The sequence below is a fragment of the Medicago sativa genome, chromosome 3 (assembly GCF_051527215.1).
Source record: "Medicago sativa cultivar Bolivia chromosome 3, Bolivia_mono, whole genome shotgun sequence".
NCBI lineage: Eukaryota > Viridiplantae > Streptophyta > Magnoliopsida > Fabales > Fabaceae > Medicago > Medicago sativa.
Window position 1 is genome coordinate 73,986,440 of NC_140751.1, and position 71,189 is coordinate 74,057,628.

Genomic DNA, 71,189 nt, shown 5'->3' on the forward strand with positions numbered 1-71,189 from the left:
GAGGAAAACTCATAAAGAATCATTTTGATAAAAAATAAAATAAAATGACGACGAATGAATTATAAATATTCTTGTTTATATTACTACTCAAGTGAATGACTAACTCATTGCATAACTAATCTTAGATCCAAGGCCGGCCCGATGTATTTTTAGGCGTAAAGCAAAATTTAAATAGAGGTCTTTTAAGTGTGTTTAGAGAGGATTAGACAAAATTAAAAAAAAAATCCGTAAGTTTCCTCAATCGAAAGTAATTCTATATGATGTGTGTAGACAATAATTAAATATGAGTATTGTGTGTGTGTGTGTGTGTTTGCGTGCGTGCGCGCGCGTGCGTGCGTGTTGAAAATAATATTTAATATAAACATTATTTACTAATTGTTAGAGATATTAAAATAACAAAATAATATTGAAATGATACAAGTATAAATCAAGTTTGCTTCTCAGTATGCTTGGTGAGATTCCGTTGGTTTCTGGGGCAGCAACCGAAGTGTATGGAACCAAAAGCTATGTGCCCCAAAGTCCATGAATTCAATCAGAGAAAACATACTCTTTGGAAAGCAAATGGATAAAATCTTCTATGAAAATGTCATGGATGGTTGTGCATTGCACCATAATATCATAACATGGAGTCATACGGAGATTTGACCCCTGTGAAGGAGAGGGGCATCAACTTAAGTGGAGGGCAGAAACAACGGATTCAACTGGCAAGGGCGGTCTACCATGATTCGTAGATTTATTTCCTTAACGACCCTCTTGGTGGCGGTGCATTGTAAGTTTCCCTTTAACAGTCATATTTTAAATAAATTTTGCTTCTGCTTCAGTTAACAAATGTTTTGCGCAGAAATAATATAATGATATTTATATCGTTTCTTCTCAATCTTCTTTGCTTCTACTTAATGCAGATTAGCATGGTCACAGAGGAGGTTAAGTGCTTATTTCCTCCCAGGTATGAATGATAGTCAGCTTAATTTGTTTTAATTAAAAGGAAAGAGCATTAAATGACCCCTTTGTTTTTTAAAATCTTAAGAATGACAAGTTTGAATTCTTGTTCTAATCTCTTCATCCATGTAAATTTTTATTGGTTGACAAGTTTCATTTACAGGCTATAATTCTGGAAGTTCTATTTTACATTTAATTGTAGGCATCCATATAATCTCTTCAAGTTCAGCAGTAGCCACCCTTTTCTGGACAACTCAAACTTTGGTTTCTGTTTTCACTTTTGGGGCATGTATATTGGTGAAGACTGAGCTAACTGCAGCCACGGTCCTCTCAGATCTTGCAACATTCCGCATTCTACAAGAACCAATTTACAATATGCATGAGCTGATATCTATGATTACTCAAACCAAAGTATCAGTTGATCGAATTCACAAGTTCATAGAAGAAGAAGAAGGAGGAGGAGGAGGAGGAGGAGGAGGAGGAGGAGGAGGAGGAGGAGGAGGAGGAGGAGGAGAAGGAGAAGGAGAAGGAGGAGGAGGAGAAGAAGAAGAAGAAGAAGAAGAAGGAGGAGGAGGAGGAGGAGGAGGAGGAGGAGGAGGAGGAGGAGGAGGAGGAGGAGGAGGAGAAGAAGAAGAAGAAGAAGAAGAAGAAGAAGTAGAAGTAGAAGTAGAAGGAGAAAGGAGAAGGAGAAGGAGAAGAAGGAGAAGGAGAAGGAGAAGGAGAAGGAGAAGGAGAAGCAGGAGAAGGAGAAGGAGAAGGAGAAGGAGAAGGAGAAGGAGAAGGAGAAGATAAAAAACAATCCACTAATAGGCATGCTTCCAAATCTTCAAAAGTTTATATTGAAATCAAGCCAGCAGAATATGCATGGGAAGCAAATGCTCAAACCACCACCAGGAGACCAACAATTACAATTACAGAATCATTTATGATAAAGAAAGGTCACAAGGTAGCTTCTTAGTATGCTTGGTGAGATTCCGTTGGTTTCTGGGGCAGTAACCAAAGTGTATGGAACCAAAAGCTATGTGCCCCAAAGTCCATGATCAGAGAAAACATACTCTTTGGAAAGCAAATGGATAAAATCTTCTATGAAAATGTCTTGGATGGTTGTGCGTTGCACTATGATATCAAAATATGGAGTCCATATGGAGATTTGACCCCTGTGGAGGAGAGGCGCATCAACTTAAGTGGAGGGCAGAAACAGCGGATTCAACTGGCAAGGGCGGTCTACAATGACTCATACATTTATTTCCTTGACGATCCTTTTAGTGCTATTATCCACACTCTTTGGAAATCCTTGGCCTTCAATGCAGTTTTAGCAGGTATATATACTCATCACTAGTATGTTTATTTTAATATCTTAATAATATGTGTAAATTTAGTTATTCACTTGCTACTATGTTTTGCCATTTTTGGCTGGCAAACATAGTGCAAAGAGTTTTAGCGATACAACTTTTTATGCTCTCGTCTAGTTTTCTTCCTTAATTTTAGCAAAGGGTTTTCATTCTGCATAACAATGTGCTATTAGGATTCTGTTTAATTCCTAAATCCTAATTGGTCATTTTTAGAAGTTCAAATTTAAAAATAAATGAGTTTTGACTCTGAATCTAGTTGTTATTAATATGTATTTAATAGAATTTCAAATTTAAAAACTCATGAGTTAATATGTAGTATGATTTAATTGTTGCAAGATAGAATTGATTTGTTTTTGTTCCTGTTATCAATCCAAAACAAACATGTCGCTGTCTATCCTTGCTCCAAACCTCTTGCATGCATAATTTTTGCCTCTTTGCTAATTTGTTTATGTGCAACATTCAGTTATACATTGTGATTACTAATTTATTTTTCTTTTTATTCATACTTTCAGGTGTTAATACTATTTCATCCTATATTGGTCCATTGTTGATGATTGATATCAAACTATTCAAACAACCAATATGGATTGATTCTTGCCTCCGTTCTCTTCCTCTCAAAAACTATGGAGTCACTAAGTCAGAGACAATGGTACTTTGGTGCTCAAAGAATCGGAATTCAAGTCCTTCATGGCTCAAGTTTATAGCAAGTCTCTAATGGTTGGTGGACCAATATATGGTAACACCACTAAGTTGATTACAGGATGGTACCTCCATATGCAAGTTCAGTTGTAGACACTCTTCTGAACAACTCCAACTTCGATTTCTGTTTTCACTTTTTGGGGCTTTTATATGCGTCGTGCAATTCGTGTCGGAAGATTTACCTTTTCAAATGATTTCCATCTCATAATTAGTGATTGTTTCCATAGTTTCTATACTGTAAATTGTTATGTACCATTCTAAATTCTTTTGGAGGTTCAATCTCATACAGCATTGTATATTCAGTGAATGAAGTTTTAATCATTTTATGCATTATAAAATTTAGCCTTTGTTTTTTTGGTTTCAAATTCTATTGAATTTGACCTAAAGCAATACATAGGAATAAAGTCCATGACAATACACATTTGAGAATTGGTTAAGTTCCTTTGAGTATGGCTCCCCCTTTTTTCTTATGCTTTGATTTTATTTTCTTTTCTTTTTGTGTGGGTAAAATCTGATTCTGTGTTTTAAAGTTTTCATTAAGGACCAAAGTGGGAAATGGTAATATTAAATTGTGCATGGAATTGGAAAAAGGAGATGGAAATTCATTAGCAATTTAGCATACTCCATACTCAATGAAAACGCATATTTTTTAAGTAAAATAAAAAAAGTATCCATTTATTTGTCTTTTATATGTAGTGTGGAATTGTGATGTTCAAAATTCGATCAAAACTGCATATCTACATGTGCAAAGAAAATGCATGTATGCCCACCTCTTCTGTATTCATTTTCAAAACACATGTCAGATCATATATGAATATGGGTTGAAAGGGTATAAATGATGCCATAATGTACAGACTATGTTTTGGTGAATGCACAGAGATAGTAAAGATGCTATAATGCACATACTATATTTTGAGAACAATTGAATAATTGTAGGGTACGGATAGTGTTGTTACCATCGTGCTTATCTTACTTTTGTCTTGCATTATTTTATTGGGAGCACTTGAAGTTGAATAAGGAAAACGTTTGATACAAACTCTAAATGGGTTTATAAAACTTGAAGGTGAAAGAGATAAAAAGATTATTGAGTATGTACAATATATCATTCAATTATTCAAGGTTATGCCATATTTTTATAATCATTTATTTAAAAATTAAATATTGAATGAGTTTTACATCACTAATACCCAACAAAACTTCACTGTATTTAAAAATTCTCCTTGATAAATTGATCACATCATCAATCAAATGCCATGCAAATTTTCCCACATCACAAAATCTGATTTGAAAACTTCCAAAACTCACTCAATTTTCCAATTATTTACACCAAAGATACTCCAATATATTTGTTTAATATATACACATTATAGTGAGTATTGCCTTCAAAAAAATATAAAAAGACTATCTATTTGGACTGAATTAATATAGAGAGAGGCATATGAGTAACTCCTCCCTTTGACAAATGTGCTTATTTTACCATATTCATTCTTTTTTTATAACTTTGGCAAATTTTGAAGTACACACATAATATTAGATAACATGTCTTTGATTTCTTTCAAAAAATGTCTTTGATTAAATTTGAAGGTCTGTTTTAAAAAAGATAATAAATCCGTACACGTTAATAATTGGTAATTTGGATGATGCCACAATTCAGAGATATTTGGTGACTATTGGAGATCAGATGGCTATAGGAAAAATGAGTGAAGAGAACTCTTGAAGCTTGAGAATGAGGAAAACTCATAAAGAATCATTTTGATAAAAAATAAAATAAAATGATGATGAATGAATCACAAATCTTCCTATCTATATTACTACTAAAGTGAATGACTAACTCATAACTAATCTTAGATCTCCATGATACTTAACAATCACTGTAATGCTAATCATATCTACATTATATAGGATTCTTTGTTAGCTACATCTTTTTTGAGAAACTTGTCCTATACATAGATACCCCTCTTCTTTATCTTCTTGAACAAGTGAAAAAGGTAAGATATATACAATTTACACACATAAAAAAAATCTTGAATCACACTCAAGTTGGTTGCTTGAAATTGCAATAATCAGCAGTTAGTCAAGTGTTATTTATATAGTAGAGATAAGTAGATAACATTACTACTGCATTAGCAGCAAGCCAGCACCTCATTTTTTTTAGGATGAAAACCATCTCATCTCAATCCTAACCTAGGAACACTAAATAATCTTGTCTCTTTTAAATCAAGAAACAAGATGACACATACACCATACCATAAAAACATGATAATATTCATAATACTGGTGCAAACCATTAACACATGCATAATTCATGAAATTAAATAGGTTGTAAGTAATTCATAAAACCCAATCGCGAAGAAGCACAAGCCAGAGGCAAATGTAACAACACATAGAAGCATGCCGATATATAAGGTGCTGCGGCTGATGAAATGGAAGGATTTCTTGAGTGCAAGGGAGAACAAGGTGGTGGACAAGAAACAAATGAATGAAAATATTCTGAATTTCTCGGTGTTTTTGAGTAAGCCAACGTAGGGGAGTACATGAAGAAATATAAGGTATAAGAATGTGAAATATGTGCAATGAGCGGCCAAGATGAAGCCATCCTTTAGTTTCTCCTCAAAGTCAATGAGATGGTATTGTGGCAATTTGGCTGTGTTTAGAGGAAGAGTGGTGAGTGAGGGGGATAGGGAGAAAACTATATGCATAACATAGGTATTTATGATGAAGAAAATGTGTAATGTAGTGTAAGGTACAAGAGAATGAAAACAAACAAATTATTAAAAGTTGTAGGTCTTCATTGCAGCTGTGATGAAAGTAAAGTAACTTGCACATATTTGAATTCAATACAAATGTTCTGCAAATAGCTTGCATGTATAAAAATAGCAAACAATGTCATGCTACATGTGAAAATATCATTGAATAATGGTGGTGAGTATATATAGAAAGAGAAACCATTGAAAAAGGAACTCATAGGAAAAATCACAACAACTATCGAGGCAAATCTCACTTGGTCATAGTATCAGTAGTAGTTAATTATTTACTCATAGCAATCAATGTTCATTGTTCATGTTCAATCACGAATGTTCATATAATATAACATATCATTGAAACCTTGTCATGGATAATTTTCTATTAAAACGGGAATGGAGAAAGTTGTCACTATTGAAACTACATATAACACGTCACACATTGATTGTGGATAAATGGACTTGCCATATTGAATACTGATATCCAATGTCATCATATCAAATGTACCAAGTACATAGAGAGATTTATTTTCTTTTTGGTAGAACAGGTACATAGAGAAATTTGTCCCTATTCAAACCGCATAATAGGTCACGTTGATGTGGACAAGGAAAATACTTATATATCACAAAAATTTGAAGACAATATTTGGACACTACGTATCAAAATATATATTTAATTATTATTTTCTCGCTACAAGTTTTTAAACATGTAACTTTGCTTAGATATTTTTCCCAAATGATTGCGACTATTCAAAACTTTTTTTCAAATCATTTTAAGAAAAACGATAACAAATTGAGCTTAAATTTGAGTGTAAAAATCAATTATAGAATAAAAAAAAATTAATGTTTTTTTATGAATAGTAAGGTAGAACATTAAGGGAATATTTGGACGTCCGGACTAGGCCGTGACCCTCAAAAGACCCCTATCATATGCCGCTGAGCATGCATAGAATATCTATGGTTAGCAAGTTGGATCAATAGAGAAGCTTCACCCCTAGTGAGTTTGGGCAAAGGCTACGGTGCATGACCTTCATGGGTCTCCCACCGGTGTATGACCCGTTTTATTTTTTTATTTTTTGTTGCAAAAGTGATGTGAACCATTAGATATAATCTTAAGATTTTCAATGGTTGAGATTAGTAGGTTAACTCACCCACTAATTTTCAATTTTTTTTATTATATATATTAATTTAATAAATGCAATTGATTTTGGAATAAATTATAAGAAAGTTTCTTGATAGTATGTATGATAGATTAACAGTGGACACCTGTCTTTGAAAATTCTCCGTATACAACAATTTTAAGAGCTTATTTATTTGATATATAAAAAATGCGAGTTAAATTGAGATTAGACTATTTTGTGACATTCAGCGGCGAAGCTCGCAAAAAATTTATGTAGGGGCCAACTATAAAGAAGAATTTTTTTTTAAACAAATATATTAAATTTAAGGATAAAATATATTTTTAGTCCCATAATTATAATTTTTAAGGTTTAGTCCTTAAAAAATTATCCAATTTTTGTCTCAGTTTTTTAAAATTTTACAAAAAAAAAAGTGGTTTTAGTCTTGAATTTAATCTCTAACAAGAAATTAAGGACTAAAATTAACAAATCTTAGGAACTTAACATAAAAATCGCTATTTAGAAACGTTGGACAAAATGTGTTTCGAGAACCCAATTTCCTCAATAATTGTCTGTTTAATAATAGATTAATAATGTCTTTTCAAATGTAAATAAATAGGTTATTTGCAAGAAACTCATTGTCCATTTAATTTGTCTATGACTATTGTCTTGATTATTGTTGAAAAAGGTTTCTCTATTGTTGTTATTGAGACCTGAAGTATCAAACCAATACAAATAAATATATCAATCTTGTAGTAATTTTAATACTTTATTATTTATGCTAATTTTTACAACTAAATTTATTTGGGGTAGCTCAATGTTTATTATTTGGGGTAGCTGGATATAAATACATACCGACCACTTCAAGAATAATTTTTTTTTTGGGGTAGCCAAGGCTACCCCTCCCATATGAAGGGCTACGCCCCTGGTGACATTTACAATTTTACCCATGATGTATGTTTAAGAGTATAAGTGTTTATGCAATGTAAAAAAATAACTTCAAAATACATGGTGCATGAATAAATAGTAAATGACAATTTTTATAGTAAATCCTTCAAAAAAATTTTTATAGTAAATAGAATATCATCATTGTTTGCTCAAAAAAAAAAGAGAAGAATATCATCATTGTTACATCTAATACCGGGTCGATAATTTCAATACAATTTTTTTTTTAAGAATTTCAATACAAATTTAATATGATAATTTATTTAGTGGATCCATAAGTTTAAGACAAACGGAAATATTATCTAATGATATATATATTTTTTGAATAAATTATCTAATGATATATTAGAGTTTAAATGTGATTCAATCATAGCCACCAATATTGTATTCGTATTAAAGTACAGTGAGAATATAAGACACCAATTTAAATTATTATGCATTGTGTCCTCGTGAGCTTAGCTCAGTTGGTATGGACAATGCATAAAATATGCAAGGTCCGGGGTTCGAATCCCGGTCACCACCAAAAAAAAAAATTATTATGCATTGTATTGCAAGGTCCGGGGTTCGAATCCCGGCCACCACCAAAAAAAAATAAATTATTATGCATTGTCATAATTGTATTGTATTTAATGGTCATATCTAAATAAATATTACTCCCTCCGTTTCAAAATACATGTCCAAGTTAACCACTTCACATATGCCAATGCATAATTTTGACCGTTAATATCTTTAATTATCTAAAGTAAAAAATTATAAAAATTTAATATTTTGAAATAATTTGTCGAGACAAATCAAACAACATCTTACATGCTAATATTTGTATCTATACATTAGTTAAAAAGTATGGTCAAAGTAAGCCAAGTGAATAGTGCACATTCCAAAAATTGGACATGTATTTTGAAACGGAGGGAGTATCTATTATGTAAACAATTGTATTGTATTGCAAGGTCCGGGGTTCGAATCCCGGCCACCACCAAAAAAAAAAATTATTATGCATTGTCATAATTGTATTGTATTTAATGGTCATATCTAAATAAATATTATCTATTATGTAAACAATACTTTGTTCTTCGGTTTTTTTTATAAACAAAGAAACTATTGTTAATCCCAAATGACATTGTAACCAAAAAAAAAAATGCCAAATGACATTCTGTTTATGTCATTCTTTATAAATTACTCACTCTGTTCCTTTTTAAGTGTTTTTTTTAGAAAATTAACACCAAATTAGCGTTGTGTATTTTAACACTTTTTCTTCCTATTATACCCTCATTTTAATCCACCAATAAATTCCTATTTTTTTCCACACACTTTATCTTTCCAATAAATTTAATATGTTATCGTTCTCTCGTAACAAACAATTGTCAGTTATTATCTTTTTCTCCAACAAATTCCTATTTTTTTCGCACTCTCTCAAATTAAATTCATAATATGCATCTTCATTTAAATCAAAATTCATTGGTACTCTTGATGAAACTTCTTCTTCTTCATTGTCATCTTGTTCTTGTATCTTGTCAAACGAGTATTCAACTATTTCTCCCTCTTCACCTCTCATCAACAGTTCAAATGAGTCTTCCACTTTTTCCTCGTTCTGAACATTCATGGAGTCTTTTATTTTTCTTCTCTCAAATCTGTTCTTTTACTTTGCACTTGAAATTTTTAACAACTGATACTCATCTTATATATAGAATTTTAACCCTTCTTGAAACCATTATTTGTAACAAAATTTTGTTTAAATTTGAAAATAACAAGAAACAAACTTTATTTAAAAAAAACAAACAAACATTGTTTAGAAAAATAAACTTTAGTTTTCCAAATAGAAAACATTAATTAGTTTTATTGAAAAAGATAAGAAAATTGACAAAGGGTATAATTGATAAATCGTACCCTTAAAATACCAAAAAGACAGTTAAATAGGAACGAAAAATTCACCTTAAAAAGAAACTTACAAAGGAACAGAGGGAGTATAAGCTAGTCACAACTTATACATGTTAACCGTATTAATGTTAATTACCTATCAACTATTATTTTTTAAAGGGAAATGTTAACTTATGCCTTGGGGCATAAGTTAAAAAGGCTAAATGTAGAAAAAAAAAATCTTGAAAATTGTGCATTCAATGCATTAAAAGTTTCAAAAGTTGTATTTATAATATAAAAGTTGCTTTGACTTTCTATTTTAAGCTCCTTAACTTGTGCCCTTAGGGCACAAGTTAACATGACCCTTTTTTAAATTAATCCGCTTTTTTAACATATTAATCATGTTGCACCGGTGCATGACCCATTCTGATCTTGCACCTTAGACGGCACCGAGAGTTTGATAACGATTGAGTTTCTTCTTCTGATTATTTAGTCAAATATTGTGTAAAGGAAGCTTTGTTGCAATATTCTTCTTCCGCCAAAGCATATGGAATCAATTTAAAATCCTTTTGCATTACCCGGACATCTATGTGGAATAACAACCTCAAATTCTAATTTAAGTTAAATCATTATTTTTGTTGAAGAAGCTAAATAAGTTAAATCAATTCTAAAGATCTTGTCAAAAATTCTAAAGATAAAATTGATACCGGTTAAGCGCCACCAAAAACAATTTTACTCGCGCTACCAACATAAATCACTTTACCAGATATACACATAGATATAATTAATTTCTCCCTTAAAAAAAAAAAGATCGATATACATCTCAATTATTTCAAAACCTTATTTTTTTTTTTTATATATCTCTATTCCTATTATATCAATAATCCATCATTTCTATAACTATTTCTTTTTCTTCTCTCAATGTGTCTATGAGATGTTTATTGAGACCCTGACGCATGCAAATAATGTCTAGTTGGATACCTTATGATTCCCAAACTGTAGAATTGTGTGAAAGGCAAGGGTCGTTGAGACATGAGAGTACTAATGCATAAATAAATGGGTTGGACCTACACACTACTACACTGCAACCAAGGTTTTAAAAAACGGTCCGTTACGGCAAAAACCGTTACAAAACGGTATCGGCAGCCACCGTGACCGTTTTTGGACCTTTTAACGGTGAGAACGAAAATCACAGGAAAAACGCCGTTACGGCCGTTAGCCGTTACAGCCGCGAAACGCCGTTATGTCCGCGAAAACGCCGTTACGGCCGCGAAAACGCCGTTACAGACTTAAAAAGAGAAATTTGTATATGAGAAAAGGAATTGAATCTCAGATTAAAAAAAGCACAAGAATACAAGAACAGAAGAAGAAGGAATCTGAAACTCAATTCATTCACTCTCAATTAAACCTTTCTCAGACACAAATCAATTACTTACTTCTATTCTCTTCTCTTGTGGTGGTAGTAACTATTACTAACATACAGTGGTGGTGGTGACAAACAAACATGCTTCTCTTGGGTTGTTATTCTTCTGGTGTTGTGTGATTCCTTCCTGCTTGCCGATTCTGGTTTCTTGCTTCATTCAGTTTTCCAATTTCCAATTTCCTTGCCGATTCTGGTTTGTTCTGTTTTTTTATTTTTATTTTGAGTGAATAAGGTTTGTTAATTGTTATCACTTATCACTTGGTTACCAAATAGACACGTTTGTGCAGCTTCACTCTTCATATAATAATAATAAATTAATAATAATAATTAATAATTACTTTTAGATGGTTTATTTGTTTATTCATATATTTATTTATTAAACTCAAATAAAAAAAAAGTGTGCATTCATCTCTTATTTATTAAGTTTAACGTAATTTTATATTGACACTCTCAATACAACCATTTCATTTGAGTATTTAGGTAACAAATATTAGATGAAATTTTAGAGAAAAAATTGGGACTTTGATGTTATAATTATGGGAAAAAGTATTAATCTAAGTTATTATATATTATATGATAATATAAATCGTTTTAATAGGTTTTGTGAAAGGTTTTGATTAATTCACACCGCGAAGACCGTTATTTGTATCGCAGCGTCCGTTACAGCCGAAATCGCGACAACCTTAACGCGACCGCAATCGCGACCGCGACCGTTTTTTAGAACCTTGACTGCAACCATACCCTCTTTGTAGTATACTTAACTCTTCCTTCCCCTCCTCTCGTATGTTTCAACCTTTGTGCTCCATTCAATCGTTTTGTATTTTCATTCAATCACTACAACTAGATTGATGAAGAAGAAAAAGAAGAAGATCTAATAAAGTAATATATATTTCCTCTTCTTAATTATGTGTCTTCTGATTATGATATAAAGTAATATATATGTGATAGCCATGGTAGAAAACTGTTGTAATTAGAGGGTCTTATCTTATCTCAGTGTAAGTATATATGTCACATGAAGTAAGGCTTTCCTTTGCCTTCAAGCTACATATTGTATGTTCTCCAATAACATAACAATGGTTCTTGATTGATTTCAGTATCGTTTTCAACACATTGTTTGGTCTTAGCACAAATGGCAGGAGTCTGCTGGCGAAGTGTGGAAGCATTTAAAATGATTGGCCTTGTTGGTGGCGGTGCATTGTGAGTTTCCCTTTAACAGTAATAAACTCTGCCTCTTCTTCGGTTAACAAATGTTTTGCGCAGAGAATACTTTCTGACAACAAATGATATAATGAAATTTATATCCTTTCTTCTTTATCTCTTTTGCTTCTGGTTAATGCAGATTAGCATGGTCACAACAGAGGTTAAGTGCTTCTTTCCACCCCAGGTATGATATATAGTCAGCTTAATTTGTTTTAATTAAAAGGAAAGAGTATTATGGCCCCTTTGTTTTTTAAAATCTTAAGAATGAAAAGTTTGAATTCTTGTTCTAATCTCTTCATCCATGTAAATTTTTATTGGTTGATAAGAATGTAGTTTCATTTACGGGCTATATTTCTGGAAGTTAACTATTTTACATTTAATTGTAGGCACCCATACAATCTCTTCATTTATGAGTGGCATGTTATATAATATTTGTTCCACAATTTTTATGTATGTGTGCTTTTGAATTTGTAGGTCTGGAGTCACTCTGTATGTCGATAGAGGTGGAGATTTTTGCAATCACATTCATGGAATTTGGTTGATTCCACTTGAAACAATTTTAGCCTTGATCAACTTATGCATAAATTTGGGTTGGATACCATCCCTTGCTGCCTTTGCTGTCACAACTTTGGTCATGGTGTGCAACACACCTTTGGCCAAAATGCAAAAAGGCCTGCACTCCAAAATTATGAATGCTACAGATGCAAGAATGAAAATGACATCAGAGACCATGAAGAACATAAAAATTTTGAAGTTGCATTCGTGGAAGTTAACTACAGCCATAGACCTCCATATGCGTCATGCAATTCGTGTCGGAAAATTTACCTTTTCATATTATTTCCATCTCATAATTAGTGATTGTTTCCATTGTTTCTATACTGTAAATTGTTATATACCATTCTAAATTCTTTTGGAGGTTCAATCTCACACAGCATTGTATATTCAGTAAATGAAGTTTTAATCATTTTATGCATTATAAAATTTAGCCTTTGTTTTCTTGGTTTCAAATTCTATTGAATTCGACACAAAGCAATACATAGGAAATAAAGTCCATGACAATACACATTTGAGAATTGTTTAAGTTCTTTTGAGTATGGCTCCTCCTTCTTTTTTCTTATGCTTTTTTTTTGTGTGGGTAATTTGATGATGTGTTTTACTGTTTTCATGAAGGACCAAAGTGATCAACGGTAATATCAAATTGTGCATGGAATTGGAAAAAGGAGAAGGAAGTTCATTAGCATACTCCATACTCAATGAAAAAGCATATTTTTTAAGTAAACTAAAAAAAGCTATCTGTTTATTTGTCTTATATATTTAGTGTGGGATTGTGATGTTCAAAATTCGTTCAAAAATGTATTTGCATGTGCAAAGCAAATGAATGTATGCCCAGTGGCGGAGCCAGAAATTTTGAATAGTGGGAGCAATGTATATATAAATTTGTAGCAGGGTCATCTTAAATAATTTGAAAACCCTATTCTAATTTGTGGCAGAGTCATTTTAAACAATTTAGACGTCGATGTACAATATTAATTTAGAGGTCGATGCCAATTTGGAGTAGTTATTTTGGTCTCTAAATGTGTGATGTGTTTTCACTAAAATATTTGAAATTTATCAAAATTAGGCCCACATCTTCAAATGGTTGTTTTGTTATTCATTGTATAGACCAAATTGATAAGTGAAAAATATATTTAAAGATTAAACTAACTAACTAAAGAAACATTTAAAAATCAAAATGACTAATAAAAAACAAAGTTTGGTTTTACAATTTTAATAGAAAGATTGATAACCCATTTTGATTCGAAACCAATTACATTTTTTCATAATATATAATTACATTATTATCGGATATTAATAATTAAGAAAAATGAAACTAACATAAAAGAAGAGATTGTTTTTGTTTAATAGGTCCCATAACATATGTATAGGAGGTTGATAAAACTTTTTTTTTAGTAAATATAATAAATAAATAAATAAGTAAATGATATTTGTATTAGTGTATATAAGTAGTGTAATATGCATGAAGCCATGATTCAAAAAAATATGAAGCCATGATGCTATGGAAAATTTAGTGGGGGCACAAGCTCACAAAGTGGCCATTGTGTATGCCCATCTCTCGTGTATTCATTTTCAAAACACATGTCACATCACATATATGAATTTGGGTTGAAAGGGTATAAATGATGGCATAATGTATAGACTATGTTTTGGTGAATGCACAGAGATAGTAAAGATGCTATAATGCACATACCATTGTAGGGTACGGATAGTGTTGTTACCATCGTGCTAATCTTACTTTCGACTTGCATTATTTTATTGGGAGCACTTGAAGTTGAATAAGGAAAATGTTTGATAGAAACTCTAAATGGGTCTATAAAACTTGAAGGTGAAAGAGATTATTGAGTATGTACAATCATTCAATTATTCAAGGCTATGCCATATTTTTATAATCATTTATTTAAAAATTAAATATTGAATGAGTTTTACATCACTGATACCCAACAAAACTTCACTGTATTTACAAATTCTCCTTGATAAATTGATCACATCATCAATCAAATGCCATGCAAATTTTGCCACATCATGAAATCTGATTTAACAAAAATTCACTCAATTTTCCAGTTAATTTACACCAAAGATACTCCAATATATTTGTTTAATATATACGCATTATAGTTAGTATTGCCTTCAAAATTTTATAAAAAGACTATCTATTTGGACTGAATTAATATAGAGAGGCATATGAGTGAGGACTCCTCCCTTTGGCAAATGTGTTTATTTTACCATATTCGTTCTTTTTTTTATAACTTTGGGGAATTTCGCGAAGAAGCACAAGCCAAAGGCAAATGTAACAACACATAGAAGTATGTCGATGTATAAGGTGATGCGGCTGATGAAGTGGAAGGATTTCTTGAGTGCAAGGGTGAACAAGGTGGTGGACAAGAAACAAATGAATGAAAATATTCTGAATTTCTCGGAGTTGTTGAGTAAGCCAACGTAGGGGAGTAGACGAAATACTATAAAGTATTATTTTGTGGTGGTCGGGGTTTGAACCTCAAACCTTGCATATATTATGTATTGTCCCTACCAACTGAGTTAAACTCACGAGAACAAATATTATGGGAATGTTAAATATGTGCATAAAGCGGCCCAGAGGAAACCATACTTCAGTTTCTCCTCAAAGTCAATGAGGTGGTATTGTGGCAATTTAGCTGCCATTGTTGAAACTAATTGTTTTAGTATAGTAACTTAAACATATTTGAATTCAATACAAGAGAAGGAAAACAAACAAATTAAAAGTTGTGGGTCTGCATTGCAGCTGTGAAAGTAAAGTAACTTAAACATATTTGAATTCAATACAAATGTCCTACAAGTAGCTTGCGGGTATAAAAATAGCAAACAAAGTCATGCTACATGTGAAATACTGTCATTGAATGATTCCTTGATATCTCTCCCATCAAAATTAAATTAAATTAAATTAAAGTACACAACTACTTGTGAGTACATGCATAGGCTTTTCCTCGTCTTATCACCGTCCTTTATCACTTTTGCTCAAACATTAGTACTAGTTTTATACTCCCTCCGTCCCTACGTGTAACCATCCTTTCCCTCTAATAAAAGGGTATTTACATATAAGGACGGAGGGAGTATGTCATATAGTATCTCAGTGTTATGTTGGCTTTTATTCATGCTTTAGAAAGAGAAATGATATTTTGACAACCATTTTTTGACAACTTTTGGACAACTTTCTCTCTCATACTCACATGATGTTGTTATCCTCTCTCTTCCTTTTTCTCTCTCCATTGTTTTTGAATTTTGACCAATAATAAGTGAGAAAAACAAGGTCGTCAACAAAGTTGTCATCAAATGGATGTCAAAATATCATTACTCCTTTAGAAAACCAACTTTATTGTTTACAAATTCTAATTAAACATGTGAGAGGGACTAGTGAGCATCAGAATTCAAAACTAGTTGTAGCATTGGGTACCAGACAATAGACAGATGCCTTTAGAAATTTTATTATCAACTCCAGTTAAAAACATAGCCCGGTTATTTAATTGGTTTGTTAAAGGGGCCTAAAATAGATCTCTGTTATTATGATAGCTAGTAGCTTAGAGTTAGTAAGTTCAACATCTATTTTTAATTTTTACTTTGAATGTGTTATGCTTCACTTGTTAATTGACATCACAAATTAATGGAAAAAGTCCAATATATTTCTGATTTCATATTTTTGTATTGTGGGACATTGTTATTTAAACGTATCCTCAAAGTATAAATTTGAACATTAGTGACATGTAATAATATAAAGGGTTAATTATGTTTCTAGTCCCTATAAAATAGCGACCTTGTAAGTTTAGTCCCTACTTAATTTTAATAGCATTTTTAGTCCCTATAAAAAAAAATTTACTTATAATTTTAGTCCCTGCTAAAACAAAGTTTGATTAATTATCCTTAAACTCTTAAATTTTTGAACGATTTTTTTGAGACAAGATTAGAACACTATGAAAGGTTCGTTTACTAAAATTTAGAATTTTCTGACATGAAATGAATTAAATATGAATTTTTTAAAACGACAAAAGTTAAAGATAAAAAGTAATAAAATCTGGATGTAGAAATCAAATTTTGCAATAATTTTTTGCGGACGAACTTTTAGTAATGTTCTAAACATGTCTGCAAAAAATTGTTCAAAAATTTAAGAGTTTAAGCATAAATTAAACAAATTTGAATTGAGTAGGGACTAATACTCAGTGCAGAAAAACAAAATTATGGACTAAAAATGCTATTAAAATTAAGTAGGGACTAAACTTACAAGGTCGCTATTTTATAGGGACTAGAAACATAATTAACCCTAATATAAATATCTCTGCACATCACATGTGCCTAGCTCATAAATAAATCCACATACCCATCACCACACCAAAGCTATATCATCATCACCATTTTACTCTCTGGCAATTGCAAGCCACTACATCTTATTCAAACAAAGGTCATTGAAGGTGACTCAATAGAATTGTCCTCTCAGATTCTGTTTTACCTATATAACGAAAACAAGGACAACAACTTGTATAGGTTTTCAATTTTCAATAAATAGGCATATACACATTAATTCAATGATATTCTGACTTGTCCATACTGAATATTGATATCCAATGTCGTCATATCACATGTGCCAAGTACATAGAGAGATTTCTCCCTATTGAAACTGCATAATAGGTCACGTTGATGTGGATAAGGAAAATACTTATAACAAAAATTTGAAGACAATGTTTGGACACTCATATCAAAATACTCCCTCCGTCCCGGTATAATTGACCTACTTTGGTTTTTCACACAGATTAAGAAAAGTGTATAAATGAAGGGGAAAGTGGAATATATTGTATTGGGAATGATAAAAGTAGTACTCCCTCCGTGTCAAAATATAAGCAAAATTGACTTTTTTGATTCATTCATTTAATGATGTATGTAGTCCATATTATGAACCACATACATCATTAAATGAATGAATCTAAAAAGTAAATTTTGCTTATATTAAAAAACGGAGGGAGTATTATTTAGTGTTATATTGTATTGGGAATGATAAAAGTTGTATTGAAAATTGAAATGGGTCAGTTATTTTGGGACACTTTTTTTTAGAAAATGGGTCAGTTATTCCGGGACGGAGGGAGTACATAATTAATTATTTTTTTCTTGCTACCAATTTTTAAACATGCAACTTTGCTTAGATATTCTCCCCAAATGAGTGAGACAATTCAAGACTTTTTTAAAATTATTTTAAGAAAAACGATAATAAACGGAGCCTAAATTTGAATGTAAAAATGAATTATAGAATAAAAAAATTTATATTCTAATGTTTTTTTTATGAATGGTAAGGTAGAACGTTAATGGAAGATTTAAATGTTTGGACTAGGTCGGGACCCTCAAAAGACCATTGTCTTATGCCACTCGGCATAAGTAGAATACCTATGGTTAGCAAGTTGGATCAATAGAGAAGCTTATGGGTTTGATAACAATTGAGTTTTTTCCTCTGATTATTTAGTAAAATATTATGTAGAGGGAGCTTCGTTGCCAATAATTTTCTTCCGCCAAAGCATATAGGGTCAATTTAAAATCCGTCTTTCTTGATTGGACATCTATTATGTGGAGTAACAATCTCAAATTCTAATTTAAGTTAAATCATTTTTTTTTGAAGAAGCTAAATAAATTAAATCAATTCTAAGGATAAAATTGATGCCTCTTAAGAGCCACCAAGAACAATTTTACTCGAGCTACCAACAGGTACATAAAGAGATTTGTCCCTATTGAAACCGCATAATAATAGGTCACGTTGATGTGGATAAGGAAAATACCTATATATCACAAAATTTTGAAGACAATATTTGGGCACTCATGTCATAATACATATTTAATTAGTTTTTCTCATAACCAGTTTTTAAACATGTAACCTTGCGTAGATATTCTCCCTAACACTGTGTTTGGTAGAGGAGAAAAGGGAGAGAGAGAAGTTGAAGAGAGAGAAATAGGAGAGAAGTCACACACTTCTCTTGTTTGGTTGTGGTGAGAAAGAGAGAAGAGAGAGTTAAAATCTGTGGGGCCTACTGTTTTTTCAGTCTTCTCATTGATGATAAGAAACAGGCGAGAGAGTTGCAATTTTTGCAATTTCCCAATTATGCCCTCCATTGCATCAAGAAAAGACAAAAACGTAAATATATAACGGAATGCTTGTGTAGGTGAAGTTTATCGCACTTTTAATTAATTTCATAGTAAAAAATCCTCAAAATAAATTAACTTAGCAACAAAAATAATATGAACCACACTTCCGTATAAAAATATTAACTTATTTTCTTACGTACTATAAAAAATTAACCACACTTCCGTACTATAACTTAATAAAAATTATTCATTTTTTAATTAATTCAAATAAAGATTTTAGTTAACGTTGAAAAAAAAAATGTATTCAGGTAATATAAGTTATTTTTTTCACAAAAGGGAACATAAATTATGTTTTCCTACTCCTAACAATTATTTAGTTTCTTTTTATTGTGTTTAAGGGTATTCTTGTCCTTTAAAAGAAATTACATTATTCTCTCTCTTCTATCTCTCTTATCTTTCTCTTCTACCAAACATTACATCAAATCTACTCAATTTCTCACCTTTTTCTCTCTTCTCAAACTCTCTCTTACCTATTTCTCTCTTCACAATTTCTCTTCGTAACCAAACACACCCTAAATGATTGAGGCTATTCAAGACTTTTTCAAAATCATTTTAAGAAAAACGATAACAAATGAAGCCTAAATTTGAGTGTAAAAAGAAATTATAGAATAAAAAAAAAATTCTAATGTTTTTTTTTTTTTATGAATAGTAAGCTAGAACTATGTCCATACTAGGTTGGGACCCTCAAAAGACCCATATCCTATGCCATTGGGCATGAGTAGAATATCTATGGTTAGTAAGTTCGATCAACAGAGAAGCTTCACCCTTAGTGAATGTGAAAACGATTGAGTTTCTTCCTCTGATTATCTATTCAAATATTGTGTAAAGGGAGAGCTTCGTTGCCATATTTTTCTTTCACCAAATCATATGGGATCAATTTAAAATCATTCTGCATTACGGGCATCTACGTGGAATAACAACCTCAAATTCTAATTTAAGTTAGGCTTTTATACGTGTTTAGTCTCTGCAGCTAGGAGTCATTTAAAAAATGGTCCCTGTATTCCTTAATCTTGGCATTTTGCCCTGCCAAAATTTAATCATTTAAAATTTCGTCCCTCAGGTCATAATCTCGCTGAGGTGGCAGTGATTAGCTGACGTGTCATGTGTTAATTGGGATAAGTGGCTGCTGACTCATATTTTTGACTTGAATGGACAAAAATGCCCTTAATAAAATCAGAACATGATGAAAGGACTATTTTGCCCTTGTCTTCTACCTCCTTCCACCTCTCCTTTTATTTGATTTGTTTGCCTAGATTCTTAGCAATTGTTCCAAATAAATCGAAGAACACAACATAGTCTGAAATTCGATTCTGAAAGCTCAATCAAAGGTAATCTCGTTCTCACCCAACCAAACCAAACGCCCTTACTTCCTCCTACCCGGTTTTGCTGTTCGTGCCTACACACCCCACTTGTTTCTCTCTTATCTATGCGTTGGTTGCGGCGTGTTTTCTAAAGCCTTTTTCTTCTTATTATTATTTCTTCCAAATCGAGATTCTCAACTTAATCCACTACTAGAGTTTACAAAAATGTTCTCTGCCAGGTAAATTATCCAACAACTTTGCTTAATGTCTCAAATGTTTTAATTCAATTCAATTGGGTTGCTGTTACTAAGGGGGATGTATTGGATTAGGATTCTAAGGGATTTTAAAAGACTTTTTAATTATGAAAAAGTCTTGTGGTATTCAATCAAGACTCTTTGCAATTTAAAAAAAGTCATGTGGTATTCAATCAAGATTCTTTGTCATTTTAAAAAAATCTTGAGGTATTCAATCAAGACTTTTCATCACTTAAAAAAAGTCTCATGGTATTCAAAATCATTCAAATTTCAAAGGATTGTTTAATAAATTAGATTTTGATGGATTTTGTGAGATTGTTTAGTGAAATTTTAACAAAAAAAATTCTTTTATGAAGACATAAGATTTCTTGGGATTGTTTTTCTTTAAAAGTTTTTACTATCTCTTTCTTATCCCTTCTTCCTTCTCTCTTCTCCCTTCCCTCTCTCCTCTCTCTCCTCTCTTTCCCTTCTCTCTTCGTCTCTCTTCTCTCTCTCTCTCTCTCTCTCCCTCCCTCCCTCCCTCCTCTCTCTTCTCCCCTCTCTCTCTCCCTTCTCTCTCTCTCTCTCTCACTTCTCTCTCTCTCTCTCTCTCTCTCTCTCTCTCTCTCTCTCTCTCTCTCTCCCTCCCTCTATCTCCTCTATTTTCTCCCTTCTCTCCTTCCTCTCTTCCCCCTCTCTATCTCTCATAAAAATAAAATAAAAATAAGAGCATGTATTCAAAATATTATGATAGAGAGTGTGTTGTAATCATTTCTTTTCAATGAGTACTTAAAATTCATAAAATCTTTTGAAATCTTATAAATCCATAGAATCCTTTAAAATCCTTTAAAATCTTATGATGTAAATCCATTGAAATCCAAATTAAAAATACTGATTGTCTTTTAAAATCATGAAAGTCATTAAAATCCTACAAAATCTTTTAAAATCTTTGAAGACTTTTTTAAGCAAAACTTGTCCTTCAAAATCCTAATCCAACCAACTTTTCTTGATTTTAAAACATGGGTTGCTTCAATTATTCCTTTATCATCATCATTCATTAGAATTGTGTGATCTTTTCCCAAGGGCAAAGGTAGTTGATATAGTAATAATGCATAAATAAATGGGTTGGACCTACACACTACTACACTGCAAATATCATCATCGTCACCATACCCTCTCCTTAGTATATTTAACTCTTCCTTCCCCCTCGTTTGTTGCAACCTTTGTGCTCCATTCAACCGTTTTGTTTTTTCATTCAATCACTACTACTAGATTGATGAAGAAGAAGAAGAATAAGAAGAAGAAGAAGAAGATCTATAAAGTATGTCATACCCCAAATTTTGACCACTTTGCTCTGTTTTTACCGATTTTTGTCCGTATTTTAAAACGGCTCAATTTCTCTTTTATTCGCTTTAACTAGCTAAAATTTCTTTGGTCGTTGTTTAATCATTTAAAATCTTTTATCTTGTTTTTTAAAGCAATTAAATTTTTTGTTCGGGCTTTATGTAGTTGAAATCGCTTTATATGTTTTTTAGGCATTTTTAATTTTTACGCATGCTTTTAAAATATTTAAAGCCTTTTATTCATTTCTTTTATAAATAAACTTTTTTAGGTAATTTCCTTTTTGTCCGCATGATTAAACCGTTTAAAAAGTTTTGTTCGTGTTTTAAAAACACTGCGAGTTTTAATCGTCTCAGTCGAAGTTTCGACAGCTTTAAATTTTATTATTATTTTTTATCACTTCTATTTTAGTTTACATTTCTATTTTTTATTTTAACCCTTTATTTGTTTTACTTTTATTGTCATTTTTATTTTGTTTTTATCAACAATTTGTTTTGTCTTGAGTCCACTTGTTACATTGTTATTGGTCCAAAGAGCATCCAAAGCATTTTCTTTCTCTCCAAGTTTCATTAAGGGCAGTTTAGTCCATTGCATCTCAGCACAACCCTAATTTTTCACACTATTTAAGAGGCACTTATTGCACAATGATTGGGGGCTAGCACTGATTTCTACACAAAAAACATTTTGGAATTTGCGGCAGCCACTAAAAATGGATCAAATCATCTTTTCTTTTCAAATTTTCCTCAAGAACAATCTTCAATAGAAAATTTCCAGCAACACATTTTTTTACACATTCATCATCAACCCACACACGAATTCACAATCATACAAACTTACTACATGATTTTCGAGATTCAAAGAAACTCATACATAACCTCAAGAACACATATCACAAAACAATATCATCATCCAAAATCCTCACAGATTCGTCATCCTCAAGCAACACATGTTCACATATTTCGGATCTGTCAAAGCAAACAGAACGGGAAGTAACAAAAACTCGGATCCGTCGTCATTCAAACACGATCACAAGATCCAGACCTTGAGTTCCAGTCGTTCAAACCGTGAAGCAAAGTAAGAAACGCGACCAAAGAGGAGGAGAAGCTGACTGAACCGAAATCAAAGGAAGAAGGAGACGTGAAGTAAAAGGAGCGCAAATCCGATCCAGAGAAGGTAATAAGGTAGTTTTGTTTCACTTCAATTTTAGATCTAGCATGCTGTGAATCTGTTTTCGATTTTATGAGTTCGGATTTGGAACGAGAATGAAAAAGGATTTTGAATGATGTAATTTGTTTTTGAGAATGGTGGAGTTTTGAAACTCCGGCACGGTGGTGCCACCACCGGCCACCGTGCCGGAAAACTTGAGCTAGCCGGAGAAGATGATATGAAAGGGGGCGGTGTAGTTGCTTCTTTGTGAGAGATGAGTGAACAAAATGATTTTAGTGAGAAGTTTTTGTTAAAAATGAAGAAAAACGTGAACTGCCACACTCTTGTATCTCCTTCCCTTGTACAATCATCCCACGCGCGCGCGTACGAGTTCCCTACCATGCTCCCTTGTATGTTAAACCCTTGATTTAAATCTGTGGCTGTGATGATTTGTTTCATGATTAAATCTGGACCTTCTGATTCATCAGACGGTCCAGACTTAATCTGCTTGAGCCAAACCCATGGACTTGCTCCATAACCAACCCATAACCTACTACTTGGATCCGGTTCAACCCATCCAAGATCCGGTAACCCAAACCCAGCAGGCTTGGCTTAAGACCAAATGCCTTCCCTCTTTTGTTTCTACAGTTTTGCTGTTTATGCCCTCTGATTACCTGTTGCACCTCTTCCTGCATTTGTTCGTGTTCATTTAACTCTTAAAAACAATCTCATACATTTCTTTTCTAATTTCCTTTCAATTAATGTTGTTTCAAGGCTTTAATTTCCATACCTTGTTTTATTTTTGACTCTTTGCTTTAAAATTTTGTCCCATATGCATTTTTTAAATATTTTGTTCATTGCTCTACTTGTGAATTTTGTTTTCAAGCTTTGCTTTAAAAATCATAACATCATTGCACTTTGTCCTAATGCTTTTAAAATTCTCATTAATCATGTTGCTTATCCTATGTCTTAATCGCTAACATTTTCGTTCTTTTGATTAGACTCATAGCTTGCATGTTCATACTTCTTATTCTCATTTCAATCGATTTTAGTGTGTATAACTAGGCAATGAATGTATATTTTTATTATTGGTTTGTAGCTTGGCAAAGAGGCCATAGAATGTATCTAGGAATTTTTTGTAATAATGTAGGTAACACAAGCACCGACACTTGCACCGACACTTTATTTACCGCTTTGTCTCGCTTTATTTTTCCGTTATAACGCTAGTTTTCCGTTAGTTAGAAAAACCTTTTTATCTCAAAAAAATCAAACAAGAAAAAAATCAAATTATTTTCTTAATAAACCTTGGATCCAAATCCAAGTTGTTTTCCCTTTTTATTTTCTTAATCAAATTCCTAAATGAATCTTAATTAAACTTAGACCAAATTTCGCAAATAAAATGAAACAACCTCACTTCTATTTTATTCTTCTATACCTTGAGGTCTCGCAACCATTCTCAAAATCATTTTCAAAATTAAATTAAAATCAACCTAACCCACAAAAATATTTTTTATAAGAGTGAACTACGGTGGTTTTGATCCCTTTTAAGGGTACGTAGGCAGAGGTTTTATTCCTTTCAAATCAATCAAATAAAAATAACCAAAACTCCTACTTCTTCTCCCTCCATTCTTTCACTCATACTTTAATCAATAATTTTTTCAAATAAAACAAAGTTAGAAAGAGGTTCTCACGGAGTACCGTGAACGACGCGGGTGCCTAACACCTTCCCGAATCGTAACCAACCCCCGGATCCAAAAAGGGTTTTTCAATCTCTTTTTCCCTTCCCAAGAATAAAATCGAGCAAGTCCGGTAGATTGAAGGTTCAAGTCCAATCAATGGCTTGATACCCGAAAATCTTGGTCTACAAAAATGGCGACTTCACTGGGGATCCTACGCGGGTTAAGCCCACCTTTCTTTCTTTATTTCTTATGCTTTATCATTTGTATATACTTTGTAGAATATTTTTACGTGAGTGGTGAGACAAAGTCCTATACCCGGACTTGAGTGAAACATAGGATATAGGACGGGGTAAAATCATAGTGACATACCAAGAGCATTCTTGGACCATGTTTACAAGTGATAACCCTACTCGGCGGAGGCCTCACGGAAGGTAGTAGTCTTGTTAACATGAGCATTCGTGTTGGCGTTATTACTTTCAATGTGAGTGTCCGGTGAAGCCGTGGACCCTTAGTAACCCTTAACCCCACTTGGCCTCTTTTTAGGACGTAGTGCGGAGACTGAACCAAGAGCATTCTTGACTTTAGTTGTCACGCGATACTACACTCAAACTAGACTTCCTTGTGGATGATATTGGACTAGGAGCATTCCTACGCACCGATAAATTTCATAAGGGTAGTTGTAATTTGGGAACTTGGTAGAACCCTTGTTACATGTGCAGTTGAAACCATAGTCCTTACCAAATGGCGTTGTGATCCCTAAACTCCAACTTTGTGGAACTTAAACCTCATCATGTATTCTATGTATTCTAGCATAATCATGCATACATGCATTCATTCATAAACCTTTTTTTCATCAAAAATTGAAGGACTTAGCCAAGTTATTTGTAAACATCAAAGGAATGGACCTTGTAAGAATGAACACCAAGCAATACAATTTCAAAAAAATCTTAACTAAGCTTTTGCTTTTGTTAAAGAACTTTGTCCTTGGTTTCGTTCTTACCCTTTGAAAAGGAAACCGATTGTAATATCTTTACAATTTTCAAATGAAATCGTGTTCCTCTACAATGTTTACAAATTAGCTTTGATAAGTCCTTCAAAAATTTTTTTTTTTTTTGCATAAGCATATCATGCATCATTTTGCATTCATAGTTTCTAGTCTGTGTCTCATATCTTGTTTCTGTCTACAAAAGGTCAATCCACCAATCTTCTCGCATCTACAACACTCGAGCAAATCAGAATGGATCATCTTGAACAAGAGAACCACAAGCTTCGTGAAGAGGTGACAACCCTCCGGGCCGAAAATGAGATTTTGAGGAACTTGGTATCTTTGATGACGGTTACACAGAGTCAGCCATCATCTCTTCCTATTGTCAGTACTCAAGCTCAGACGGTTGCTTCCACTACCCCGATTTCAACAGTGTTTGCTAGTACTCCTCAACATGCTATGCTGGAAGGTTATCTCTGGAGTACACCTCTAAGTTCTGGTGAAGTGTTCCGTCCTGGTGTCTCTAAGGTTCAAGCTCCTTTTGTGCAACAGACAACGCCTATCCCTCAATCAGGCCCTTTGATCCCTCAAGCCACTATGACTTACTCATCACCGTTGATTCATACTACTCATCAGGGCCATGTGCCAATCTATCACTCTGAAAATGTGGTTGCATACGACCGGATAGCTGAACTGGAAGAAAAGTTTGACAAAATACAGTTGGAATTGAAAGCTCTCCGTGGGAAAGAACTGTTTGGGAAAAATGCTTATGATCTTTGCTTGGTTCCCAATGTCGTGATACCACCCAAATTCAAGGTCCCTGATTTTGAGAAGTACAAAGGGAACACTTGCCCTGAGCTTCATTTGGTGATGTATGTGAGAAAGATGTCTGCTCAAGTAGGCAATGATGAACTCCTTATCCACTGTTTCCAAGATAGTTTGACTGGTGCTGCACTGATATGGTACATGGGTCTGAGCAATGATGATATCAAAACTTTCAGTGATTTGTGTGAGGCTTTTGTCCAGCGATATAACTACAACTTGCACTTGGCCCCAAACAGAAAGGAACTGCAGGCCATGACTCAGAATGACAATGAATCCTTCAAAGCTTATGCCCAACGATGGAGAGATGTCGCCGAACAAGTCCGTCCACGTCTAGAAGAGAAAGAGTTGACCGAGATCTTCCTGGAAACTCTGGATCCGTTCTATTTTGAGCATATGCTTGCAAGTGCATCTGGCAATTTCACGGATATGATGACCGCGGGCATGCGTATTGAAGATTGGGTTCGAAAAGAACATTTGATCAAAGAAGTTGTTCCCACTGATAGTTTAGAAGAGGAAGACCAGGAAATGAGTGTGGCAGAAAGTCAACCTCAACAACAGTATCTGGCTTATCACCCTGTTGCCGCTGTTATGTCTGTCACAAATGCTCTGCAAAGTTCGGGTTATCAACCCCAGTTTCAGCAATATCAACAACAGCCTCGACAACGGATTTCAAGGAAACGGATTGACCCTATTCCCATGACGTATGCAGAGTTGTTTCCAAAGTTGCTTGAAAGGAATTTGGTATATCCCAAGGCACCTCTGCCAATGCCAGCAAAGTTGTCAGCCCAGCATAGGCCCGACCTCTTTTGTGCTTTCCATCAAGGGGCACCAGGTCATGATATTGAGCACTGTTGTGCATTGCAGAAGATAGTTCAGAAGTTGATCCAGAAAAATCTCATACCTTTTGAAGAGTTTTGAATTTGAATATGCAAGTTAATCTGCTATCGGATCTTGGTATCTAAGGTTGATACGTGAAATGTTTAGCTGCAATTGGGTCTTTGCTGATGTTTATTTCTACTACTCATCTGTTTAATTAATATGTTTGTTTGTTGCTTTATGTCTTTCAAAAGAAAAATCCTTTCGTCCCACCCGAGACGGAAGTGAACTTGTTTAGGGCTTTTTGCTTTAGGTATTTTCATCATTAATTAAAAGGTCGCTTTGATCCCGGCTTTGTTTTTATTTTGTGTTTTTTCTGGAAAAAATGGTAATACAAAAAACCAAAAAAAATTCTTTTTCTTTAAATCATTTTCACATACCTGCATAATCATAATGTTTATATCAATAATCAAATCATGCATTAATAAACCCGTTGAACACTTAAACCTTGTACTCTCTCTCAACTTTGAGTTCCTTGTATCCGAGACTGAAGAGGAGTATGAAGAAGTTTCCAATGTGATTTCTCGCCTACTGGGGCATCTTGGCCATCGAAGCTGTGAATATCAAGAAAGATTGTTCTGAAGAGGACTTTCATGTACAAAAACTGGCACGAGATGCTACCATCTGCCTTGCAGGGATGTTATACTTCAAGTGCACACTTCAACAGGGGCAACCCCCCCACCATCCCTCAGTATACAATATAAAGGCAATGCTTCACATGGAGGTCAAAGTCCCGGCAACGGAAGTTCCAATGAAAGCTAAGCTTGATTGAATTTAAAAGTGTTAATGCCGTGTGCCATGGACAGTTATATCGAAAGGATAAAGAAAGTATTCGACAAAGAAGGCTCGTCCCCGTGAATGCCAAGAAAGTGGCTTTGTGCTCAAAAATATGTTGTCTGATTCCAGGGGCGAAGGAATGCCTAATTACAAAAGCATGGTGACAAGCTTGTATGTCCTGTGAATGTCAATGCAGTCAAGAAATACTTTGTTAAAATGAAAAGCTCGATAAGTTGCAAACTTGAAAAAGCGGCTTAGGCAAAAAAGAGCGTCTCGATGGATTGAAAACCCGAAAGGGTGGTCCATGCAAAAATTAGAGACATGAAGAAAGAAAATAAAAAATCAGCTCGATAAGTCGCAAACTTGAAAAAGCGGCTTAGGCAAAAAAGAGCGTCTCGATGGATTGAAAACCCGAAAGGGCGGTCCATGCAAAAGTTAGAGACAAAAAAAAAAGAAAAAGAAAAATGTGTTTATCCTGATAGGTTGAAACCCGCAAGGGCAACCTATGCAAAAGTTAAGGATTATAACAAAGTAACTGCATCTGGTCGGACATGACTCACTTGGGGCACTTCAGCCAACAAAATACCGCCAACTCATGGCGAGGTAACTGCATCTGATCAGGTATGATTCACTTGGGGCAGTTCAGTCGTCAAAAGCTTCTTCAGATTTACGGCGAGGTAACTGCATCAAATCAGATATGATTCATCTGGGGCATTTTCAACTGTCAAAAGAACCTTCGACACGAAGCATCTGCAAAATCAAAGACTCAGAACAGTGAAATTCAAAGTTGTTAGAGAGCATAACGGTTATTGTGTTCAATGTACCTTTCCCATATAATTACCATTTTCCAAACTTTTAAAATCTGTGGAGCTACGCCTTTGGCAGGTCACCACTGTTTTACATTTAATTTGAACCTGTGCCCATTTATTTGAAATTCTCATTTATTCTGTTTGCATAATTTTCTTCTATTTTTGATGTGAATACTTAAAGCAAAAATTTAAAACTTTTTTAATTGTCTTTTGAAAAGCATAAACAACAGGTACATCTTCTTTGAACTTATGAGCAGTAGGAACATACATCAACATTCGTCTCAAGGACAGTTAAACTCTGCAAGGTAAACATGACCAAAAGTTGTGAGATGACCTCTGTCAAAAAAAAAATAATAAAAAAATAAAAAAAGAAGAATACAAAAAAAAAAAAAAAAAGCTCGCTAAGTTGAAAACCCGAAAGGGCGGCTTAGGCAAAAATGAGCGTCCCGGTGGATTGAAAACCCGAAAGGGCAGTCCAGGCAAAAATTAGGGATTAAAAAAAAAAACAAACAAAAAAAATGAACAAAAAATGAAAAAACAACAAAGACAGAGGCATCACAATTTCAAGTGGGTTCAATGGAAGAATGCACTTTGTGCTAACTTACAAATGGCGACTTCTGTCAGACTTTGATTGATGGGTTTTATCTCGAGAAATGGCAACTTGTCTCTATGGTTTGAAGAATGGCGTCATCTGCCAGTGCTTTGATTGATAGTGACTGCTGCCTGTGGTTTGATCAATGACATCTTTTACTTGTGCGTCGATTGATGGGTCTTTATCTCAAGAAATGACGACTTCTGTCAGGTTTCTGATTGGCGGGCTTTACCCCAAGGAATGATTACTTCACCATCAACTGAAACACTATATTGGGTCATATCCCCATCAGCAGTTTGTTTGTTGGGTGGAATCCCATTAGCGGTATAATTAATGTGTCATTACCCCTTCGCGGTATCATTAACGGGTTGTTACCCCTTCAACAATATGATCAAGGGGTTGTTATCCCTTCAAGTGGTTTGATCATGGGGCTTTCTCCCCTCAGCAGTACGATCAATCGGTTGTTATCCCTTTAAGTGGTTCGATTATGGGGCATTCTCTTTGCAGCAATTGGTTATTGGGCCTTCCCCCCCTTCAGTAGTTGATCATGAGCTTTACCCCGTCAGCTTGGTTTGGATATGGGCTTTACTCCATCAGTTTGATTTGAATATGAGCTTTACCCCACCAGCTTGGTTTGAATTTGGGTTTTTACCCCATCAATGGTTAAGAATGCGGGTTTTACCCCATCAGCGGTATGAAAGGCTTTACCCCATCAGCTTGGTTTGAATTTGGGTTTTTACCCCATCAATGGTTAAGAATGCGGGCTTTACCCCATCAGTGGTTTGAAGGGCTTTACCCCGTCAGTGTTTGGTTCATCCCCAATGATGTTATCCCCAATGAAGGGTGTCGGATGCTTGCAACATGATGTCGGGCCACTTTCTTCGGACCTGCCCAATCTTGTCTCAACAGTCTCACTATTATACTGTCAAATAAGTCTTATATGCATTCATTCATCCATGCATACATAGCACGCATACAAATATCATTCACACATAGTTGCATTATTTTCCTGCGTCTTACTCCAATACACAAGATGTCAATCTCAAAGTGTCTAATCCATAAATGTCACCAATCAGTATGTGTTCAAGTGGCAGGTCCCATCAAGTAATCACTTTACCGATACCAATTAGTATATTCGTCTTTACCACGGCAGTTGGTAATAGACAAGCTTTATCTTCCGTTCTTTCGTCTTTACCACGGGCAGTTGGTAATAGACAAGCTTTATCTTCTGTTTAATCGTCGTTACCACGAACAGTTGGTAATAGACAAGCTTTATCTTCTGCATTTTCGTCGTTACCACGGGCAGTTGGTAATAGACAAGCTTTAATCAGCATTTTCGTCTTTACCACGGCAGTTGGTAGAAGACAAACTTTATCTTCCGCATTTTCATCATTTACCACGGGCTGTTGGTAATTGATAAGCGTTACTTTCCACCTCAAGCTTTACTTTTGTCTCAAGCTTTATGTTCAGTCTCAAGCTTTATCTCCCGTCTGAGCTTTATCTTCAGTCCAAGCTTTATCTTCCGCATTGTCATCGTTTACCACGGGCTGTTGGTAATTGATAAGCTTTACTTTCCATCTCAAGCTTTACTCTCCGTCATAAGCTTTATTTTCCGTCTTAAGCTTTATTTTCCGTCTCAAGCTTTACTTCCCGTCTTAAGCTTTATTTGCTGTCTGAGCTTTATCTTCCGAGCTTTACCGCCTGTTCAAGCTTTATATTCCGACAAGCTTTATCATCTGTATTTTCGTCTTTACCGCGTCAGTTGGTAATAGACAAGCTTTATCATCTGTATTTTCGTCTTTACCGCTTCAGTTGGTAATAGACAAGCTTTATCTTCTGTATCTCCGTCTTTACCACGGGCTGTTGGTAATAGACAAGCTTTACTTCCCGTCTCAAGCTTTATTTTCCGTCTTAAGCTTTATTGCCCGTTCCAAGCTTTATCTTCTGTATTTTCGTCTTTACCACAGCAGTTGGTAAAATTCAGGCTTTATCTTCCGTATGTTCGTCTTTACCACGGTAGTCGGTACTAGACAACTTTTCCTTTTCTCCCCGGTGACCTATCAGTTGGTTCCCCAGTCAGTTTATTTTCGTCGTCTTTGCATTCATACTTGCATCACATGCATTCATATCATTATATTCAACGCATTCTCAGCGTTCCAACTGGTCAATATTTGGTGTACTTAGTATTTAAGTCTCTTCGACCCGTTGATTTTAAAATTTAATGTTTTAAATCCCCGCGACGAAGAAACTTAAATAGGGGCATCTGTCATACCCCAAATTTTGACCACTTTGCTCTGTTTTTACCGATTTTTGTCCGTATTTTAAAACGGCTCAATTTCTCTTTTATTCGCTTTAACTAGCTAAAATTTCTTTGGTCGTTGTTTAATCATTTAAAATCTTTTATCTTGTTTTTTAAAGCAATTAAATTTTTTGTTCGGGCTTTATGTAGTTGAAATCGCTTTATATGTTTTTTAGGCATTTTTAATTTTTACGCATGCTTTTAAAATATTTAAAGCCTTTTATTCATTTCTTTTATAAATAAACTTTTTTAGGTAATTTCCTTTTTGTCCGCATGATTAAACCGTTTAAAAAGTTTTGTTCGTGTTTTAAAAACACTGCGAGTTTTAATCGTCTCAGTCGAAGTTTCGACAACTTTAAATTTTATTATTATTTTTTATCACTTCTATTTTAGTTTACATTTCTATTTTTTATTTTAACCCTTTATTTGTTTTACTTTTATTGTCATTTTTATTTTGTTTTTATCAACAATTTGTTTTGTCTTGAGTCCACTTGTTACATTGTTATTGGTCCAAAGAGCATCCAAAGCATTTTCTTTCTCTCCAAGTTTCATTAAGGGCAGTTTAGTCCATTGCATCTCAGCACAACCCTAATTTTTCACACTATTTAAGAGGCACTTATTGCACAATGATTGGGGGCTAGCACTGATTTCTACACAAAAAACATTTTGGAATTTGCGGCAGCCACTAAAAATGGATCAAATCATCTTTTCTTTTCAAATTTTCCTCAAGAACAATCTTCAATAGAAAATTTCCAGCAACACATTTTTTTACACATTCATCATCAACCCACACACGAATTCACAATCATACAAACTTACTACATGATTTTCGAGATTCAAAGAAACTCATACATAACCTCAAGAACACATATCACAAAACAATATCATCATCCAAAATCCTCACAGATTCGTCATCCTCAAGCAACACATGTTCACATATTTCGGATCTGTCAAAGCAAACAGAACGGGAAGTAACAAAAACTCGGATCCGTCGTCATTCAAACACGATCACAAGATCCAGACCTTGAGTTCCAGTCGTTCAAACCGTGAAGCAAAGTAAGAAACGCGACCAAAGAGGAGGAGAAGCTGACTGAACCGAAATCAAAGGAAGAAGGAGACGTGAAGTAAAAGGAGCGCAAATCCGATCCAGAGAAGGTAATAAGGTAGTTTTGTTTCACTTCAATTTTAGATCTAGCATGCTGTGAATCTGTTTTCGATTTTATGAGTTCGGATTTGGAACGAGAATGAAAAAGGATTTTGAATGATGTAATTTGTTTTTGAAAATGGTGGAGTTTTGAAACTCCGGCACGGTGGTGCCACCACCGGCCACCGTGCCGGAAAACTTGAGCTAGCCGGAGAAGATGATATGAAAGGGGGCGGTGTAGTTGCTTCTTTGTGAGAGATGAGTGAACAAAATGATTTTAGTGAGAAGTTTTTGTTAAAAATGAAGAAAAACGTGAACTGCCACACTCTTGTATCTCCTTCCCTTGTACAATCATCCCACGCGCGCGCGTACGAGTTCCCTACCATGCTCCCTTGTATGTTAAACCCTTGATTTAAATCTGTGGCTGTGATGATTTGTTTCATGATTAAATCTGGACCTTCTGATTCATCAGACGGTCCAGACTTAATCTGCTTGAGCCAAACCCATGGACTTGCTCCATAACCAACCCATAACCTACTACTTGGATCCGGTTCAACCCATCCAAGATCCGGTAACCCAAACCCAGCAGGCTTGGCTTAAGCCCAAATGCCTTCCCTCTTTTGTTTCTACAGTTTTGCTGTTTATGCCCTCTGATTACCTGTTGCACCTCTTCCTGCATTTGTTCGTGTTCATTTAACTCTTAAAAACAATCTCATACATTTCTTTTCTAATTTCCTTTCAATTAATGTTGTTTCAAGGCTTTAATTTCCATACCTTGTTTTATTTTTGACTCTTTGCTTTAAAATTTTGTCCCATATGCATTTTTTAAATATTTTGTTCATTGCTCTACTTGTGAATTTTGTTTTCAAGCTTTGCTTTAAAAATCATAACATCATTGCACTTTGTCCTAATGCTTTTAAAATTCTCATTAATCATGTTGCTTATCCTATGTCTTAATCGCTAACATTTTCGTTCTTTTGATTAGACTCATAGCTTGCATGTTCATACTTCTTATTCTCATTTCAATCGATTTTAGTGTGTATAACTAGGCAATGAATGTATATTTTTATTATTGGTTTGTAGCTTGGCAAAGAGGCCATAGAATGTATCTAGGAATTTTTTGTAATAATGTAGGTAACACAAGCACCGACACTTGCACCGACACTTTATTTACCGCTTTGTCTCGCTTTATTTTTCCGTTATAACGCTAGTTTTCCGTTAGTTAGAAAAACCTTTTTATCTCAAAAAAATCAAACAAGAAAAAAATCAAATTATTTTCTTAATAAACCTTGGATCCAAATCCAAGTTGTTTTCCCTTTTTATTTTCTTAATCAAATTCCTAAATGAATCTTAATTAAACTTAGACCAAATTTCGCAAATAAAATGAAACAACCTCACTTCTATTTTATTCTTCTATACCTTGAGGTCTCGCAACCATTCTCAAAATCATTTTCAAAATTAAATTAAAATCAACCTAACCCACAAAAATATTTTTTATAAGAGTGAACTACGGTGGTTTTGATCCCTTTTAAGGGTACGTAGGCAGAGGCTTTATTCCTTTCAAATCAATCAAATAAAAATAACCAAAACTCCTACTTCTTCTCCCTCCATTCTTTCACTCATACTTTAATCAATAATTTTTTCAAATAAAATAAAGTTAGAAAGAGGTTCTCACGGAGTACCGTGAACGACGCGGGTGCCTAACACCTTCCCGAATCGTAACCAACCCCCGGATCCAAAAAGGGTTTTTCAATCTCTTTTTCCCATCCCAAGAATAAAATCGAGCAAGTCCGGTAGATTGAAGGTTCAAGTCCAATCAATGGCTTGATACCCGAAAATCTTGATCTACAAAGTAACATATATTTTCTCTTCTTATTTGTCTTCTGATTATGATATAAAGTAATATATATACCTGATAGCCATGGTAGAAAACTGTTGTAATTAGAGGGTCTTATCTTATCTCAGTGTAAGTATATATGTATATGTCACATGAAGTAAGGCTTTCCTTTGCCTTCAAGCTACATATATATTGCATGTTCTCCAATAACATAACAATCAGTGGCGGTGCCACATACAAGTGAGGGGATGCACATGCATCACCTGGATTTTCAAAATTTACACATATGCTGCATGTATTTTATCTATTTGAACCTCCTGATCTTTTTATATTGAACCTCCTGATTTTTTTATATTGCATCTAGTCAAAAGATTTTGCACCTATAACCCATATGAATGATACGGCCCAGTTTAATTACTTGCGTTTGATACTTCCTTTTTTAGTTTTTCCTATCTTAAGACACTTACTTGCTTTTAACTACATGCTTTTGATCCATTTCTTTTATATATATAATTTTTTTTGAAAGGATGCATTTCTTTTTATACTATTTTCTTATTAATAATTAAATTCACGTTGAAGTAAAATTGAGGTACTTTCGGGATCAAACACAATTCCTACAAGTCATTTGAGAAGCCTTTATCACTAAACCAAGTATGTTCTTGTGTTAAGATTTTGCAAACATAATACTTAATATTTCATATTTTTTCATAACTTAATCCTCCTTCCATCCTAAATTATATGCATAAAAATTCACTTTATTTGTCTCAAATCACAAGCAAAAAAGACAAGCTTTTACCCTATTTAGTCATGTTGTTTACAAACAAATCATATTTCCCAAAATACATTTTTACTTATTTTCATGAAATTAAATACAAATTGTACTTAATTAACTCTCCCTCCTATTTTACTACCAAAAAATCAAATCCTCCCTCCTATTTTCTCCATAACCAATAAGTAACCAATGAAAATTATTTTTACTTCTTCTTGTGAAATTTATTTCGAGTAGAACACAAAAAGATTACACCAAATTATTATCTTTTAATTTTTCTATTAAGCGTGAATTGATTATTTTTTTCCTTATATTAATTATTATGTTTTAATTTTTTTATTAAGCGTGAATTGATTATTTTTTTCCTTATATTTTATGACGTAAGGAATATGTCTTTCTCCATATTTTATTCTCTTTTTTTTTGTTTCCTTTTTTTCCTATTCCACTTCAAGAGACTATAACTATAATCACTTGGACTCAAAAAACTATGATCACTAATTGCTTATTTTTTGTGATATTCATTTTCATATTCAAACTTTCATGTGATAAATATTGAAATTAGTTATTTGATTGAAAAAAAAAGTACAAGTTTATAAATTTAAATAAATGATAAAATTACAAGAAAAAATAACTACATAGATTTTTGGTATCTCTAATGAAGTTAAAATACCTGAACCCCCTGATCAAAGATCCTGGCTACGCCACTGATAACAATGGTGCTTGATTGATTTCAGCATCGTTTTCAACACATTGTTTGGTCTTAGCACAAACGGCAGGGAGTCTCTCTTGACGATATTGCTTACCAAGAGGTAATATTTTACTTCTTGATTTTGCTATATTGACCCTCTGTTGTGTGTATTAATCTATTTCATCGCATTGGCCTTTAACTAGTTCTTTTCGTTGTGGGTTGTCAGTCCCCAAAGGCTTGGTGGCTTGAACTTTACAACCAATGACGTTGGTAAAGTTCTTGCAATAGCAGGTACATTTTTCACATCTCTAATTCTGTTGGTGTGTATTAATTTTAGGCAAAATGTTGTGTTAATTTTTTTTTTTTTCAGCAAAAAACATTATATCTTTTTATGGTTATTTCTGGATCTAATAGTTCTTTTATTTGGTGCATTGATTTGATCTCACTGTTTAATTAGTTACTGCTTCATTCATACAAATCTTTTAATTGGTCGATCAATTTAAACATTATAAGTGTTCATATTCATGTATTGTAGTTGGATTCTTTTGTCATTTTTAATAAAAGAAAAAAACGAAAGCTAGGCAAGTACATATACAATTGATTATTTTGATGCATACATTTTCCTATTGTTGTAGTGGCATACTGTGTGAACTTTTGAATAGTATCAAATTTAGAATTAGTTCCTTTGAGTTTTCAACAAAGATTTACACTTTTACATTTTGTGGCAGATTTGTTACAGTTAAAACTATGTGATCATTGACCGATTATAGCTGTTAGGCAAAGATCTAAATTTGTTTTGTGAATCTGATTTTCTAAGGTCGAAATGCAACCTATGATCTTAATATAACAACTCCAATTTATTAGAAGCAGTGACACGCCATTTTTTTTTTTTTTTACATAGAGCAAATTCAGATTCTTACTTCATATATATGCTTCTTAACTGCTGTCTGCTGAACCATTTAGGTATTGTTATGGTGATTTTCCAGCTGATCATGTACCCATTATTGCAAAAACGTTGTGGATATGTTAACCTTTCTCGCATCGCAGGGGTTAGCTTTCACCCTATATGGCAATTACTGTGATTCAACATTTTATTGTTTGTTTATTTGAAAATTGTCTTGTTATTTGACACACAAAACATGTAGGTATCATGCATACTCCTCCTGCAATGTCACCCCTTCATAACAAAGATGTCTGGCTCCACACAATTCATTGTGATAACCTTTGTTTTCACTCTGAAGCAGTGGCGGAGCCAGGAAATTTATGGAGCCTGGGCGAAAAATTTATCGCAAATTTACATGTGACATAATATATAAACAGTCATAAATCAAAATAAAAGAGGTTTCTCATCTTGTCAACAAAAGTACAATTTAAAATAGGGTTATTAATTGAAATTGACCATGTAATATACGTGAAGTCTGAAAAATTGACCTTATAATTAAATAACATGTATTCTGAACATATAATTCGAGATTTTTATTATTTATAACTCTGTAATATACGTGAAGTCCAAAAAAGCAACCAAGAGATTGAATTTTTTCATGATTTCTTAGAGGCGAGTTAAGAACGTTAAAATAGAAAATATTATAAATTTTCGACAAAGGACAAATTAATTATGAATTTTTAAAGTGTCAAAATCTCAAAAAACAAAACAACTGAAATCTCGACCTATAAATCGAATTTTGAGCTCATTATTTGCAGAGACATCTATAAAAATACATAAAAAGGATTTGTAAAGTTTCATAGCATTTCGAAGTCGTTTAAATTTATTTTGATTTTTCAACCAAAACGTGCAAAATTGAAATTTTGTTCCGCGTAAGCGTATACTCACAAGTCAAATTTAGTTCCTTAATTTTGTAGGCATGACTAGAACATGATAAGAACCTTCACAATGAAATTTTGTAGTTTTTAAACGAGATACAAATTAATTATAAATTGTTTAAGAAATTCATAATTATGAAGGAATAAAAATTCATAATTAATTTATCATTGGTCGAAGAAATTTAATTTTTTGTGTAAAGCTATATTTTAACGTGCTAAACATGTATGAAAAAAATAGTGAAAAAATTCAACCTATAGGTCACATTTTTAGACTACGAGTATAATATAGGGTGGTCAAAAATAAGAAATTCAAGTTACAATGCTAGAATATATGTTTTGTATTTTATAGGGTCATTTTTCAGACATAATGTATAGTACAGGGTCAATTTGAACAATTAACCCGTTAAATTAAGAGAGATGAACCCGTCAATAGTGTGCTAAATAAAATTAGGAGGTAAATATCTTTTCCGAGCCTATTTGCGTGTGAGAATTTTCAGATTTTGCCCAAATTTTTCTTTTTGTAAATGTGTTAATGGGCTTTTGGGTTGGGTCTAATGTGCAAAAATTATCGATTGAGCCCGGGCGACCGCCCGGGGTCGCCGGGCGGTGAAACCGCCCCTGCTCTGAAGAGTCTTATTTCTGTAAGTGCAGATCTCCCTTTATGTAGCCAATCATGATTTATCAGTGGTGCACCTCTCTCTTTATATTGCCTGACTGTATTCTTTTTGCTGGACTTAGGAGACACTTTCAACTAATTTAACAACTCTGCAAAATACAATAGTGGATGTCGATAGAGTTGGAGATTTTTGCAATCACATTCATGGAATTTGGCTGATTCCACTTCAAACAATTTAAGCCTTGATCATCTTATGCATAAATTTGGGTTGGATACCTTCCCTTGCTGTCTTTGCTGTCACAACTTTGGTCATGGTGTGCAACACACCTTTGGCCAAAATGCAAAAAGGCTTGCACTCCAAAATTATGAATGCTACAGATGCAAGAATGAAAATGACATCAAAGACCATGAAGAACATAAGAATTTTAAAGTTGCACTCATGGGAGTTAACATTCATGCAAAAACTTCTCCGTATGCAAGTTCAGTTGTAGACACTCTTCTGGACAACTCCAACTTCGGTTTCTGTTTTCACTTTTTGGGCTTTTATATTTGTCAAAACTGACCTAACTACGGCCATGACCCTAACATCTCTTGCAACATTCTTAAAAGAACCAACTAATAATATGCCTGAGCTTAGGTCCATGATTACTCAAAATGAAGTATCTGTTGATCGAATCCACAAGTTCATAGAAGAAGAAGAAGATCAAAATTGATCCATTAATAGGCATGCTTCCGAATCTTCAACGGTTTCTATTGAAATCAAGCCAGCAGAAAATGTAAGATTAGAATCAGATTCCATAGTTTCTTTTGGTAGAGATCTTAGATATGGTTTTATATCTTTAACGATTAATTAATTGCTTCATCTTATTTTCAGGATCGGCAGGTCTTGTAGCTACTTATGATTTGAACCTGACTGTGCTTCAGACTTGGGTGATATTGATTTTTTTCAATGTCGAGAAGAAAATATCAGTAGAGATAATATAACATTAGCACGCAGAATTCCTACTGTCGGTGATATTGATTTTGGTTTAGTCCTCGATGAAGGTACACGAAGAACTAAGTATATGATTATAAAATGATAATAAAACCAAGGAAAACATAATGCTATCTGGTGGGTATATCATTCCATCCATGAAGATTTAACCTGGGAGTACGTGGAGGGATGAACCATGTGTAGAGCCAGATAATATAAAAGCATATTACTTATATCAGTGTGATGTAAGCATATATGTCACATTAAGTAAGGCTTTCCTTTGCCTTCAAGCTACATATATATTGTATGTTCTCCAATAACATAACAGTGCTGCTTGATTTATTTCAGTATCGTTTTCAACACATTGTTTGGTCTTAGCACAAACAGCAGGGAGTCTGCTGGCGAAATGGAAGCATTTAAAATGATTGGCCCTTTTGGTGGCGGTGCATGTTATTTCTTCCAGGAATTTCAAGATCATTGTTAAGATCATTCAAAAAAAAAAGAAGGAAGAAAGAAGCACTTGAAGTTCAAGATCATTTGTCAGGTTTATTATTCTAACAATATCAACAATAGTAAGAAAGAGTTGGGAACAGAGAGTGAAAGAAAGTGCAAATCAACTCAAATGGAAGGACAAGCACTATTGAACCGCCATTCTGATGAGGATTGCTCTGGGTGTAAAGTGGAGCAAGGCAAAGAGTTGGGAACAGACCGTTCCTTTCAAAACGTGTCTTTAATATGGATCATTATCATTTCTGCTTGTAAGTATTGGACTATTTAAAATTATTGTGTGTTATTGAAAACTGTTTTGAGTTGATTATGTTTGCTAAGTTTGCTAATGATAGAAACCACTTTTTGGTTCATCATTGTTTTGTGATTTTGCTTTGATGATAGAAACCACTTCTATATTTCCTTCTGATGTTTTTTTTTTTTTTTTTAATTTATCCTGCAGCATTGCCAATATCCTCGCTTTACACCTACTTTTACTTCATGGTGAGTTTAAATTTTTTGATTGGAAGAAATACATTGTTACCATTCACATTCTTCATTTCATGGCTCTCACGTCGATTATTCTATTTTAGGGCAACTTAGTTGTATGCCCCTGGCTGCATGTTTATCTCATATAATATAATTATCTGAAGAAAGCTGCAATGAAGGAACCTTCGTGAATCATTGTATTATGACAAGGCATGCTATATTACCATTCACATATGGCATAAGTTAAAACTTAACCTCTATTTGATACAGTGAAAAATTTAGATCATCACAAAATTGCACACTGTTTAGATACATCTTTATGAGATAGAAATACACACATTCAAGCTCTTTAAGTAGTCTACCAAAATGGGTTTTAAGAACCAAGTAGATATCATAATTGGTCATCACTACAGTTTTTTCCCATCTTTTACCTTAATTTATAAATAAATCTCTTTTAGTACCTTTGTTATTGCTTATGCAATGTCTTTTGTTTTTTATTGTCGTGACCTTGCTTTGAGAAATGTCATTCATCCGGACGTGTCGATTAATTGTGTGTTGTGTAATGAGGTGGTGGAATCTACTAACCATCTTTTTTTCAATTGTCACTTTGCGAGTTCCGTGTGGTCCCGGTTGATGACTTGGTTGAATTGTCATTTTGTAATCCCCATAATCTCTTTGTCCATTGGGAGTGTTGGAGGGTGAGGGGTGGTAATAAAAACCGGACGAGAGGCTTGTGGTTGATTTGGCTTACGACGATTTGGGTTTTGTGGAAAGTTAGGAACGATAAAATCTTTAAAGGGGTCACACAAGAGGTGGATGAGGTTGTGGAGGTGGTGAAGGTTTTAGCTTGGCGTTGGGTGTTGGAAAGAATGAATATTCCGGTGTGTCTTTATTATGAGTGGTGTTGGGATCCCATTTTTTGTCTCGGAAGGGTTAGGGTACCGATTTAAGGTGCTGCTTGGTGCTGGTTTCCTGGCTGTAGCAGGTCTCTGTTGTGGATTTTGTGGCGCGCCTGTTGTGTCCTGTAGGTTCAGTTGTGCAGTAGGTGTGGTGGTCATTTTTAGCTGTTTGTTTTAGGCGCTGCAGTGTTAATTGGCTACTTGTTTGTTGGAGCGTTCTCTACAGGGGCTAGTTTCGGCTGGGGTCTTGTTCCCCTATTGCTGATGTGCGTTTTTTTTTCTGTTTTGTGGCACTGGTGTTGAAGCACAGCTATGCGTGCGGCAGTTGAGCATGTATAGTTGTGCTTCACTATTTTGGTGTGTTGCTTGGGCTTAGGCTTTCCGTCTATATGCGGGGTCTTTTTGTATACTTGGTTGCCAATCCGCGGTTTAATGCTTTTTGCATTTCCGTTGTGAATAAAATTTGCTATTGCAAAAAAAAAAAATTGTCGTGGTGCTTAACATGTCTGAACTCACAAGCGTTCTTGATGAAATGAGAATTTGTCTTATTTCCTTAATTAATCTCCTGTCCAATTGCATGTTGCATAGACTACAGCTTTATATTGGTATTTCAAATAAAGTTTTAATATAAATAGAACTATGGTATTATACACCTACCTTTATTTCATGATGAATTTAAATTTTTTTATTGGAAGATTAACATTTAATAAATATTTATTTTCAGGTAAAAGATTTCCATGTTGCTGATAGGGATGAAGACATCAATACATTTGTTGGCTACGTGGGTAAGATTTCTTTTCAGACTTCCATTCTTTGATGGCTTCTACCTCATTTATACTAATCCACACAGAGAACTGCAAAAATGTTGTAGGTTCTGCATTTATGTTTGGCAGAACTATTTCATGCTTTGGGGTATGGCATCTGATCGCATCGGTAGAAAACCTGTTATAGTTATGGGGCTTTTCTCAGTGTAAGTATATATGTCACATGAAGTCATGCTTTCATTTGCCATTAAGCTATAATACATGTTGTCCTATAACAAAAATGGTGCTTGCTTGATTTCAGGGTCCTTTTCGACTTGTCTTTTGGCTTTAGTCCAAATATAAAGATGGCTTTCATATTCAGATTTTGCCTTGGATTTTTAAATGGTTCAAGTGGACCTATGAGGGTGCTTTTTTCTAAACCTCAACCGTTAAAGTTTGAATTTGTATCATTTTATGGTTATATGTTATTCTAATAAGTAACTAATAGCTTCTACTGATATATGTGATCTTGCTTTAACAGGCTTTTTCAAAAGAAATTTTCAGAGAGCACGGTTATGGAAGCAAACATGTATGCCTCTGTAACCTTTGTTTAATATAATTAATTCAAATTCATTGTAATTAATTCAAAGCGTGATCTGATTTCAGGTCTGTGCAGCTGCGGGAGTAGCCACAGTCCTTGGTTCATCATTGTCGGGTTATTTGGCTCAGGTGAGACGGTTGATACTTCAAATTCAATTCAAATTGGGGATTGGAAAGAATAAATTTTGGAACCAATCTGCTATGTTTAAATAAAACATTCAAGTCTATAGTTTCTTTAATACTTTGTGAAATTTCGTACAACAATCGGTGGAGAAATACCCACACATATTCCAAACGGATTCCATTTGGGACATGTAAGTAGATTCAATTTTTTCCTTTACTCTTTAAATTTCTTTTATACTTTGTTGTTGTGCTAAGTTTCATTTGTCAAATCGTAAATCTCATTGCAGGTTTCCGTATTTATTGCCTAATTTGGTAAATTTGGCTTTTGCAATTGTAGCACTTATCGTTGCTTACATTTGGTTTCCGGTATGTATCTTAAGTTCCTCTACCATTTATAATTTTGCTCTCTTCATGTTGTCTGACTATATATATGGACAACCATACACACACACACACACACACACACACACACACTTTCAATAGAACTGTTTTAAGATATCTGCATCACTGCAGGAAACAATTCACAACAAAAATTGCAGCAGGAACTCTGCAGGTGAAGTGGAAGCTCATGAAGTTGGAAAGTTATTTAAAAACTGGGACTTCGGATCATCTGTCTTAGTTTACTATATTTTCTCTCTTGACGATATCGCTTACCAAGAGGTAATATTTTACTTCTTGATTTTTCTGTATTGAACCTCTGCTGTGTATATTAATCGATTTCATTGCATTGGCCTTTAACTAGGTCTTTTCATTGTGGGTTGTTGGTCCCCAAAGGCTTGGTGGCTTGAACTTTACAACCAATGACGTTGGTAAAGTTCTTGCAATAGCAGGTACATTTTTCACATATCTAATTATGTTGGTGTGTATTGATTTTAGGAAAAATTTATATATTTTTTTCAGCAAAAAGCATTATATCTTTGTGATTATATCTGGATCTAATAGTTCTTTTATTTGGTGCATTGATTTGATCTCACTGTTTAATTAGTTACTGTTTCATTCATACAAATCTTTTAATTGGTCGATCAATTTAAACATTATAAGTGTTCATATTCATGTATTGTAGTTGGATTCTTTTGTCATTTTTAATAAAAGAAAAAACGAAAGCCAGGCAAGTACATATACAATTGATTATTTTGATGCATACATTTTCCTATTATTGTAGTGGCATACTGTGTGAACTTTTGAATAATATCAAATTTAGAATTAGTTCCTTTGAGTTTTCAACAAAGATTTACACTTTTACATTTTGTGGCGGATTTGTTACATTTAAAACTATGTGATCATTGACCGATTATAGCTGTTAGGCAAAGATCTAAATTTGTCTTGTGAATCTGATTTTCTAAGGTCGAAATGCAGCCCTATGATCTTAGTATAACAACTCCAATTTATTAGAAGCAGTGACACACCATTTTTTTTTACATAGAGCAAATTCAGATTCTTACTTCATAGATATGCTTCTTAACTGCTGTCTGCTGAACCATTCAGGTATTGTTATGGTGATTTTCCAGCTGGCCATGTACCCATTATTGCAAAAACGTTGCGGATATGTTAACCTTTCTCGCATCGCAGGGGTTAGCTTTCACCCTATATGGCAATTACTGTGATTCAACATTTTATTGTTTGTTTATTTGAAACTTGTCTTGTTATTTGACACACAAAACATGTAGGTATCATGCGTACTCCTCCTGCAATGTCACCCCTTCATAACAAAGATGTCTGGCTCCACACAATTCATTGTGATAACCTTTGTTTTCACTCTGAAGAGTCTTATTTCTGTAAGTGCAGATCTCCCTTTATGTAGCCAATCATGATTTATCAGTGAAATTGATGGTGCACCTCTCTCTATATTGTGTAAGTGCAGATCTCCCTTTTGGCTGGCAGACATAGTGCAACAAGTTTTAGCAATACAACTTTTTTTGCTCTCATCTAGTTTTCTTCCTTAATTTTAGCAAAGGGTTTTCATTCTGCATAACAATGTGGTACTAGGATTTTGTTTAATTCCTAAATCCTAATTGGTCATGCTTAATTTAATAGAAGTTCAAATTTAAAAAAAAAAATGAGTTTTGGCTCTGAATCAAGTTGTTATCAATATGTATTTAATAGAAGTTCAAATTTAAAAACTCATGAGTTAATATGTAGTATGATTTTAATTGTTGCAAGATAGAATTGATTTGTTTTTGTTCCTGTTATCAATCCGAAACAAACATGTCACTGTCTATCCTTGCTTCAAACCTCTTGCATGCATAATTTTTGCCTCTTTGCTAATTTGTTTATGTGCTACATGCAGTTATATATTGTGATTACTACAAATAAAACACTCCTTCTCAGTTTAGGAAAAGAAAATGCCACCTTCTATTATAAGAGACGGTGCATAGATGTTCATCTGAGGCATGTCTTTAGAACTTTATTATCAACTCCAATTAAAAACACATATATTAAAAATTAAAAATAACTGAATGTGTTTTGGGATATATAGCAAGTAGCTTAAAATTCTTTCATTTACTTTGAATGTTATGCTTCAGTTGTTAATTGATATTGCCAATCGATTCTTGTTTTTTTTTCTTTGAAAGGTTGGACGTCTTTTCTAGTGAGGCATGGCCCTTGCCTCTTCCCTCAAGGGCTAAAACCACTTAAGATAATTTCGAGTAATGATGTTAACTTTTATACATAATGGAGGTCTAAAACCTCATCGATACTATAATATTACGGAAGATAACTTAGAATAGTGATACTAACTTTTATACTTATGGAGGACTAAAACTCCCATTTATAATATTGTGGCGTACCAAGGCTGTTAAACCACGTGTATTGATATCTAAACATGAACACGTTTGTTAGACCATAGTCTAACATTGCTCTTTCGGTCTCTCCAACCTTCTCATGCTCAAATAAAATATCATTATAATCACCACCTATGCACCAAGGTAGTGTAACATCCCTCACGAGATTTTAAAAAATTCCAAGCATCACGACGCCCCACTTCCAGGAACCCATGATACCCAGTGAATTGCCATGCATCTTTAGTTGGATCATCAATATATATATGATTCGATGAAAAATTGAGAATAGAGCAATTAAAATAGTTTTTCCGTTAGAGGGTCAAACCGCCACTCCTACTCGGACTACTAACATCAAGACAACAATCATAACCAAGAACATAATGAAAATTTTCACTTTTATTTGATGAGACTAATGTCTCACAAAGAAATAAAACATTGGTGTATAGTATCGGACTAAGGTACCTCAATTTTTGAAGTACACGCAAGTTCTCTAAACCTTGACAGTTTCAACATATAACACTCATTTCCTAAACATACCATAAATTTTGAGTATAAAGGACAGTGAATCGTAAAAAGAGACTAGCTTGTTTACCTTCCATGAGACATCAATGCTTCATGTCAACCCATATCATATGCTAATTACATCTTGAATAATACCTCCTCCGTCTTTTTTTATAAGATTATTTTTTTAAAAATACATGTATTAAAAAAAATTGCTAAACTAATAAATTTGTCACAAATGTATGTATGCTAATATTAACTAGTATTAAAAAATTGTTGAACTAATAAATATGTCACAAATGTGTGTATGCTAATGTTAACTAGCATACACACCTAGGGACATAATCACCACCTTAACATGTAAAAATTTGTATATGTATGTATTATATTTAGGGACAAAACTTTTTCTATTATATGGGTGGTAGTAGTGGACTAACTAGTAGCATAACTAAGGACGAGAGAATAAAAGAAACCAAATTGAAGAGCAAGCTATGAAGCGGGTGTGGGTATGATACGATACGGTACGCGAATACACGAAATTTTTAAAATTTAGGATACGATACGGTTAAGATATGTTAACAAAATATTTATACTAAAATTTATATGCATGTAAAATACTTGAAAAAAAAATATGCATTCATTACTCTTTAATACTATATAATACTCTCTCCGTCCCATAATAAGTGAATCATTTGCAAAAAAATATTGTTCCAGAAAAATTCAATATATTTTACTTTGTATTTATGATAGTGGAAGTCAAACAACTCAAACCTAGCGTACATAAACATAAACAACTCACGGAACAAACAACGTTTTAGATACTTATTCGCGGATAATAAGTGATTCAAATGATTCAATATATATGATACTTTCCATAATAAGTGATACTTAATTTCTTCTTTTCTTCCTATGTATCAAATGCAAATAAAATATATTGAATTTTTCTGGAATAAGTGATTCAATAATAAGTGAATAAATTAAACCCGCAAACCTAGGGTACAAAGCCAAACAACTCACGGAACAAACAACGTTCTAGTCACGCGTTCAAATGACAAAAATATCCATAATTAAAATTTAATTCCCAATTTCACCCAAAACCCTTTTCAAGTTTCGATCGTTCTCTCCTCTTCCAAGACTGTTATTCTCTCCACATTTCACAGCAAGATTGATCTTTCTAGCAAGATTTCGAAGCAATTCTGAATCAAGCAAGGTTAGAAAATTGTGCTCTTAATTCATTTATGATTATTTTCCCTCATTTCATTTCAATTCATGAGTTTCGTTATTTCTGTGTTCTAGATTTGTATACCATTTTTTGAACGGAAAATTGTATACCATTGTTGTGACCAAAATAACTTAAAGACTTATGTGTTACAAAAATAACTTAAAAGACCAATTCGTTACGACCCTCAAACTTAAAGAACTTCTGGTGTAATTAATATGACTGTCAAATTTATATGTTTCAATTTGGATGTGTCAATTTGTCTCATGAAGATCTTTCTCTTGTGAATTCACAAAGTTGTGGTGCAGTTAACATATGAAATCATTATCTATGATTCATTGAACTAATTTATAAGCATATAGATAAAAAAAAATTATCAGGATATGGTTTTTGGTGTATGTTCGTTGTAGATTTTGGTGTAAGCCCTTTTTTAGTGCCTTTGGTTGCTGGATTTTAGTAGGTTTGGTGTAAGTAGTGTTTGGGGCTGTCGTGTTCCATAGGCGCCTTTTTTTAGTTAATTTTCAGGGTAGCATTCCGTTTGTTTTTATTTTCTTTCTGACGCTGCAGTATTATTGTACTTTTCGGTTTGTGTGTGTCAAATTTGGAAAGTAAAAAGTAAAAAAACAAAAAATCATAGCAGAGAATATAGGTTATTGTATGGAATTGGTTAAAGGGTAAGATTAAAGAGTAAAGGTTTTGCCAGAGAATGTGATAATTGTGCAGAGAGCCGGTGGAAAGAGATGTGGTTTTTTCAAGTGTTTTACTTAACATATTGGTCAAACTGTTTTGCGTGAGATGTCGGGGATATGGTCTTGAATTGATAAGGAGAATGTTATGAACCCAAGAATTGGATTCCAAAGAAATACCAATTTTATTGAAATATTGGGGAAGTATAAAAGAGAATAAAAGAGAAATCTCTCCTCCAAGGGTTTCCCCTTCATAATAAAGTCACTACTCTATTCACTAAACTTCACAAATATTCAATTATGCTCTCTAACATTTGTGTTCTCTTATTTATACACACGCACTCTCTAACTAATCAAAATGACAAACTAACTAACTTCTCTGACATCATAACTACAATCTAAATAACAAACTAACTAACTAAATACCCTAATAACTACTCTAATTTCCTTTTATTATGCCATTCTAAAAGAGAATGGATGGTCTTAGGGGATATAGGTCAAATTGTGAAAAAAGTAGGTTTTTTGTAGTCTTTACAATACATTTGTCTACTTTTTGTTATTTGATTGATGTCCCATAATATGGTATGCTTGTGTATCCCAAATTTGGAAGTGTTTTGCAATAAAGAAATGGATTTTTTTTATTATTATTTAGAAATTAAGCTTTCTGTATAGTTAGTTTCCTTTGGTTTTTGGAAAAATGTTTTTCTTTGAAAAGTCCTAACCTTGGTCAGAATCATCTCAACGTTAACTTCCTCGACAGTGTTGTTAGCAACCTTTCTATGCCTTTCGTTTTTTTTTATAAAAATGTTCATTCTACATATAACTTGGAATAGACTATTGTTGCGGTTATTAGTATTGATGGCCATATATTGTTAAAGTGCTTCTTTCTACATAGTTTTTTGATACTAAGTCAAATTTTATATATTATTTTCACAAAGTGGTCCATAGGAAGATTGTTCGTATATTTGCCTTTTGAAAAAATAGATTTTCCATCATATAGGGAACTTGAGCACATAAGAACTAGAAACATTCATTGAACACTTCAATTTCCACCTAAACATCCACAAAAGCAAAAACATGATTTGATTTCTTTTTCCATCCTTGTGTTTGTTTTTTGGTCAAGGTTAACATGGTGAACTATGTGTATTGGTCCGTCATAGTGAACTAAAATATAGCTATTGACTTTGATTTAGGGCTATCCATATCATATTGGTCTTTGTACTTTTGCTTAATTGCTTCCCATAAACTTGTCAGTGCCACAAATTCCAAACAACTTATATCTGATGAAGCAAATATGCATAGAAATATTATAATAGTAAGAAAGAAATCAAACCCTAGGCAAAAGATGCTATCGTACATATGGTAACAACAGTAAGAATTTGCGTCAATATGTTTAATTGCTTTCTATATCATATTGGTCTTTGCACTTTTGCTTTATTACAAACAATACACCCAAAATAAAAAAGGGTCAAATTGACATGTTTTGTTTTGTAACGATAACAACGTCGTTTGGGTTGATGAAGGAAGCTTAAGGATTTGGAGCAGGAGGACATAGCAATAACAATCCCAATAACAGAAGACCAGATCGTGAATAATGTCGGTGGTGAGGGGTAGTGTTTTCCGATTAGGAAGACGATTACGACTAGGAATCTTAAATTCCCTCAAACCAGAGACTAATCACAATAATCTAAATACAAATTGTTCTCGTTGCCTGGGCACAACACCGTCGTTTCAACCTCGCAACCACAATGCCTTTTTCTCTTCCTCCGCCTCACCATTTCCTTCTCCATTTTCCACCGGACAAAGGAGGACTATGTTTATCCAAACACAGTCCACTCCAAATCCAGAGTCTCTTATGTTTCATCCTGGTAAACCTGTCATGGATGTTGGTAGCGCCGATTTCCCGAACCCTCGTTCCGCTATGAATTCTCCTCTCGCTAAATCAATTTTCACGATTGACGGTACTACCCTCTCTCTCTCTCTCTCTCTCTCTCTCTCTCTCTCTCTCTCTCTCTCTCTCTCTCTTCATTCCTTTCATTTCTTAAATTTGTATGTTTTCTGATTTTTTTTTTTTTAATTGTTGCAGGAATTACTCGTGTTTTCTTTGGATCTGATTTTGTCACTGTTACCAAATCGGAAGATGCATCGTGGGAATTTCTTAAGCCTGAAATCTTTGCCGCTATTATGGATTTCTACTCTTCCGGTGAACCACTCTTTCTAGACTCTCAAGCTGCCGCTTCCAAAGACACAGCAATTCATGATGTAAGTTTTCCTCATTTCTATGTTGATATTGCTTTAGTTTAGTCTCATTTCAAGGAATTTGGCCTTTTACTTAAATTTCATAAAATCATTATTTTGTGAATCTGTTAATACTTGATATAGTTTATGATAGAACATTATGGCGTACTTTGATCCATGTAGCCGACCCCACTTAGTGGACTAAGGTTTGATTGTTGTTGTTGCTGTTGTTAATACTTGATAAAAGTCCTGACCTCAATTCAGGTGCGGAGCCAGGATTGGGGAACTGGGGGATAGCTAGCAGCTATATAAATTAAAATTTATCCAACTAATGATATTTATCAAATTTCTTAGATAATATTCATAATGTTCCAAACAATAATTAAATTACAAGTCTATCGTCACAAGTAGGCAGCTGAGAGACATTGAAGGAGTACTAACTAGGAATTTCAGAGTTCAAATCTTATGAACTACCAACACAACCCACTAATTTACTAACATTCTAATATTTTCCTAAAAACAGAATATTACAAATTTATCATAATTTTTTTAGGAGTTCTCTTTTAAAAATCAGAAAACATATCAATTCTCTCATAAATGTATTAGTTCCTTATTAATTGCCCCTGCAAATAAAAAAAACATAATAAAATAGAATAAGAGATTGAGAGGCTGTAGATTTGAAAGGAAAGGAAATACAAAGCCTGACTGGTGGGATGGATGATTGATGAATGGGTGAAAGAGATCATATTAAATTATGTGTACAAAGTCTTTCTTTTTAACAAAAAAATCAGGAGGGGCTCAGCCCCTGCCTCGATTCAAAAACCATTGGCATCCTCTTGTATCTCCCAAGTCTAAATACTTTTCCATAGGTTTCTCTTTAAAAAATTTTAGACTTTTAGTGACCCAAGTTCTTGGGAGTATGAGATTTTTCTAGCTTAGGCCACCTTCAAGATGTCAAAACTAAATGGTATGCTTACCTGTTTGCATACAGGATGATTCTGAAACAGTTGCAATGATCAAGGAACTTTTGGAGACTCGTATTCGACCAACTGTACAAGATGATGGTGGGGACATTGTATATTGTGGTTTTGATCCGTAAGTTCTCTCCTCCCTCCCTCTTTTTTTCTATTTGGGTTTCATGCACTTAACCTCAATGAATAATCTATACTCTTCACAGAATAGAAAGACCAAGTTGGGTTGAACTTTATCTCATTATTTTAAGATCTTTGTGTTAAAAAATAATTGATGATACGATGAATACATATCTCAGATAACAACATGCTAACAAAATTAACAAAATTAAATGAGCAAGTTTCCAAGACAATGTTGGTGTTGACAATGCTAATGTTGTACATTATAGAATGGCTCTTGTATTTGCTTTTTATATTGTGGTTTTCTCTAGAGATACGGGGATCGTCAAACTTAAAATGCAAGGAGCGTGTAGTGGCTGCCCAAGTTCTTCGGTGACTCTGAAGTCAGGCATTGAGAATATGCTGATGCATTATGTACCTGAGGTAACAAGTTTGCATTATCATTTTGTGGTGAAACTGATCCATTTGCTGTTTCCATTTATATTTACGGTAATCAAATTGATTGGAAACTGGAATCCTCAACTTACCGTCCTTCTGTAATGAACTACGTGTACCTTTCCTGTGGCATTCTTAAGTTGATTTCGAGGGTATATTAAAAGGATAAACTTGAAGACCAATTAACTTATAAGATTTGCATTGAATTAGATTTCCATTTGTCTTACACGATTGATTTGCATGTACGTTGTTGAATTTAGATTAACCAGACCTATCTGTCATTGTGCATACTAGAAAATATAGAAAAAGCTGTGTTGATTATTGAGTGTCTACTGCTTTTATTTAAAGCAGCATTAATAGGCTGAGTTCCATTTTATATGAATTGTCCAATTATATTATATTGAGAAACAATCTTCCAATGCTGCTTGCTGCATTTACAGGTCAAAGGTGTGGAACAAGAATTGGATGGCGAGGAAGAGGAAGCAGCTTTAAGTGGACAAACTGAGTAGTTGATCTCATATTTTTCTATAATTGCGGTCTTCAAAGTACAACAGCAGTACATGATGGAGACGCAAATGAGTTTATACAAAAAATAAAAATATTGAATAAGTTGCGAGTTGGATACATTGCAGTATGACATGAAATTTTTGTTCCGGGCTAGTTAGATCTCACTGGAATAGTATGACGGTAGTTCGTAACAGTATGTCCATTACAGAAAGCTCGCATAGGTACCCTCTATCGGCCTGGGCTGCTACGGTTCTTGTCTTTCCTTCTGAATCAAGGTTCCTGAAAAAGTGCAAGGCATCATTATTTGGTTATTGGCATTGTATTGAGGACACACTTGTATTGATTTAAGATTTGGTAACTTCCGCTTTTCTCCATGTTCAAATGGATGTATGTTCATGTTAAAGAAAACAAAAAAAAAAAGCATATGGATCATTGTTGATTTTCTTCCTGCTGTTGGTATTCTAGTGTTGGTTCACATATTCTCCAAGCCAGATAACATTGGGGCATTGATTTCATACAGCCAAACTGGCCGTGTCATGCAATAAGGATTTTGTAGTGCTATACTATACCAAATTTTTCTAGTGAATTTTGACCGCTACTAATATAAATGAAGCTTGCTTCAAACATTTATTATACCTTTTTTGCATGCATTATATGGAATTATTTTACTGAATAATTTGTGTCAAATCAATGGTGCAAAACCATGTTTTCTCAATTACACTCAACGATAATTCTGTTTTCCAAATAGCATTGGGGATGCTTAGTAAGATTTCGAAGAATTTTTTATGCATATCTCATTTCATACATATTTGTTTACGTGTTTACGTAACTAATTTATGATATATTCAAGAGCTGTTTCAATTTATTTTCGCAAGGTTTTCAAGTTGGCATATATAATACAAAGTTTATAGAGTTTATGTTCATTCTCTTTTTTATTAAGCTATGTCTTTGATCAAACCTTTAAGCCCCGTAAAGCCAATTTTTTCTAACCTTTTGTTGCAAGGGAGACAAGGGTACATAAAATCTTGAATTGTGCATGTGGCAGTACAACACATGATAATAGATGGAAAATAACTCTATCCTATTTTTTATTAGAATGGGAAATTGCTTGAATAGAAACTTTGTCATGGAATATGAGTATCATGACATTGTTTGATGTTCTGTGCCAACTGTTGTCTTGTTAAGCTTTGGAATGTGCTTGTAGCCTTAAGGCTGGCTTTGAGTAGAGGATACCTGGACCTGGTAATTATTGTGGAAACTGCTTTCTAAGTCGCAGTAAAATTTCTTGATGAAGGAAACTTTATAACTCATTTTAGCCATTAGATGCTTTCTGAGATTCATCAGTAACATTTCCAATAGAGGGAGAATCGTGAAGTGGTAGTGTGATCGTGAGGCTAACTAGTATGCCGTCTTTAATTAATTTGTCTTTAGTATTAAATGCAACAGTTATGATTTTTTGGGGTGGTTTTTAGCTTTGCTTTATGGATAATACTTGGGTTACAGACGTTGTGGTTTGTGACATTGGACAACCAACAATGTCACACGTGTTAAAAAAACAAAAAAAAAACATTGTTAAAGAGAAAGAAGAAAGTTACTTGTGACATTGTGGTTGGTCAATGTCACCCAAGTGCTACCCTTGCTTTATGTCGATGGATTTATTTCATTTTGTTGTGCCAAAAAAAACTTTAAAGTCTCTAGTATATGGGTGTTTGCGGTATGGTTTGGTTCAATTTTGAGGTTAAAGGTAATTGAAACGGTAAGATAAAAAAACACGCTGTTTGGATTGGATAAAAAAAATACGCGGTTTTGAGGCTAAAGGTAATTGAAACGGTAAGATAAAAAAATACGTTGTTTAGACATTTTTAAATTAACCAAACTAAATCAAAACAATTTGGTTTGGATTGGTTTGGTATTTTGCGAGACAAATAGTTTAAAAAAAAAATTAGAGATATCCGTGCTTAGTCTGAGATTTTCAAAACCACAATAGAGTCTTCTTGATGTAGAATTTGCTCGTATTCATGCTAAAAGATATCATATTCTCAAACCCAAGAAAAATATTAGATTATTAGCGCGAAAAGACTGTTTCCGACTAACCTAATCCAGCCTTCATATAATAAAACCCTTCGTTCTAAAAGCATTTTTGAAAACATTTTTGTTCCAATCAGAAAATACATTCTTAAAAGTATCTTCAATTCGATATTTTTTCAAGCAATCTTCTATTCATGTTATCATGGAATCATTGCACTCAAAAAATTAATAAACTTCAATCAAGATCCATATTTCTCAATCAATCAAATTTATCAATCGAAAGTATATGAAAAACAATTATTGATCAAACTTTATTGTAACTTTTATTGTATGACTATGATTAGGATAGAAAAAAAATTCTTCTAGACAACCAAAAATAAAAAATCTCAATTAATACTACCTTCATTGCAAATTTATATTTTCTTCATCCCCACCTTCTTCTCAAATTACGACCCAAGCACTATATTTCTCTCTGTATCGTTCTGTTCCATCGTTTTCGCCAACAACCCCTTTCAACGTTTTACTGCATAAGTCTTCACCGTTCTTTTTCTTCCCTTCTGTTAATTACTTAATTAATTCATAGCATTTGTTTCTTTTTTATTTTCCCGTGTTTTTCTTCTTCTTCTTCTTCTTCTTCGCCAATAAGATTTTTCTGCTTCTCTTTTGATTCGTTCTTATAGTTTTTTCGTACTTCAAAGGTTCGTGTACTATTACCATTCGTTTTTTTCGACGAATTATTAGGGTTTTTGTGAGATTTGTGTTAGTAATAATTCAAATTGTGTGCTACTGTTATCATCCGCATCGAAGAACCCTAATCTACAACGAACCCTAATTCCTTCTTCAATCGACAATTTCTGTGATTCTTAAATCTGCAAACAACGGTTTCTGTGATTCCTTCAACGATTTCTGCTACGTATTCATTTTTCGAAGGTAACATTGGTTTTCTCTAATTTTGCACCGACTTGGCCAAACTCACTTGTTTGTAGCATAATGTTCAAGTTTCTGTAGTTTTTCTCTGATTGATTTATGGCAATGATATGATATGATGTTGAAAAATATAGATGCGAAATTTGTATGTTTTAATTTGCATCATGAAGCTCTTACTCTTGTGAATTGACAAAATAGTGGTTAACATGTGAATTCTATGATAAGCGTAAGTTGTAGTTGTTTTTATACAAGTGTTAAGTTATTTAACTTTCAATAGTTATGTTGAAGTACAAATTGAAATACACTTGAAAAACGTTATGGACGTAGCGTAGCATAAGGGGTTAACTAGGATCTAATCAATATACACTGACGGTGCAAAACTTTTTATACATGCATCCGATCAAATAAATTATAAAACCATTCCTTGATGCCACCTTTCTAGTTTAGTTCCTAAAATATCTCCAAAAATATCTATTTGGTATGTTTCGATTGCTTGCATGTGAAAAAAAGTCACACCGTAAATATCTATTTGGTATGATTCGATTGCTTGCATGTGAAAAAAAGTCACACCGTCATTGCATAGAAAGTAATCTCATGTATTTCGATTAAATTTCATAACGCGGCCACAATTGCGGTTACTGTTCACAATTTAAAGCTATTGTTTCAATAGTGGGAACTTTGATTAGTCTTTATTTATGCATTGCTTATTGATTATGCTTTAAATGCATAACCGACATCGCATTTTTGTCTTTTTTACAGAATCGGCTTGTTGATGCTAGCCGACATCAGACATCTTTATTGCAACCATGACATCTGGTTCTGAAGCCGTTTCATGGAACGTTCAGAGCTCCACAGCGAATGGAATTTATTCTAATCCGACCTACCAGTATGACCAGCATCCGCAGCCGCAGCCGCCCGTAGGAAGCGTTCAAGATGGTCAAAGTGTATCATCAGTTGCTGGTAATTCATCAAATTTGGGAACAGCTAATGCACCACAAGATTATAATGCATACGCATCATATGCAAATTCTTCTAATCCATATGGTTATGGCAGCACGGGATACTCAGACTACTATAACAGCTATCAGCAGCAGCAACCTAATCCTGCTTATTCTCAGCCTGTAGGAGCATATCAAAATACAGGTGCTCCTTATCAGCCTATTTCCTCCTTTCAGAATACTGGGTCTAATGCTGGATCCGCAAGTTATTCAAGCACTTATTACAATCCTGCTGATTATCAGACCACTGGAGGTTACCAAAACAGCAACGGATACGCAAATCAAGCGCCGGCATGGAACAATGACAGTTATTCAAGCTATGCCTCTCATCCGTATACAAGTTACGCCACAGATTCCAGTAGCTCTTATAGTACTGGTGCTGCAGCTACTTCCGTGCAGTATCAGCCACAATACAATCAATGGGCGGACTATTACAGCCAAACAGAAGTCAGTTGTGCCCCAGGGACAGAGAACTTGTCTGTCCCAAGTTCATCTACTTTGGGTTGTCCTGTTCCTGCTCCTGCTCCTGCAGCTACTAGTGGTTATGCACCTTCAAATTACCAGCCTCCACAATCATATCCACAATATTGGGTGCAAGAGTCCAGCACTCCTGCTGTGCCGCCTTTACAGGTTTGAATATCACTGACAAAGTTTGGACAAATCAACAGTTGAATAGTTTGGCTTGAAAGAACAAATAAATTGCCATTTATTCATGCCAAATTGCTTTGGTTATGATTTTATCTCTTGTATTGCAAAATTAATCATTTAAGTTAGATCTTTTGTATTTTAGTTATATTTATCTTTTAGTATATTGGATATCTAATCATTGATGCTTCAATGGCACAAGATTGATGCATTTGGTTAGTCAGTTTTTTTTGTAGTTTTGCTTGCTTAATTAACTTATTAACTTCATGTTTGTTTCTTTTGGTGGTCAGCCTGCTGCAGTAAATAGTGGTGGTCATGATGATTACTGGAAACATGGCGCCCAAACTAGTTCTCAAATTCATCAAACTAGTTCTCAAATTCACCAAACTAATCCTATTCAACCAAACTATCAAAGTCATTTGGATTTAAATTCTTCTTATGATAAATTTCAGGATCAACAACAGAAGACAGTATCTTCTCAAGGAACCAATTTGTACTTCCCTCTTCCTCCTCCTCCCCCTCCCCCTCAACAGGTGAATCTGGCGCCCTTACAAAGTGCTCCATCTTTGGATACAAAACGAGTAAACAAGCTTCAGATTCCAACAAATCCTCGAATTGCTTCAAATTTGACATATGAACAACCTAAGCCCGAAAAAGATAGCTCCACATCCAGTGCAGCACTGAAGCCTGCTTATATTGCTGTTTCATTGACAAAACCAACTGAGAAACTATCATCTAATGATGCTGCTAATTCAATACTTAAGGTAGACTTCAACAATAATTTTTCACTGATTTAATTTCATTATAATGCAAGCATATTAATTTATCATGACTGCCAGTTCATTTATTTTTTATTTAACTTTTCATGTATAATATTAATATGTATAATATTGGAAGATTAAAATTCATAAAATATGACAGCATGTAATAAGTAGATAGAAATTAAGGAATTAGAGAAGTGAAAATAACAACTTATTGTTTTCACCATCTCTGATACAAATTTTCGTAACGGAAATGAAAGCAAAATATGGTGACATTTTTGTTATTTTTAGTGAAAATAGGAATAAGACCGGAAAATCTTTTCTTGAATCGAGCAATTTAGTGTTTGAATTTACCGAAGTGTGGGGAGATCTTTTCAAAAAGGAAAAAAAAGATAATTAAAAACAAATAGAATACCAACAAAACTAAACTATGCATTCGGTGTGGTAAAACCCCCTAAAAAGACTAATAGCTATGCCAATATGCCTGCTAAATATTGCCTTGTTTATAAAACTTTTTTTTTTACGGAGACTAGTTTATAAAACTTAGCTATGGCTAAAATAATATAGGACATTATTTTGGAACTTTTGTATGCAGAGGTCTACGAGACTAGGAACTTATTTTGGAACTTTTGTATGTAGAGGTCTGGCCTTAGTGAAATGGAACATGTTGGCGCTAAGAACCTACTTTTGAATTAACAGAAGTTGTTTTTTGGAATTTACATGTTCAAATGCTTCATATAACACATTGATATTGCAACCAAATTGTGATGGTTTTATGCATGGTTATCAGCATCTTAGTCAACGGCGTATATCTATTTGAAGCAAAATTGAACCCAATCAATATGAACCGTTATGCCTATTTTGGGTATGAAACCTTATTCATTATGATGTATTCCTGCTCACTGATAAATCTGGACTCATTCTGATGAATCACAGCTCAAACATTGTGTAGCCAGCCACTTTTTGCTAACTTTGTGCAGCCAATCACTTTCCTTTTGTTCTTTGATTTATAACTTGAATCTTGAATTATTTTATGGCTCATACATGATAAGCTTATAGTTTTTCGTATGTCACTCATTTTTAGTTGACATTTGTGATTCAAAAAATTGATTACAGTTTGAATCTTGATTTGGTAACAAGAGTTTTATGTATTTACTTCTAACAATAATCATTGAACTATTCATTTCTTACAGCCCGGTAGTTTATGTATCTTACAATTTATAACAAGTTGACATTTGTGATTCCAAAAATTGATTACAGTTTAAATCTTGATTTGATAACAATAGTTTTATGTATTTACTTCTAATAAATAATCATTGAACTATTCTTGCTTACAGCCCGGTATGTTTCCCAAGTCTTTGCGTGGCTATGTTGAAAGAGCTTTGGCTCGTTGTAAAGATGATAAGCAAATGGCAGCATGCCAGGCTGTCATGAAAGAGGTGAGTTTCACTTTAAGTTTGGAAGAAGTGAATAAAAAGCTAAGTTATCAGTTCTTACTTAGAATCCGTTCTTCATGATTTTGCTAGATTTTGTTTGTCCTTTTTATGCTTTGAATAATGACCAACGATACTTTGGAATTCTTCTTCTTGATGATCTTGAAAACTAATTTCTGCAAGAGCTTAAATTGATTTCTATGTTTTTATAACCTTGGGATCAAACAGAGCATGACATGTATTTTATGTTTTATTGTTTTTCCTCCCTTGTGAAACTCTAAACTCTATCAAAAATTACAGAGCATGATTTAGTGGCCTTTGTTATTCTGCGCAGAAGTTTAGACCGTTGTAATTGTATAAGTTGCATATACTTCATTAAGTGACTTTGAAAGCATCATCAAGAAAAAGGGAACACACTTTTACTTATAACATATAGCGCTGCATGTGATAGCTGACATATAAATACGTAGAAATAGGCACACACACACACAAATTGTTCGTAATTAACAAATAGAAGATTTTAAAGAAAGACATATGCCAGTCATAAAATATAGAAGTCCTATATTTTTTTTACTGTATCTTAAACTAAATTAATTTTCTCTTCAAATTACTTTGCCCAAGTGCACAGAAAGGACATGAAGAGAAATGTTTATGAAGCTGTAATCCTCATCTGTCTTATTTTCCTCTCCCTTTATGTGTCTGATTCTTAATGAATAGACAGCTATCAATGAAAACAATAATATATTTGGGTGTAAGTTGCAACAGAAATTGGAATATTGAAACAAAGCCAAGATTTGGTAAAGGAGTCTTTGTTGCCACTTCCATTCTGCCTTTATGAAACTGGTACTCATACAACTATACTTGGTTGGTATCATACTTCTGTTTTACATGCAAATTGCTGAAAAATCAGATTGCTCACCAGAGCCCAGTTTGAATCGTTCTTGGTGCTCCATTAATCATCTGCATTAGTGTTTTGACAGTGTGTGGTCGAACACTACTGAAATTCATTCTAGGTTCCAACCAGCAAACATACACATAACTATTTTGTGATATACTTCCTGAAAACTATAATTTGACATTGGAATATATTTTTATTTGCTCTCTGGTCATCAGCCAGCCAGGATAAGTTCTACCTAATTTAGTATATTAGTTTACAGGCATTTATTCTTTTGCACTGTCTGGTTGTGCTTCATATTTTTCTTCATTGACGTTGACAATATTAGTTGCTTTCCAGGTTATTTGCATAATCTTATCATACTTCTAACTTCCTTTGCAGATGATCACTAAGGCTACAGCTGATTGTACCCTATGCACACGTAATTGGGATATGGAACCACTCTTCCCAATGCCGGAGGCAGATGCAGACAATAAAGAGTAAGTTGTTTCTTGTTTACCTTCTCCGAGTTGACATGTCACTCTCTTTATTAGTCTGTGAACTTCAGGGGCTTCTGCTTTTCACCGATCTTCAAGATTTGATCAATGTAGTGTTACTTCCCCCTGTTCTTTTACTGGAGTATATATAAGTACACATGTAAGAAGCTATAGGATTTTAGATGTTATCCAATATGAAATAGTTTTGATTCAATTCAGACGGTCTGGAGGGGCTCACCTTTGTTTCTATTACAGAGATACTATTAATATTTTCCCCAAAGAGTATGGTATGTAAAATCTATAGTGGTGCAAATCACTTGTAGTTATACGTAAATTTGCAGAGTATTTGCATCCTTCCTTTAACTGATGTCAATTAATATTTGTAAAAAAGGATAACTTCTTTCCATTGATTTCTCCTTTTACAACTAAGCTACTGCTCAAATTCTCTTTGCTGTTAATTTGAAATGAACTTTTTTTATAGCTGTGTTCCCTTCTACCATTTAAGCTAAATCCCTGCTCCTCTAATCACCCAACTATTTTATGACTACCTAGACCTACCTAACTAATACTGTAACTACACTAATGCTTCATTTTAGATTTTATGTATCCTTGAATTTTTATTATAGTTTTTGACCTGTATCACTCATTTCATTTCTGCTTCATACTAATCTTATACCATGGATGTTATCTTGCTAATTAATGAATATTATTTTTAAGAGATTCAATCATTATAACATTCTTATTTTGTAATCATTTCATGCAGTAATTCACTGTCTTCAAGCCATGATTCTGTATTGCCAAAGTCTAGAAAAAGTCCTAGACGATCTAAAAGTAGGTGGGAGCCATTACCAGAGGAGAAGCCGGTTGACCATCATCCTGTGTCAACAAGTAATGATACTGTAAAATACAGTAGTTGGGTGCCGCCGGTTAACCATCATCCTGTGTCAACAAGTAATGATACTGTAAAATACAGTAGTTGGGTGCCTAATGAAAAGGATAGAAAGGTATTATAGATATATTTAATTTATGGATTTTAATTTCCAGCAAGAGTTATCCTTTTCACCTTCTATTGAATCTTGGCTGGAGTACAACAGCCGTTAACAAGTTCACTTTTTATTTTTCCCCTCAATATTTGGATTGTTGGTTTTATTTCATCTCATGCTGTTTTCTTTTTATGGGTTATATTTGGATGCATGTTATAATCAAGGATATTTACTATTCCTCTAAAAAAAGGATATTTACTATTGTGAACTGGATACTAGGTGCATTATGTTCCCATTTTGGTAAAATGATATGCAGTGTCATTTGAATATGTAAATATCTTTAATATTTACTATGTATCTTTTATATAAAAGATACATACTAAATATAAAAGATATTTACATATTCTAATAGAGACTGCAGTACGATCCTACTGCTAATGATCTTTGCTTTATTTAGAACTCAAAATACTGCCATTTTTGTGTAATTTTGACAAATAGGAGGCTCATGTGCTATGCCTTCTTAAATCCATCTTGTATATTTAGCAGTTTTGTGGTGTGGCTTTTATGTGCCCGCTAATACCTGCCTTTTTTTTTATGCTTTCTTTTTTTGACGTTTATAATACATAAACTATTTTCTTTGGTTTAGAGCTTTTCATTTTTCTTTCTATTATATTTAATCTAACATGCTTCCCCCCACCCCTAAATAAATGCTTATTATGTTTTTAATATTCTTCAATAAGACATGACACTATTGACAAATAGCATAATAATTGTTCTATGTTGGCTCCTGGGTTTGGCCGTCTTCCTTTCAAGAAGATCCTCAGATGGATTTATTTTGTGTCTGTCCTCCATGTTCTGTTTGAGTGGGCTTTTTCATCTGTGAAGTACCCCGGATCTCGATTATGAGCAAAAGCACATAACCTCACTTAGTAGGAAAGATAGCCATGTACCATTAATCTTGATCTTGGACAAAAAAACAAATGCATTCTCAAAAACGTCATTCATAGAAACATGTTCCATGAGAATAAGAGTCATTGAAAAATAAAACTTATAATTAATTTAGGGGTTTCTTAATAAAAATGTCATTAATAGAAACTTGTTCTATAAGAATAAGAGTAATTGAAAAATAACACTTATGTTAATTTAGGGGTTTCTTAAGGACGGCATCATTAATTATAGTGGAAGTGGTTAAATTTGCATATATTTGAGACCCCTTTTTTTAATGGCAAATGTAATATATATTTGAGACCCTTAATATGGATACTTTTTTTTGCTTATCCTTGACCTCAGAGGGGGTATAAGTATTAATCCTCTTTATGTCATTGAGGTTCATTTCAAGTACAATCATGTTGACAATGATAAGTGTTTCTCACTGAGTTACATAGATGATTTGTTTAATTCACCTAAATGAATGGCATGCAGGTGGTAGTGGAAAACAAAGAGAGCAAGGAAGACAGTTGGAGGAATACAAAATTTTCTCCATTATTTCAGAGAATATCGAGTAAAGCTCCCCAAAGGCCATTTAAGAAGCAGCGTCTTGCTGATGTTTCTACTGCTCATGAAAATGGTGATGCATCTAGTGATAGTGATAAGGAACAAAGTTTGACTGCATATTATTCTGCTGCAATGGCTTTTAATGATACACCAGAGGAAAAGAAAAGACGTGAAAGTCGTTCTAAGCGATTTGATTTAGGACAAGCACAACGAACAGAAAATAATCACTCAAGGAAAAAAAATGCTAGAGCTGGAAACTTGTACAACAGAAGGGCTAGTGCTCTGGTGCTTAGCAAAAGCTTTGATAATGGTGTCAGCAAAGCTGTTGAGGATATTGACTGGGATGCTCTTACTGTAAAGGGTACCTGCCAGGAAATTGAAAAGCGATACCTGCGCCTAACATCGGCGCCAGATCCCGCCACCGTAATATCTCCTTTTAAGAGTTTAAATGGCGTGCTGCTATTTTTATCTTTCTTCTTTCTCTCTCCTTTACTACTAATCTCAATAAAATGTTGTGAACTTACAGGTAAGACCTGAAGATGTTCTTGAAAAAGCACTATTAATGGTTCAAAATTCCCAAAGGAATTACCTTTATAAATGTGACCAGTTAAAGTCTATTCGCCAAGACCTAACTGTGCAACGAATACACAACCAATTAACAGTCAAGGTACTACTATGTCTTGATGTGTTTCAGTCACATTCTTTCAGCAATTCTTATTCATAATATTTCTCAGTAATGGTTTGTGTACACCTTTAAATTTCCCCATCCATATAGAAGAGCTATTAAAGTGAAATTAATCCACCCCTTTCTTTTACTTCATTTATTTGACTATATCTCAAATGGAAATTGGTTTTTGACGGAACATAATGCATCTTTTGATTACATGAATCGGCCTCGCCTACATGGGAAGGCTTTGGTGGTGGTTGTTGTATATTATGTGCACGCTGTATTCTCCACCTTTCCTTAACTTGCTAACTCTTGATACGTTGTTTCAGGTATATGAAACTCATGCCCGGTTGGCACTGGAAGTTGGGGACCTGCCTGAATATAATCAGGTTAGCTTTGATTACTTTTTACTGGTCCTGTAGCTATCATTTTTCCTTCTGAGATCAGGGATTTATATATTTCAAAGTCATGCATGCTTTTCAAACTATCATGGAGTTTTTCTATATCTTGAAGTCTATTGAATAATGGGGCTTCATAGGTGATTTGCATCAAGAGCAATGTTGTCAAACTTGAGATTCTACCTAGAACCGGGTGGTGTCAAGTTTGTAATTTAAGGATCACAACACGGATCATAAGATCCTACTACGCCTACTTGAAATACAAAATTGCACTTAGATACGTACATATATGCATAAAAAAGATAAATAACTAAACTTAAATTAAAAAAATAAGCATGTAAATATTAATAAATTAATTTAGAGTGTGAAAATTTCAAAAAGAAATATAGTAAACAATTAATTAGAGTGATACTGAGAACAAAACAGTCTGTCTCGTCAGGCCTATTTCCCTCCTCTCGAGCAAATTAGATAATAAATTGAATATAAATAAGGGAGAGGATATATGCAGGCAGAGAAAAAAGCCAAGATGCACGCACAGTAGAAAATAGTGTGAAAGAGTTATCAAAACAGAGCAGAGACACACACCACAAACAACTTGTCACAGAAGGTGATGTAGAGCAAAGTCAGTGTCAGTCCCGGTCTTGGATTGCAGTTGTGTTTACGAACGGGTCGCAAAACAAACCCTAATTAATTAGGGAAAGGTAGATTTTGTTTTTATAAACTGAGCCAACCCTTTATCTGACCCTAAAACTTAAAACCTAGTTGCGCAAGGATGGGAAAAATTGTTCGGTCCCACCTTCAACCTTACAATCCCACATATCTTTTGACATTCCGTTCGTAGGTGTAGCTCAGCATGGAAACATGGTTGAGGATCATAAAATTGAACATGATTCTACGAGCACTCTTTTTTTCCCGACAACATTATCAAGAGCCAATTTTACAATGGATTTTCAGTATGGATGCGTGTTTAAACATTCATAACTTATTAAGTTATCTGTGCTGGTGTGACTTATGTAACAATGCAAAGTAGAGTATTAAATTATACATTTCAAATCATTAACAAGATCTAGGTGCCAATTTGTTTTGGAAATGGGATCGGTCTGTTATACATGTTGAGGATGTTTTTTAACTTATTATTTACGTTTTGATATTGACTGAAGTTGTGTGATTTCAGTGCCAATCTCAGTTAAAGGCTCTTTATGCTGAAGGGATCGAAGGCTCGTATATGGAATTTGCTGCTTACAACTTGCTTTGTGTTATAATGCATTCAAATAACTACAGAGAACTCCTATCATCAATGGCAAGGTGAACCCCGTGTTTAAATGCTTACGTATTTCTTGTCTTCAAAATTCTTTGTAGAACTCTTGTTATGTATCTCAGTATTTTGTGCTATTATTAATACCGTGATGTTTGCTGGGTTTTTGAGATTTTCTTGTTGGTCCTTTGGGAGTTAGGTCCCATAAACATTCGTTAATAATTTCTTGATTCTTATATTTATCAAGCAAATAAAGGTCTCCCATGTGCTCACATTTCTGTTGCTTCCACTTTGTTGACTCTTATACCTTTAAATTTTATTTGACAATATTTTCAATTTTGAATAAAGTGATGTTTGACAATTGACATTATCAGCCTAGGTGAAGCGTTAATGGCCCCTTCTGGTGGATAGCTGATTTATTGAAAATTCTTTGGTCACACTTCAAGATAAAATATTGTTCTGTCACAATTAGTTCACCTTGAAATTATTATTATTAGTAGAAAACTGGTGGTTTGAAAATTTATTGCAATTTTGTTTGGGCAAGGCTAGTTTGGTAGCTATGGGAGGGGCCCTTAAGGCTCAAATTTATGGCTGTTTGGGTAGAACTTAGTGATTCAGTGTTGACAGCTGACAAACAATATAGAGAATTAGATGAACGTAACTAAGTCTTTTAATGGCTACTGCACAATGTATTTTGCCTAAGTTAATGTATTAATCGTCTCCGTCGTTACCTTTGTACTATCAGTTATTATGTTGGAACACCTCCAATTTTTGTATCTAATGTTGTCTATGATAGGTTATCTGACGAAGCAAAGAAGGATGAAGCTGTAAAACATGCTCTGGCAGTTCGTGCAGCTGTAACTTCAGGAAATTATGTTGCGTTCTTTAGATTGTACAAAGCAGCTCCGAACTTAAACACCTGCCTTATGGGTTAGTATTGATAAATTATGTCACATGTAGCTATATATCTTGAGGGGGCAAACATAACTAATGTCTCTAATTTTCACAGATCTATATGTCGAAAAGATGCGTTATAAAGCTGTGACCTGCATGTGCCGATCATATCGGCCAACCGTACCCGTTTCCTACGTATCTCAGGTTCTAGGATTCTCATCTGTCGTTGTCACAAATGAAGCAAATGATGAGAAAGAGGCCACTGCTTTGGAAGAGTGTTTAGAATGGTTGAAAGCTCATGGTGCCAGTATAATTGCTGATAACAATGGAGACATGATGGTTGATACAAAAGTATGTTTGATTCTACACTTTAGATTTGCAGACCAGTAGGTTTCATTGAATGCTGAATTTTTGGTCGTATCCTGTAATCTCAGCTGCATTTGATTGAATCATCACTCATCTCATACCATTTTCAGAGTTGGCTTTGACTTGCTCTACGATCATGCTAACCCATATTAATTTAGAATTTACCTGTCACTCATCAACCCATATTTTGATAGATATAGCTAATAGGTTGCATGCAGTGTGATTACTAGATGATTTTTTAACAAACGTTCATTTTTGCAGGTTTCATCCTCTAGTTTATTTGTGCCAGAGCCAGAAGATGCTGTGGCCCACGGAGATGCCAACCTTGCTGTTAATGATTTTTTAGCAAAGGCACCTTTATAGCGAAAAATGTTGCAACCCTTAATGTATCTGTAGGTTTGTTATATTGTAGTCAGAATAGAAAAAGGTTGTCTGATCGTATCCCAGAACCTATTCTCAAATCTGGGACTAGTGTCATGGAATTATAATTAAATACTATGTAAAAGGAAAATAGAAAATGGAGCCGTGTATGACCTTTGATAATCATTTGTTTTTTGGGGTGCTTACCATTCTTTCTTGGTAAAGGACAGAACTATAGATGTAATTTAATTCAGAATATAGATAATAAAAGCACATTAGAATTTCCATTTCTTACCATACTATCTTGGCCTAATTCAGATAGCTGTTACGAACATACAAGTATTTGAGGAAAATTTAAGTTTATAATCGCATTAAATCAAAATAATATCAAAACAATTGCCAAAAAAAATCTGTCTATAAACAAAAACAGTAGCAAGTAAATAGAAGCGGTGGTATATATATTTTTTTCATTGTACAAGGTGAAGTTCAACCATATTATTATTATTAAAGTATACGTAATGACAAATTTAACAAGTATGTAATGCGAAAACATGTTAGTTGAAGAAGAATCAGGCCAACCACTTTACTTTCTCCTTCTCAAACTCGACATAGATAGCAGAGACTGCTGCCAGAAAATATAACTGAATAAACACAATTCCCGGTGTGTGGTATTTGATAATACCTTTCCTTGTTGGCAGTCTTTAAATTCTAAAAACAGGTTATTGACGAGATCTATATTTGTTTGGTGAAACAACTCGACGTTTAGGCTAATAAGTTGAATTTAAATATGGTTCTGGATATAATATTATTTTATAATTTGATACATGTAGCAAGTCCTATTTAGTAGAATAAAATTTGATTGTTGTTGTAAACAACTCAGCGTCACCATGTTGTATTAGATTCTTATATTAGATACCAATATAATTCATCTTTGCAAGATTGGCAAGACATGTAATGTTGTCACTTCGAAGCCCCCTGTCATAATAAATCCTGAAATGTATTGATAATGAGTATAGAACGCAGCTTGAGTAGTAAAGTCTTGTGCTATAAACACATAAGCAGGTAAGGAGTACATGTGTTTAAACTCATTTAATTACTTATAACACGGGGTCACATTTTATAATACATTACTTTAGACATTATCTCATTTCAACGTGACATTTAGATTTTTTTTAATAATATATAACAATATATAAACGGAATAAATCATTTTTCGTTGTATTTTCCCTTTCATTTTTATCTATTATTTAAGCTATTTTGTCATTTTTATAATATTATTTAAATTATCAATTAAAAAATCATTAAAAAACAATTAATAACAATAGGAATAATATCTCCCCCCCCCCCCCCCCCCCCCACACGAAAAATAAAAAGGAATAATATTATATGCTAAAAAAACTTTTTATATAAAAAAATATTGTATTTTAAAGTAAAAAAAATAATTTGTCTTTTAGTTTTACCGTTAATTTTTTTTTACTATTTTATCATGCCACTAATCCATATGGCAAAGTGAAGGCTATAGATGACGATCCCTGGACAAGGACAAATAAATTGATGCACTTTATCGCACATGGAAACATATACCAAATGTCGAGCAATTTCCATTACTTTCCGCGTCAGACAAGGAACTATATAGGTAGTTGAGTTGAGTTTGAGTTAGCTGGTGAATTTTGTTGCCCCCAACGTTGCGCATGTCCTGTGTTTTTTCATTTGACTTCCATGTGATGTTGTTTTCAGATTCTTCAACTTGCTTGTTATATTTGACTTCTGATCATCATTGTAACACGTAGATATCTTTCAACTATAAATGGCAAGACTTCCTTCACATATCCCACCACCTGTTGCGGCGTTTACTCCATTCAAGTACAAGTCCTTGTTTCTGCATAATATCACTATCAAAGGAACCAAACAAGATCCAAATAAGATCCCAGTAATCTGAACAAAATCCAAATACCTCTTCATCTTATTAACTACTAACTACACTCCTAATAACTAACTAATTATATCTTCAATAGTATAAGAGGCAGCAACCACCTAACAATTAATGACATCAACTGCGTAAAATATTTTTGACGTAGAAGAAAAAAAAACTGAGTAGAATATGCTAATTTGTGATAGAACTTGTTTTTATTTTTGGTTACATGACGAAAGAAAGAAAAAAAAACTGTGATACACACTTTTTGCTGTGTATTCTTCGTTTAAATTGTCTTTTCACACCTAAGTGTCATCAATTGAGGTAATTATGGTTGGTTTCAACTCCTTTATTGAGCCAACAATTGTGATAGAACTTGTGTTCTTGTTCATTGAAGCAAAAAAGAACAAGGAAAAAAAATACGAACTAAATGTTGTTAAGAGAATAAACTACCTCTATTCATTTTCGCCTAAGGTATTTCCTACCTTGTATTAAGGTATCATCTCATCACTTTGAATTCTTTCTTAAAAAATTACACATCACAATTTTTTTTAAGAAGTTAAAATTTGTCGAATCTGAGATATTGAGATGATCCCACCAAAATTTGTCGTATAAATCTGTTTTCAACAAACGTAGTTCTTTTTTAACTCTTAATTTAAATTTAAAAAGGTATATAATATGGATTTTAAAATTGAAATTTATATGAGTTTAGTTGTGAATCAAAAACAAGTGAATTAAATTAAAATAAACATTATATAATACACACAATAAAATATATACACAATGAAAAAAAAAATCAAAACACTTTTCACTACGTTAGCCCAAAACCACGACAACATTGTTACGTCTAAGGAAATATGACAACTTTGCATTCGGACACAATAAACCAAACGAGACGCAGATCCTAACATATGATATAACTAAACAATATTTTTTCACTTTGAGTTTTGAACTTCTCTATCTATCCGACTATGCATATGCATGCATGCCACCATTGCTTCTTTGACTAAATATCACGCTATGTCTATAAATAAATTGAATGCTCTCAAATATATTGATAGAAATACATTCCTACAAGCCATAGTGTGACCCGACACATGTAATACCGAGCAGTGTAAACAATTTATTTCGCAATCATCCTGCAATTATTCCCACTTTTCTACTGATACACCTATAAAGAACTCAGCACTAGATACATCATATAAATGCCTGTTATTCAATACAAAAGCAGAAAAAAATTCTATGCAGTAGTCTTATTTGCTGCACCAGTTTTGAAGCTACATAGCCATAATGTTGCGGTTATTGCTGTTTGATTTGACACAAACTAGCAGCAACGTGTTTTTCTACTCCCTCCGGTCCTTATTATAAGAAAAAGTTGACTTTTTAGGTTCATAGAATAATTAATGTATCTTATTGTAAATATAGACTAGATACATCACTTGCACAATGAACCAAAAAAATTAATTGTTTCTTATAATAAGGACCGGAGGGAGTATTTTGTTTTGACCGGTATAAGTTCATTTTGGGGAAACTTTGTATATTTTACTGTTTTCTAATTGTTTTGGTGCTTTGCTTTATTTAGCTGGGATGTAAGGGGACTTTGTTCTGTTTTGTCACGGCTTGTGCTAGCTTTAAGATTTATTTCTTCTTTTGCTGTAAATTGGATATCAATCATTTATGTCCAAGTGCAGAGACTAATTCATCGAGTTAAGTAGGATCACAATAGATGGTAAAACGTTTGCTCAAATGTTTTAAGACAACTGCATTCACAAGATTTATTGTGTGTGACCGCCACCATAGCTTTTGAAAATATTAAACATACGTTTGGTTCAAATTCATAACTTTTGATTAAGCCGAAAGAGACTTAAACATATTATCAAACAAGTATTTGACTAGTAAAAAATGTCCAATGCTATGAAGAATAACTTCTAGCATAGTGCGGAATACATTTGATATGATATAAAAATATAACGGTCTGCGTTAGTTTGAAAAAATAAATGATTAAGAATGCCACTTTATATTCTTTTTTATTCTGTTCAGTTTTTTTTATACAAATTAATTGTGAGCCTTTGAGCCTGCACGATAAATTATTCCATTGCAGATAGTAGTTACACTGAACAGAGTGACCGAAAGAGAAAAAGTATATGCTAGAATAATTGACTATTTCTCTGACCATATTTTGGAAGGTCGAATCGGATACATACATAAGA

At 33.7% G+C, this 71,189-nt stretch overlaps 6 protein-coding genes across 28 annotated transcripts; all 6 read left to right on the forward strand.

Moving 5' to 3' along the window:
- The first annotated feature begins 1,987 nt into the window (after positions 1–1,987).
- LOC146940076 (putative non-intrinsic ABC protein 5) lies at positions 1,988–3,427 on the forward strand. The gene is made up of 2 exons (XM_085753694.1): positions 1,988–2,258; positions 2,804–3,427. The coding sequence occupies exons 1-2, from the start codon at positions 2,009–2,011 to the stop codon at positions 3,004–3,006; spliced, it is 453 nt and encodes a 150-aa protein (XP_085609820.1). The 5' UTR covers positions 1,988–2,008; the 3' UTR covers positions 3,007–3,427.
- A 7,378-nt stretch (positions 3,428–10,805) lies between these two features.
- LOC146940077 (putative ABC transporter C family member 15) lies at positions 10,806–13,362 on the forward strand. Of its 2 annotated transcripts, XM_085753693.1 has the most exons (4): positions 10,881–11,950; positions 12,166–12,268; positions 12,411–12,455; positions 12,746–13,362. In XM_085753693.1, the coding sequence occupies exons 2-4, from the start codon at positions 12,201–12,203 to the stop codon at positions 13,173–13,175; spliced, it is 543 nt and encodes a 180-aa protein (XP_085609819.1). In that variant the 5' UTR covers positions 10,881–11,950; positions 12,166–12,200; the 3' UTR covers positions 13,176–13,362. The 2 variants fall into 2 exon arrangements, with proteins under 2 accessions (XP_085609818.1, XP_085609819.1); XM_085753692.1 differs by having other exon boundaries at positions 10,806–12,268.
- Positions 13,363–20,239: 6,877 nt separating this feature from the next.
- LOC146940078 (protein ZINC INDUCED FACILITATOR-LIKE 1-like) lies at positions 20,240–45,246 on the forward strand. 21 transcript variants are annotated; one of them, XM_085753672.1, is made up of 22 exons: positions 20,240–20,519; positions 36,327–36,401; positions 36,484–36,571; positions 37,244–37,329; positions 37,426–37,523; positions 38,733–38,742; positions 38,840–39,493; positions 39,592–39,957; positions 40,039–40,448; positions 40,640–40,680; positions 42,289–42,349; positions 42,436–42,534; positions 42,630–42,732; positions 42,849–42,896; positions 42,974–43,036; positions 43,172–43,221; positions 43,318–43,396; positions 43,544–43,690; positions 43,773–43,860; positions 44,516–44,601; positions 44,698–44,805; positions 44,892–45,246. In XM_085753672.1, exons 12-22 carry the CDS (start codon positions 42,467–42,469, stop codon positions 44,958–44,960), a joined length of 909 nt encoding a protein of 302 aa, XP_085609798.1. In that variant the 5' UTR covers positions 20,240–20,519; positions 36,327–36,401; positions 36,484–36,571; positions 37,244–37,329; positions 37,426–37,523; positions 38,733–38,742; positions 38,840–39,493; positions 39,592–39,957; positions 40,039–40,448; positions 40,640–40,680; positions 42,289–42,349; positions 42,436–42,466; the 3' UTR covers positions 44,961–45,246. The 21 variants fall into 21 exon arrangements, with proteins under 21 accessions (XP_085609798.1, XP_085609796.1, XP_085609804.1 ...); XM_085753670.1 differs by having other exon boundaries at positions 36,507–36,571; XM_085753674.1 differs by lacking the exon at positions 20,240–20,519 and adding an exon at positions 21,512–21,834.
- Positions 21,831–34,575, forward strand: LOC146940079 (uncharacterized). Its single transcript, XM_085753668.1, has 2 exons — positions 21,831–23,027; positions 25,870–34,575. The coding sequence occupies exon 2, from the start codon at positions 25,917–25,919 to the stop codon at positions 27,405–27,407; it is 1,491 nt and encodes a 496-aa protein (XP_085609794.1). The 5' UTR covers positions 21,831–23,027; positions 25,870–25,916; the 3' UTR covers positions 27,408–34,575.
- A 2,170-nt stretch (positions 45,247–47,416) lies between the features above and the next one.
- Positions 47,417–52,930, forward strand: LOC146940080 (nifU-like protein 4, mitochondrial). 2 transcript variants are annotated; one of them, XM_085753690.1, is made up of 6 exons: positions 47,417–47,521; positions 49,740–50,177; positions 50,303–50,478; positions 51,446–51,549; positions 51,857–51,968; positions 52,421–52,930. In XM_085753690.1, the coding sequence occupies exons 2-6, from the start codon at positions 49,811–49,813 to the stop codon at positions 52,487–52,489; spliced, it is 828 nt and encodes a 275-aa protein (XP_085609816.1). In that variant the 5' UTR covers positions 47,417–47,521; positions 49,740–49,810; the 3' UTR covers positions 52,490–52,930. The 2 variants fall into 2 exon arrangements, with proteins under 2 accessions (XP_085609816.1, XP_085609817.1); XM_085753691.1 differs by having other exon boundaries at positions 49,744–50,177.
- Positions 52,931–54,941: 2,011 nt separating this feature from the next.
- SAC3A (SAC3/GANP/Nin1/mts3/eIF-3 p25 family) lies at positions 54,942–67,364 on the forward strand. The gene is made up of 13 exons (XM_085753695.1): positions 54,942–55,445; positions 56,202–57,070; positions 57,376–57,849; positions 59,184–59,285; positions 60,556–60,653; positions 61,414–61,654; positions 63,056–63,550; positions 63,654–63,794; positions 64,124–64,183; positions 65,367–65,497; positions 66,244–66,377; positions 66,457–66,692; positions 66,969–67,364. The coding sequence occupies exons 2-13, from the start codon at positions 56,249–56,251 to the stop codon at positions 67,068–67,070; spliced, it is 3,036 nt and encodes a 1,011-aa protein (XP_085609821.1). The 5' UTR covers positions 54,942–55,445; positions 56,202–56,248; the 3' UTR covers positions 67,071–67,364.
- Positions 67,365–71,189: the final 3,825 nt, after the last annotated feature.

What these genes read in the sequence shown, in the direction of transcription:
- LOC146940076 (XM_085753694.1), top strand. Translation starts at nt 2,009, where the DNA reads ATGGATAAAATCTTCTATGAAAATGTCTTGGATGGTTGTGCGTTGCAC. An exon ending in CTTCAATGCAGTTTTAGCAG is followed by an intron (nt 2,259 to 2,803) that starts GTATATATACTC and finishes TCATACTTTCAG; the next exon opens with GTGTTAATACTATTTCATCC.
- LOC146940077 (XM_085753692.1), top strand. Translation starts at nt 12,201, where the DNA reads ATGGCAGGAGTCTGCTGGCGAAGTGTGGAAGCATTTAAAATGATTGGC. An exon ending in CTTGTTGGTGGCGGTGCATT is followed by an intron (nt 12,269 to 12,410) that starts GTGAGTTTCCCT and finishes TGGTTAATGCAG; the next exon opens with ATTAGCATGGTCACAACAGA. An exon ending in AGTGCTTCTTTCCACCCCAG is followed by an intron (nt 12,456 to 12,745) that starts GTATGATATATA and finishes TTGAATTTGTAG; the next exon opens with GTCTGGAGTCACTCTGTATG.
- LOC146940079 (XM_085753668.1), top strand. Translation starts at nt 25,917, where the DNA reads ATGGATCATCTTGAACAAGAGAACCACAAGCTTCGTGAAGAGGTGACA.
- LOC146940078 (XM_085753672.1), top strand. Translation starts at nt 42,467, where the DNA reads ATGCTTTGGGGTATGGCATCTGATCGCATCGGTAGAAAACCTGTTATA. An exon ending in ACGGATTCCATTTGGGACAT is followed by an intron (nt 43,222 to 43,317) that starts GTAAGTAGATTC and finishes ATCTCATTGCAG; the next exon opens with GTTTCCGTATTTATTGCCTA. An exon ending in CTCTGAAGAGTCTTATTTCT is followed by an intron (nt 44,806 to 44,891) that starts GTAAGTGCAGAT and finishes GTGTAAGTGCAG; the next exon opens with ATCTCCCTTTTGGCTGGCAG.
- LOC146940080 (XM_085753690.1), top strand. Translation starts at nt 49,811, where the DNA reads ATGTCGGTGGTGAGGGGTAGTGTTTTCCGATTAGGAAGACGATTACGA. An exon ending in AAGACACAGCAATTCATGAT is followed by an intron (nt 50,479 to 51,445) that starts GTAAGTTTTCCT and finishes GTTTGCATACAG; the next exon opens with GATGATTCTGAAACAGTTGC. An exon ending in TGATGCATTATGTACCTGAG is followed by an intron (nt 51,969 to 52,420) that starts GTAACAAGTTTG and finishes CTGCATTTACAG; the next exon opens with GTCAAAGGTGTGGAACAAGA.
- SAC3A (XM_085753695.1), top strand. Translation starts at nt 56,249, where the DNA reads ATGACATCTGGTTCTGAAGCCGTTTCATGGAACGTTCAGAGCTCCACA. An exon ending in CGGCGCCAGATCCCGCCACC is followed by an intron (nt 63,551 to 63,653) that starts GTAATATCTCCT and finishes GTGAACTTACAG; the next exon opens with GTAAGACCTGAAGATGTTCT. An exon ending in CTCCTATCATCAATGGCAAG is followed by an intron (nt 65,498 to 66,243) that starts GTGAACCCCGTG and finishes TGTCTATGATAG; the next exon opens with GTTATCTGACGAAGCAAAGA.